This window comes from Oryctolagus cuniculus, chromosome 3 (genome assembly GCF_964237555.1).
Source record: "Oryctolagus cuniculus chromosome 3, mOryCun1.1, whole genome shotgun sequence".
Lineage (NCBI taxonomy): Eukaryota > Metazoa > Chordata > Mammalia > Lagomorpha > Leporidae > Oryctolagus > Oryctolagus cuniculus.
Window position 1 is genome coordinate 19,947,814 of NC_091434.1, and position 60,948 is coordinate 20,008,761.

The 60,948-nt window shown below is 61.6% G+C and overlaps 5 protein-coding genes across 14 annotated transcripts; 2 read left to right on the forward strand and 3 right to left on the reverse strand.

Moving 5' to 3' along the window:
* Positions 1-6,294: 6,294 nt before the first annotated feature.
* On the reverse strand, positions 6,295-8,939 carry INHA (inhibin subunit alpha). Its single transcript, NM_001171489.1, has 2 exons — positions 8,678-8,939; positions 6,295-7,127 (listed from the first exon to the last, which is right to left on the reverse strand). Exons 1-2 carry the CDS (start codon positions 8,937-8,939, stop codon positions 6,295-6,297), a joined length of 1,095 nt encoding a protein of 364 aa, NP_001164960.1.
* A 778-nt stretch (positions 8,940-9,717) lies between these two features.
* On the forward strand, positions 9,718-28,102 carry OBSL1 (obscurin like cytoskeletal adaptor 1). 7 transcript variants are annotated; one of them, XM_008258927.4, is made up of 21 exons: positions 9,718-11,002; positions 11,986-12,255; positions 12,348-12,599; positions 12,726-13,028; positions 13,190-13,486; positions 14,487-14,759; positions 15,856-16,128; positions 16,787-17,059; positions 19,774-20,046; positions 20,801-21,076; positions 21,163-21,450; positions 21,611-21,886; positions 22,529-22,798; positions 22,946-23,218; positions 24,200-24,466; positions 25,256-25,368; positions 25,843-25,999; positions 26,167-26,328; positions 26,615-26,719; positions 27,011-27,280; positions 27,957-28,102. In XM_008258927.4, exons 1-21 carry the CDS (start codon positions 9,988-9,990, stop codon positions 27,962-27,964), a joined length of 5,694 nt encoding a protein of 1,897 aa, XP_008257149.2. In that variant the 5' UTR covers positions 9,718-9,987; the 3' UTR covers positions 27,965-28,102.
* A 154-nt stretch (positions 28,103-28,256) lies between these two features.
* TMEM198 (transmembrane protein 198) lies at positions 28,257-35,493 on the reverse strand. 3 transcript variants are annotated; one of them, XM_051848030.2, is made up of 6 exons: positions 34,694-35,493; positions 33,610-33,841; positions 33,185-33,321; positions 30,378-30,953; positions 29,395-29,597; positions 28,257-29,092 (listed from the first exon to the last, which is right to left on the reverse strand). In XM_051848030.2, the coding sequence occupies exons 3-6, from the start codon at positions 33,225-33,227 to the stop codon at positions 28,955-28,957; spliced, it is 960 nt and encodes a 319-aa protein (XP_051703990.1). In that variant the 5' UTR covers positions 33,228-33,321; positions 33,610-33,841; positions 34,694-35,493; the 3' UTR covers positions 28,257-28,954. The 3 variants fall into 3 exon arrangements, with proteins under 3 accessions (XP_051703990.1, XP_051703989.1, NP_001164955.1); XM_051848029.2 differs by having other exon boundaries at positions 33,117-33,321; positions 34,694-35,490; NM_001171484.1 differs by lacking the exons at positions 33,610-33,841; positions 34,694-35,493 and having other exon boundaries at positions 28,955-29,092; positions 33,117-33,282.
* Positions 34,421-38,449, forward strand: CHPF (chondroitin polymerizing factor). Its single transcript, NM_001171483.1, is given in 4 exon segments — positions 34,421-34,734; positions 35,689-36,262; positions 36,716-36,895; positions 37,190-38,449. Coding segments are annotated over 4 exon segments (2,328 nt in total).
* Positions 38,450-39,088: 639 nt separating this feature from the next.
* On the reverse strand, positions 39,089-59,781 carry ASIC4 (acid sensing ion channel subunit family member 4). Of its 2 annotated transcripts, NM_001171017.1 has the most exons (10): positions 59,149-59,730; positions 45,061-45,205; positions 44,855-44,982; positions 44,486-44,648; positions 43,896-43,952; positions 42,169-42,322; positions 40,537-40,628; positions 40,373-40,452; positions 39,995-40,099; positions 39,758-39,874 (listed from the first exon to the last, which is right to left on the reverse strand). In NM_001171017.1, the coding sequence occupies exons 1-10, from the start codon at positions 59,728-59,730 to the stop codon at positions 39,758-39,760; spliced, it is 1,623 nt and encodes a 540-aa protein (NP_001164488.1). The 2 variants fall into 2 exon arrangements, with proteins under 2 accessions (XP_051703972.1, NP_001164488.1); XM_051848012.2 differs by lacking the exon at positions 43,896-43,952 and having other exon boundaries at positions 39,089-39,874; positions 59,149-59,781.
* Positions 59,782-60,948: the final 1,167 nt, after the last annotated feature.

Consider the following 60,948-nt stretch of genomic DNA (forward strand, 5'->3'; position numbering starts at 1 on the left):
AGGACTGAGTGGTCAGAGGCAGTTCTTTCTCCCTAAGTTACCATATTGTGTCTCTTGGCTCTGGACCTGGCCACAAAACACTGGCCCAGGAACCAGTCCAGTGACCAAAGTCAAACACACAGGACGTGGCGGCGGCACTGGAGAAAGTCTGGCGGGAGAGCTCTGCACTCAGCCGTGACCGTGCAAGCTCATCAGAGCCTGGTTCCTGGAGAGACTGAACTGGAGGCACGCACAGGGAGAAGCAGAGAGGCCGAAGCCAAGCTCAGTGTGAAATCAGAGAACCCGGAGCCTAGGAATGGCTGGCTGAAGAGGAAGCAACAAAATGACAATATTCTAGGGACCCAGCAACGGCTCTGGCCACCTTGCTGAGAGTACTTTGCAGCTCTGTCTAAAATAAACTGAAAGATTCCATGAGTGGTTTCGTGGTAAACTAGAGGCAATCTGAAAGTACCTTTAATTCATCGCATTGGCTGCCCTAAAAACCAACGGAATCATCTGAAAAGGCAGTTAGGATGGGCTGTGAGAAAGCCCAAAGCTCTGGCTTCGTTCAGGACCCAGAAAGGCAAAGGAGAGATGAAGGCTCTGGTAGCCATTCAAACTGGTTTGGAAAGAGCTGGATAGAAAACATAGATATAGATATAAAATATAAAAATAATTATAAATATATAAAATATAAAATATAGATAGAAGAAACCAGACAGCTATGGAGAACATTGGAAAGCCGACCGAATCTAGGAAAGGCAAAGATGCCATTTCCAGCACAACCCGCAGGAGGCCCGTTGGCGAAGTCAGGTGCATGTGAGCCGTGTGTCTTCCGTCTCGGTTGTCCCCGCACTCAGGGCCAGAGGGAGGAAGGGAACGGTCCACAGCTAGGGGAAAGCTGCACGTGGACTAGCAGTGAGACCTGCGAAGGAACTATGGGCCAGTGGGAAACAGGAAACAAGAAAAATGCCATCCCAGGGTCCCCAGAGCTGGGGGAAGGGCAAGGGGAGAGGCTGCTCTGTGCCTCTGTAGAACCTCAGAGTGAGAGCAGGTTTCATTATTTTGTTTCTCCAACAAATGCTGAACCCTGACCACAAGGCAGATCCTGGGTCAGGTTTTGGGTAAATAAAGGGGAAGAAGGTGTGGCTCTCGTTCTCCAGGAGCTGGTAGTGTGGCCCTGGAGCAATCGCATGACAACCTCGCATTAGCGTCCCATGGCTGCTGTAACAAATTGAAGCAAACATAGCTGCTTGGCTCCTGGCTTCGGCTGGGTGCAGCTCCGGCCATTGCGGCCATCTGGGGAGTGAACCAGTGGATGGAAGACCTCTCTCTCTGTCTCTACCTCTCTCTGTAACTCTGTCTTTCAAATAAATAAAATAAATCTTAAAAGAGTCATTGTCTTCGGCCGGCACCGTGGCTCAATAGGCTAATCCTCTGCCTTGCGGCGCCGGCACACTGGGTTCTAGTCCCGGTCCGGGCGCCGGATTCTGTCCCTGTTGCCCCTCTTCCAGGCCAGCTCTCTGCTGTGGCCAGGGAAGGCAGTGGAGGATGGCCCAAGTGCTTGGGCCCTGCACCCGCATGGGAGACCGGGAGAAGCACCTGGCTCCTGGCTTCAAATCAGCGCGATGCGCCAGCCGAGGCACGCCAGCCACAGTGGCCATTGGAGGGTGAACCAACGGCAAAGGAAGACCTTTCTCTCTGTCTCTCTCTCTCTCTCACTGTCCACTCTGCCTGTCAAAAAAAAAAAAAAAAGAGTCATTATCTTACAGTTCTGAGGAGCAGAAGTCCAAGACAGATGTCACTGGCCACAGGCTCAGTGTCTACAGCACTTTCTGGAAGCGCCTGTCTTCCCCAGCTTCAAGCGGCTGTCTGCTCCCCTGGCCTGTGGTCCTTCTTCCATCTTCAAGGCTGCCTGGGTCTTCCTCGAGTCATGTCACTCTGACATTGCCTCCCTGTTACTGTGGAAAGACCCTTGGGGTTACACTGAGCCGACTGGATAATCCAAGATAACCTCCTGGTTCCAAGGCTAACTGATTAGCCCCCTCGATACCATCTGCATCTTGGCTTTCGCTTGCCCTGCGCTGTAACTTTTCACAAGCTCTGAGGATTAGGATGCGGATATCTTTGAGCCGCTCTTCTGTTGACCCCCAAGTGAGGCATGTGAGGGTGGTGACAGCACCGTGGGTGATGGTCCCAGTGCAAGAGTGCAAGCTCAAAACATGCTGCGCTATTTGCCCAAGTGCTTAGAAAGAACAGAAAATACAGCCATGCACCGTGTAACGACATGTTGATTAATGTCGGACCCCATGTAGGGCGGTAGATCACGCAGGCGCCTTGTAGCTATGTTGCTTTATGTAAGTACACTCTGTGATGTTTGAACAATGATGAAGCCACCTAAGTGCATTTCTCAGAACACAGCTCTGACAATAGCCACCCATCTGTAACCTGTAAATAAATTCACAATCACCCTGGACGACAAGGAGAGCCCTTGGGGGACCAGAAACGTGAAAGATGAATGGCAGGTGGGAACTGATTAGAAAAGAAAACCACGACCCAAAATGTGCAGGGCAACATACAAGGGAGCTGTGGGCTAGGACACCTGTCTCCCATAGCAGAGAGCCTGGGTTGGAGTCCTGGCTCCACTTGCAATTCCAGCTTCCTGCTCATGCACACCCTGGGGGCCAGCAGGTAATGCCTTAAATATTTCTGTCCCTGCCACCCACATGGGAGACTCTGATTGAGTTTCAGGCTCCTGGTTTTGGGCTGGCTCAGCCCTGGTAGTTGAGGCATTTGGGGAGTGAACCAGCAGATGGAAAATCTCTCTCTCTCTCTCTCTCTCTCTCTCTCCCCCCCCCCGCTTCTTTCTCCCTTCCAAATAAAGTGAAATAAATAAAAATCAAAAATAAAAATAATTGCCCAGTTAATGTACCTGCATCCTGCATCAGAGTATGGCTGGGTTTGCTTCCTGGCTCCGGTTTCTGATTCCAGCTTCCTACAAATGCAGACCCCGGGAGGCAGCAGGTGATGGCTCCAGTGGTTTGGTCCCTGCCATCCACCCAGAAAATTCAGATTGAATTCCTGGCTCTGGCTCTGGCTCCTGGCCCGGCCCAGGCTGTTGTGGGCATCTAGGGAGTAAACCAGATGAGGGAATCCTCCACTCTCTTTGCGTGTATATGTGCTCCTCGAATTAAAAATAATTGCAAAATAGTGTGTATGTAGGGAGAGAGAACAAGCTTGATTTGAGAGAATTGGGAGGAGGAGCCAATAGTCCTTTTCTCTGTGTCTATCCCACCTTTTTGTGCTCAGGGAGTCCCAACTGTTTCACCTTTATCCTTTTGCTTCAGGCTCCTGGCTCCTGGGTGGGACCCAGGGCCCAGGCTAAGTCACTAGCTCATTCTGTTCCCCGGGACGCCGTTCCTGGAGGGGCACATGACCCTGATCAGACCAATCGAGGCATCACTTTTGTGAATGAACTCCTTTCTGCTGAACCAAGTGGTGAGATGAGGGGAGCCTGGAGCAGCCCAGGGTTGCCATGGACCTGGGAGGGACCAAGCCAGAGTGAGTGGAGCCTAAGGATGGCTCCTGGTAGCATCTTTTTAGCCTAGAGTGAAGCATACCTTAGCCAGCTGTACCTGTGGACTCATCAGGAGCCAATGAACCAGCGAGTTTCGCTTTCCTTTGTTTTCTGGGGCCTAAGGCAGTTTGAACTGGTTTTCTGTTTAAGCACTCTTAATTAAGACTGTTCACGATGTCAGTGTTTGAAGTCCGCTGCTCTTGAGTTGGTACCATGTTGAGGAACAGGGACAAAACAATGTCCTTAGCCAGGGAGGGATAAGCAATCCTTCTGCTTTCTAAGTTAGCCAAATCCTAAGACTCAGAGAGAGACTGTGGAAGGGGTGGCCCCAAGCAGTGATCCTGGACTATGGGAGTTCACAGAATGGTAGAATTGTAAGGAAAGACTTAAACAAAACCCCTAAACTCTCACCATCTCCAGGCTGTCATATGAGAGATAACACTTTCCCATACCACATAGGCACAAAGGATCACTTTGGAATAAAGGACAGTCATGTAAAACAAACACACTTGGCCTTGTGCGAGGTTCACTTTTTTGACACATGCAAGCTATTACTTGCAACACGGATCTGCTCGCTGGCTGATGTAGACTCCCATGCCTCTCTGCAGAGCAGCCTCACCCCACAGCCCCAGGAGAGGGCAGTTCTAGGCCACACAGGCCCCCAAGGGTCCCAGCAGGAAGATTAAGGAGCCTAGGCCTTGTACAGCAAGAGGAATTCGGAAATCAGACGGGAACAAGGACCGCACAGCCAGGCTTGAGCCAAGTCTCCCACTTCCCTGACTGGCTGAGCCCAGACAGCCGGCTCCCCAATCTACCAGAGTAGGGATCCCCGGAACCCTGAGCACAAAACAGCTCTAATGCTGGGTGGAGATGAAGGTGCTGGGAGACTCAGGACTGGAAACAGGCAGGTTTTCCACCTCCAGGAGAGGGGCAGCCTCCTGGGCTCTCCATCTCCACAGAGCCTGGGCCTACTCTGAGGGCTCCGGTGCTGCAGAGAACAGTAGCTCCTTCAGGGCAGCCCGAGTGGGGGAAGGGTGTTAGCACAGGGTGATGGGATGGAACTCCCTCCCCTCCACACCCTCAGGCTGGCCGGTAGAAGGGAGTCTTTGACCACTGGGAGACCGTGAGCACAAATGCCTACTGGAAACAGGCAGCAATATGAGAAAGCGTTCTCAAGTTTCACTGTGATGGACTGAACTGCCCTGCCCTCCTCTTCCTACACACACACACACACACACACACACACGGGAAACTAGAGGGAACCGACCAGCTGAGAGTTAGGACCCTGGTGTGGGGCAGTAAGACAGAGAGGATAGAAAGGAGAGTGAAAGAAACAAGGAGAAGGGACTGGCTTTGTGGCTTAGCAGGTAAAGCCTTTGCCTGCGACACCAGCATCCCATATGGGCTCCAGCTGGGGTCCTGGCTGCTCCATTTCTGATCCAGCTCCTTCCTAATGGCCTAGGAAAAGCAGTGGAGGATGGCCCAAGTGCTTGGGCCCCTGTCACCCACTTGGGAGACCTAGAAGAAGCTCCTGGCTTTGGCCTGGCTCAGCCCTGGCTGTTGCAGGAACTTGGAGAGTGAACCAGCAGGTGGAAGATAGCTCTCTCTTTCTCTCTCCCTCTCTCTCCCTCTCTCTCTCGCTGTAACTCTTTCAAAAAAAAAAAATAAATCTTAACCAAAGAAGGGGGGGAGGCCAGAGAAGAGGGGCTTTCAGTGCCCAATTCTGGAGGCAGAATGGACCGAGAGGAAACGCAGTAGGAAGAGAACTGGCACCATGCCCAGCACCCCCAGTGTGCACATTACGTGTGCACACAGATTCACAAAAGAGCAGTGATCTAACCCACAGGACTGAGTTAAGGGTTTACACATACAGGTATATAGGGGGCATCAAGGCAGCCAAACCTGTTGAGAACCAGAATCCCACAACTGTGGGGCCTCATGGACCCTACACCAAAAGCCCATGACGCAGTACTTAGAAAAGTTCCAGGGCCCTCAGCAAACTGAAATTTTCAAATCTTGGTTCTGGTGATCTCACCTGAACAGGACACAGCCTTCCTGATGCTGCCAACTCATATCCGCCCCCTCCTTCCCACCCCAGCTCCCAAGAGACCCCAAGGTCTGAACAGTTCAGAACTGTTTCAGCCCAGCTGCAAAGGCCATGATCTCTGGCCAGGCTGCGAAGCACCTGACCTTGAGCTGGGTGACCATTAGCTAGGGTGGGGGAGGAGGCTTAGGGCCACCTTGCAGGTGTGTGAGTGGACTTGTCTCCCTTAGGTGTGGTAGTAGGGAAGGCCACCTGACAGATTCTGCTTGTGGGAGAGTCGGTTCTGTCCCCAGAGCAGCTGTCCAGGGAATTTGGGGCATCTTTGTGTGATTCCCAAGCATTGTAGCTTCCCAACAGATACACATCCAGTGAAAGCTCTTGAACTCCAAGTTCGAGGTCAAGCACGGCTGAGCGACCCAAGATCCCATAATCCCATGCTCCCAGGGCCCAGACCTCCCCAACACTCTATCAGAGAATCCCAAGAATGCATGCCAGGTCATATGCACGGTGTTCTTTATTGTCACAGGTTAGCCAAGGACAGGGAAAGGTATGCAGGGGGGCCTTCAGGCTGAAAATGGAGGAAGGGGAATGGGAACCACTTAGGTTCTGAACTCTGCCTTTGCTCCCAGCTGGTAATAGTGAGATTTGGAACATCAGCCATAGGGACAGGGAGTAGGACCGCCCCCCCCCCACCTTAGATGCAAGCACAGTGTTGTGTGAGAAGGTTGGGCACCATCTCATATTTGAAGGAGTAACCGCCGTCGGAGGTGGTGCGGACACGTAAGGGCCTCATGGTCCCTGGGACTGCAGCACAGCAAGGCTGGGCCCCTGGCAACAAAGAAAGGACTGGGACGGGGGTCGGGGGAACCCCAGGGACAGGTAGGGGCGTGTCTGCTGGGGTGGGCAGCCCACAGCCCCCGTGACAGTAGTGGAAGATGAAACTGGGAGGGTGCACGATCCATCGGTCCCAGCCCAGCTCCTGGAAGGAGATGTTGAGCGAGGCTCGGTGGCAGTAGGCGTGGGCAGCAGGTTCCTCCGGAGGCCTCTGCAGCAGGCGCAGAGCAGCGGGAGACCAAGGCCAGGGCATCGGGGGAGCTGAGCGTCGGGTTCTCTCCCCTCCGCCAGGGGGTCTGGCCTTCGTGTGGGCCACCAGGAAGGGTGTGGTCTCAGGCCGGGCTGAGCAGACACACAGGGGACAGCGCAGCAGCAACACCAGGACAGGGTGGGTCAGCAGAGGGAGAGCAGAGGCGGCCAGGTGCAGCACAGCCCAGCGAGGGGGCGCGTGGCCCAAGGACATGGGCACAGCTGTGGGTCCCCCAGAAGACAGCGTCAACAGGTCGAGCAGGGGCCCAGAGCTATTGGAGGCTGCTGCACCCTGCCTGTTGAGCCCGGTGTAGAACCAAAGCTGAGCCGAAGTCACCTTGCGGCTGCGTATGTGCCGGGACGGCCGGAACACGTACGTGAAGAGGCCCTCCTCGGCCTCCTGGGCCAGCCCTCCAGCAGCCGGCTGGTCCTCACAACCGGCACCTGCAGAGGACAGAGGTAAGGGAGAGGGCAGCTGTGGCTGAGCAGAAGTGCATCACGGCTGCTATTCCTGAGCGCGCCATGACGTGCCAGCGCTCTGCTGAGTGCCCTCCTACCCGGACAACTTCAAAAACGACGCAGCACTGCCAACTTCCCGCAGGGTGGTTTGCCCACTAACAGGCCCATCAGCAACGTGCTGCTGTCTCCCTCCAGCAGCCTCGAGAACTGACGGACTTGAACTAGCTGAGAAGTGGTATCTTGAACGGTGTGTAGGTGGGTGTTCGCTGCTTACACTTCTCTGGGCATCTCAGAAATATTAGGTGATAAGTTAAAATCATTCTGTTTTTAAAAGACAGAATGAACAAAATAAAAGACCAGAAAGAACAAAAATGGGGGTGAGAAGGCAGTCCTTTCCCCAAGAGTTTCTTTTTCTTTCTTTCTTTCTTTTTTTTTTTTTTTTTTTTTTTTTGACAGGCAGAGTGGACAGTGAGAGAGAGAGAGAGACAGAGAGAAAGGTCTTCCTTTGCCGTTGGTTCACCCTCCAATGGCCGGCGCACCATGCTGATCTGAAGCCAGGAGCCAGGTGCTTCTCCTGGTCTCCCATGCGGGTGCAGGGCCCAAGCACTTGGGCCATCCTCCACTGCACTCCCGGGCCACAGCAGAGAGCGGGACTGGAAGAGGAGCAACCGGGACAGAATCTGGCACCCCGACCAGGACTAGAACCCGGTGTGCCGGCGCCACAGGCAGAGGATTAGCCTATTGAGCCGCGGTGCCAGCCCAAGAGCTTTCTAAATCGTCAGGAACCGGCAGCAGTCTGAGGGCTGGCAGTGAGAGCCACACTAGTAAATGACCACTCTCAGAAAATTCAGAACAACTGACCCATTTTGCAGGTAAGGAAACCGAGGCTTAGAGAGGTAAAGGGATGTTTAACTACCAAGTGGCCAGCCAGGGATTCTGCCCAATTCCAAAACCATACTACCTAGGGATGAGCTGAGGGTGGCAGGCGGGAGTGGGTCGGTGTCTGCTCTAAGAGACAGCCGTGCCAGATAAGAAAGACCACCCAGAGGAGCACCTTATTCATCTGTCGATGGAACACAGGCGAGAGAGGTAAGATGGGAACCTAAGGGACAGTAGGCTCCTCTCCCAAGCAGTTTCCCAGCCAATCCTCCCGCATCCCCGATGTCTTCTCAAGTCTCAGCTGCCTGGGGGTGAGGAAACAGGATTTGGGAGAGGAAGCAGAGAGAGAGATGGGAGGAAAGATGGCAGGAAGGGGCTGAGATCAGATCTGTCTCTGGAGTCCCTTGATCTACCTGGCACATACCTCCCGAATGCCTCCCACAAGCCAAGCACTCTACGTCACTGCCTCATGTGATCCTGAGGGGTAGGTGTGACTGCCCATTTTACAGATCTGGAGACAGAGGCTTGGGCCCATTGTTGCAAAGCTGGCTGAGCGGCAGGGCTGGGCTTGAATCCCAGGTCTGCCGGGCCCCCAAGCCCATGCAGTCCTCCTGGGCTGTTTCCTGAGGTCACCCTGCCAGTTCCCACCCAGTTACCTGCGGCCGGGAAAAGGATGGCCTGGGAGACATCCTCTTCCTCTGGCTCTGAGCCCCTGTGCAGGAAGCCTCCTGGGGCATGTCTTCGGGGCAGCCGCCGTACTCCAGGAGCTCCACCTGCCCCGCTCACCGCCGGAGGTCCCAAGGCGTCCAGGAACAGGGTCCTCACCTTGGCCAAGACAAGCTCCCGGTCGAGCTCCGGCCCGAGGCAGCCATGCCCGCCCTGCGCGGCCAGCAGCAAGAGGAGCAGCTGGGGCACCATAGCTCACCTGGCCCTGCGAATGGGGGACTCACACCCTCCCTGCGCTCCTTCTGTCAGGGTCTGCCCGGAGTCTCCCTGCTCTCCCTCCCCATCTCCCCACCCGCCCTCTTCTACCTTTCTCACCCCAGGCTTGCCCAGGCCTTCCCACGCCCTGCAGTCCGTAGTGCCCCTGTCCATGGCACTGAGACCTCCTATCTCTGACGCAGATGTCTGCGGCCCTGAGCCTTATCTCCCACTCCCGCCAAGAATGCGGGGTAGGGGGCTGGGGAGGGTTTTCACCCCAAGTGACCTGACCACCCCACACACATACACACACAAACATACCATCTCTCTCTCTCATACACACATACACAAAGTGTGTGTGTGTGTGTGTGTGTGTCACATCCTAGCACAGTAGGACATCGGTAGGACAGGAGCCTGAAACCTGGGGTCAGCCAGCCCCTTAAGAGTGTCATTTGCCAGGGACACAATACACCAGCCCCGGCTCCTCTGGGGCCCCTTTCAAACAAGCAACTGCTGGGGGCCAGCTGTGGGGGGAGGGCTGGGGCAGGGGGCAGGTGGTCCCGCCTGCTCTATACTTAGCCTGGAGAAGCCGGCCTGGACTCTTGTCCTCCAGCTGTGTCATCAGAGAATATTTTTGGGACTGGCAGCTGCAGGCGCCTCTGCCACTCAGGGCCAAGCCTGGCGGGTGGCTGGGGACCTGGCGGCTGGAGGTGGGAGGGAGGAGGGGAAAGGGGCCCAGGCTGTGGGAGGGGGCTGGGAACAGAGCAGGAAGCCAGGCCGCGGGCCGAGGAGGCAGCGGGGCCCCTTGCTGGAAAGGCAAACAGGAAGGACTGCCCCCTGAGCTCGGGGCTCTGGCTAGGGACTCGCCGCCGCCGCCGCCGCGGCAGAGCTGCAGCTGCGGGCCCAGGGTAAGCTGGCGAGCAGGAGCGGGCGGCCCGGGCAGAGTTGGGAGGGTCCCCGCACCCGGGGCTCCTCGCTCGCCGCCTCCGGGGCGTCCGCCGCCCTCTCTTCCTCCGCCGCTGCGGGCTAGTCTGCAGCCGCCGGGATGAAGGCGGGCTCGGGGGATCAGGGGAGCCCCCCGTGCTTCCTGCGCTTTCCGCGGCCCGTGCGGGTGGTGAGCGGCGCCGAGGCCGAACTCAAGTGCGTGGTCCTGGGGGAGCCGCCGCCCACTGTCGTGTGGGAGAAGGGCGGCCAGCAGCTGGCGGCCTCCGAGCGCCTGAGCTTCCCGGCGGACGGCGCCGAGCACGGCCTGCTGCTGAGCGGCGCGCTACCCACCGACGCCGGGGTCTACGTGTGCCGCGCCCGCAATGCCGCCGGCGAGGCCTACGCCGCGGCCGCCGTCACTGTGCTGGAGCCGCCCGCGCCCGAGCCCGAGCCGCCGCTCGCCGAGCGCCCGCTGCCGTCGCCGGGGACCGGGGAGGGCGCCCCGGTGTTCCTGACGGGGCCCCGATCCCAGTGGGTGTTGCGGGGGGCGGAGGTGGTGCTGACTTGCCAGGTGGGGGGCCTTCCCGAGCCCACGTTGTACTGGGAGAAGGACGGGATGGCCCTGGACGAAGTGTGGGACAGCAGCCACTTCGTGCTGGAGCGGGGCTGCGCCGAGGGTGGTCAGGGCGCGAGCCTGGCACTGCGCATCCTGGCGGCGCGGCTGCCGGACTCGGGCGTCTACGTGTGCCACGCCCGCAACGCGCACGGCCACGCGCAGGCCGGCGCGCTGCTCCAAGTGCACCAGCCCCCGGAGAGCCCTCCTCCGGAGGGAGCCGACGAGGAGCCCGCGCCCGTGGTGGAGCCGCTTAAGTGCGCGCCCAAGACCTTCTGGGTGAACGAGGGCAAGCACGCCAAGTTCCGCTGCTACGTGATGGGCAAGCCCGAGCCCGAGATCGAGTGGCACTGGGAGGGCCGCCCCCTGCTCCCGGACCGCCGCCGCCTCATGTACCGCGACCGCGACGGCGGCTTTGTGCTCAAGGTGCTCTACTGCCAGGCCAAAGACCGCGGGCTGTACGTCTGCGCGGCGCGCAACTCGGCGGGCCAGACGCTCAGCGCCGTGCAGCTGCACGTCAAAGGTAGCGCCTGGAGGGGGGGGGGGCGTCCGGGGCCTGGCCGGGCGTCTCTAGCGCCCCCACCGGGGGAGGGAAGCCCGCAGTAGCAAGAGGACTCCGTACCCTGCCCGCCTCCCACCCCCTCCAGGGACTCGGATTTGGGAGGTCTCCAGGGCACTGGGAAGTCTTAGCGAAATTCCAAGTGATTCCGAAGCAGATGGTGAAAACCACTAAGAGAAGGTTGACGTGCCAAACTTGAGGACCTACCGTTCTCCAACCTTGTTATTTTCCTCCTTCCCCAACTGAGTTCCCATCGTGCTTCTCACCATAGACAGAGGAAAGCATTTTGGGGGTGCGAGTCCCGCATCCTAGCGGATGACACCCTCGGGCTGGCACCCAAACAAGCGTGGGGCCCCTGGGCTGCAGTGGTGGCCTCGCTGGCACAGTTGGGTGCGCACGGCACCAAGCCTCAGGTCCCTCTTCGGGGAGAGGGGGAGGAAGAAGCCCCATGGGAAGGCGAGAGAAACTTCCCAGGGCTGCACACACAGCTTCACCCTCTGGTTATTGCCAACATCTTGTGTTTTTACATTTGACCTTCAGTTGCGAACCTGATGAAAATACCTTAAAAACGAAGTTGAACTCAGAGGCCCTTGCGGAATCTCTGAGGAACCTCCTAGAGGCCTCAGCGGGGGAAGAGTTTGAAAATCACTGATCCGGTCCAGCCCTTCCCCTCCCTTCCCCTCCCTTCCCCTCATTTTCTAGGCCAGGCTGTCCCCCTTGCATTCCCACACGAGCAAGGAAACTGAGGTCATGTCAGGATCAGATGAGAATTGAGGCTCTCTGCCTTCCCTGCCCGTGGCTTTGCGGGGATTCCGCAGTGCCTGCTGGCCCTGGGAAGAGAACAAACAGCAGAGGCTGATGTGTGTTCAGGAGTACCGCCGCCCCCCGCCCTGTCCGGTCCTTCTCCGTCTCCAGCGCCTTCTCCGTCGTCTCTCCCCTGCCTGCAGAGCCCCGCCTCCGCTTCGCAAGACCGCTGCAGGATGTGGAGGGCCGGGAGCATGGGATTGCGGTGTTGGAGTGTAAAGTCCCCAACTCCCGCATCCCCACGGCTTGGTTCCGCGAGGACCAGCGGCTGCTGCCCTGCCGCAAGTACGAGCAGATCGAGGAGGGCACGGTGCGCCGCCTCATCATCCACAGGCTGAAAGCGGATGACGACGGCGTGTACCTGTGCGAGATGCGGGGCCGGGTGCGCACGGTGGCCAACGTGACGGTCAAAGGTCAGCTGGCCGGCTGCGGGGGTGTGAGGAGGCCGAGGCGGGCAGGCGCCCAGACACGGAGCTGATGGATGTTCTCCCTTTGCGCATCTCAGGGCCCATCCTGAAGCGGCTGCCCCGGAAACTCGACGTCCTGGAGGGCGAGAACGCGGTGCTGCTGGTGGAGACGAGAGAGGCTGGGGTGGAGGGGCGCTGGAGCCGCGATGGGGAGGAGCTGCCAGCCACCTGCCAGAGCAGCTGTGGCCACATGCATGCCCTCGTACTTCCGGGGGTCACCCGGGAAGATGCTGGCGAGGTCACCTTCAGTCTGGGCAACTCCCGGACCACCACTCTGCTCAGAGTCAAATGTGAGGGCAGGAGGGCCCAGGCGGGAGGGTGACCAGCTGTCTGAGCTGGCAGGCAAAGCAAATTCAAGGCAGATGGGCCACGTGAGGCTGAGCAGAGCTCACAGGGGAACCGTGCCTCTGTCTCAGGCGTCAAGCACAGCCCTCCAGGCCCGCCCGTCTTGGCTGAGATGTTCAAGGGCCACAAAAACACGGTGCTGCTGACCTGGAAGCCTCCGGAGCCAGCCCCCGAGACCCCCTTCATCTACCGGCTGGAGCGGCAGGAGGTGGGCTCCGAAGACTGGATCCAGTGCTTCAGCATCGAGAAGGCTGGAGCCGTGGAGGTGCCGGGGGACTGCGTGCCCTCGGAGGGTGACTACCGGTTCCGGGTCTGCACCGTCAGCGAACACGGCCGCAGTCCCCACGTGGTGTTCCACGGTTCCGCTCACCTCGGTGAGTCGGTCCCGCCAGACCCCGCCCGTCAGCGGCCGCACCCTGGGTGTGTCCACCTCTCCCTCTTTCTGTGTCTTGTCCTCCTGGAGCCTTCCAGCTGCCAGCCCCCGGCCCCTGCTCGGCCCTCCGGTGCTGACAGCTGCACTCTGTCCCTGCCTCAGTGCCTACAGCTCGCCTGGTCGCAGGTCTGGAAGATGTGCAGGTGTATGACGGGGAAGACGCCGTCTTCTCCCTGGATCTCTCGACCATCATCCAGGGCACCTGGTTCCTTAATGGGGAAGAGCTCAAGGCTAACGAGCCGGAGGGCCAGGTGGAGCCTGGTGCCCTGCGCTACCGCATGGAGCAGAAGGGCCTGCAGCACAGACTCATCCTGCGTGCCGTCAAGCACCAGGACAGCGGCGCCCTGGTGGGCTTCAGCTGTCCAGGTGTGCAGGACTCGGCTGCCCTCACCATCCAAGGTTGGTGCCAGGGAGGCCCTGTGTGGCTAGATAGAACCAAGACATACAAGTCCTTCTGGCCAAATGCGGGAGATGCTGAGTTGCCACTTCTGGCGTCTGGGCCCGGAGAGTACATCTGCCGTGGGCTCAGATTGAGGGCTTGGAAGTCCTGAAGGTCAGGTTCAACTCCAATGCAACATCCAAAACACTCCCTGCAAACTCTGTGAGGCTAATCTCTCAGTTGTCTGGAGTGCTTTGTGGTTTATAGAGTTCTGTTGCATTTGTTATCTAGAGACACAGGCTGCTTCCTGCCCTGTTATCTAATCCTTAACACTGTCCTCTCGCTTCCTACGTGCCACCGACCCAGTCACTCTACGGATGTCAACACAGCCCTCTCTCTCATCAGCCCTGTAAGATAGATCTTTGGCTATCCCTGTTTTATAGACAGGGAAACTGAGGCACACGAAGTGAAGTGACTTGCCCAAGGTCACCAAGCTAATGAGAGGTGGTGCTGGATTAATTCAGTGGGCAGACTGGCTGCAGAGTCACACGATGCCGCCTGTGTGGAAACCGGGGAGAGGGAGATGCGGCATCCCCCAGGAGGGTGCGCAGGGGAGTGGGTGCTGCTGGCATTTGCTGTCTGCCCACTGCTGGAGTTTGTAAGACCAGTCACAGCCCAGCAGCACCCCAGCACGGGGGCCTTGAGGTGGTGAGCAGCCAGCTTTGCAGGCAGAGGGCGCGGGCATGGGGGCAGTGTTTCCAAATGGGACCTAGGATCGCTGGCGTCAGAACTACCTGGAGGGCTGCTTTACAATAATGCAGATTCCCAGGCTCCTTAGGAGTCACACTTGGGCGTCTGAGAATCTGCATTTCCAGTAGGCTCCCCAGCAATTCTTATGCGCACCAAAACCATTGTTCTGAAGGGTGGCGGGTAAGCCCCAGCCTGCTTTGAGAAACCCCAACAGATGCGTTGACCACGCCACTGAGGGCACGGTTGTCGGACTCTGCCTCTCCCACGCAGAGAGCCCCGTGCACATCCTGAGCCCCCAGGAGAAGGTGTCGTTGACCTTCACGACCTCCGAGCGGGTGGTGCTGACCTGTGAGCTCTCCAGGGCGGACTTCCCGGCCACCTGGTACAAGGAGGGGCAGAAGGTGGAGGAGAGCGAGTCGCTGGTGGTGAAGATGGATGGGCGCAAACACCGCCTCATCTTGCCCGAGGCCAAAGTCGTGGACAGCGGCGAGTTTGAGTGCAGAACGGAAGGGGTCTCAGCCTTCTTCAGCCTCACTGTCCAAGGTCAGGAGCCCTGCTGGCCTGGGCTGCTCCAGCTGAGACTGGCCCTGGGGGCTTTGCCAGCCCTGCCCCCCTGGTCTGCCTTGCTGGGCGGGGGGTGGCACGGAGAACATCTTTCAGATTGCTCTGCACCTACTCCTCAGCCCTCTCAGGCACCAGCACGCTCTGCACGTCGCCCCCCATTCCTTCTGCTGAGTTGGGTCAGGAGACAAATGCAGTTAAGGCAAAGGGAGATAGGAGCTAGCATTTGTCGTGTGCACCTGCTCTGAGCCGAGAATGCTGCCAGCTCCTTTAACTATGCACCGTTTCATTTCCTCTTCCCAAGTGGTGAGGGGCAGTGTTTCTCCAGCTCAAGATGAAAGACACTGAGACTCAAGAGCTTTTGTGACTTGCCCATTGGCACACAGCCGGCACACACCTCGGCTGGGCTGCACACCCTGGACGGGCTGCTCCTGCCGCCCCAGCCATCAGCCCCAATAGGTGTTTGTTGAGTGCACAATCCAGTGATCCTCACAAGCTGGTCTGTGCTCTGGGTGCTTCAGGACCCCCTTGGGGTCTCGCTGTAAATGCATCTGCCCAGGCCCCCAGACTTATGGCAGCCTGAGGATCTCTCAAGGTTGACTCTGGGAGGGCGGCTGGGAGCCACTGACCCTGCTCATCTTGGCCCTGTGAGTGGAAATCCTGCTTTCAACCTGGCCCCTGCCTAAATGCACCTGGTGACAGGGAGCTCGCTACCCATAGGGGGCGCCACTCACTGGGCCATGCTCCACGTCCTGCCCATCCTGGAGGCGTTCCTTGTGAAAGCAGCAGTGAGCACAGCCTCTGTGGCTTGCGATAGTGACCTCCCTTGAGCCTGGAGAAGTGGTGGCTGCCACCCTGCAGCTCCTTCCCACCACGTCCCCACTCAGCCACCTCTGATCCTCTGGGGACCCGCAGAGCACCCAGGTGCACCTGCCTCGCCCTCAGGATCTCACGTCATTGCCCTATAGCCCCCTGCACAGCACAGACAGGGTCTTCCGGCCACGCAGCCGGTCTGCACTCAGGGCTTCTGCTTGGGAGCGGGGGGTGTCTGTGCCATCCATCTCTTTCCTCCACCCAGATCCCCCGGTGCACATCGTGGACCCCCGGGAGCACGTGTTTGTCCACGCCATAACCTCCGAGTGCGTGATGCTGACCTGTGAGGTGGACCAAGAAGATGCCCCCGTGCGCTGGTACAAGGACGGGCAGGAGGTGGAGGAGAGTGCCCTTGTGGTGCTGGAGAACGAAGGGCCCCGTCGCCGCCTGGTGCTGCCCGCCGCCCAGCCGCCAGACGGGGGCGAGTTTCAGTGTGTGGCTGGAGAGGAGCGGGCCTACTTCACTGTCACCATCACAGGTGGGGGACTGGGGGAGCCACAGTGAGACAGGCGGAGGGGACCTGTGCCCCTGCGGGAGCAGCAGACACACCCTTGCTCTTCCCAGCCCTGGCCAACCTCCCCCAAGCTGGTCTCACCCCCCCACCACACCCCCAACTCTCTGCTCCACCATGGTCGAGTCACACTCAGGAGGTGGGCTGTCACAAGCACCCTGGGCTCAGCTACACTTGTCCATTCGGAAGAAGAGGCTGTCCCGCAGCAGAACCTTCAGGGTGACGGTCCTGTGGCAGGGCAAGGTCTAGAACGTGTGGCCCTAGGTCCTGGAGAGGTCAGATGATCACAGACCGGGGCCCCAACCGTCCTCTCCCCAGATGTAGCCGTCAAACCTTCCCCTAGCCAGCCCTAGAAAGGAGGGAGGTTCCTGCAGCCGCAGCTCCCACCACGGTCCCTGTCGCACAGCACAAAGCCTGGTGCGCTCTGGTGACTGCTTGTGTCTTCCTGGCTGGGGACAGCCATAGTCAGGGGACTGGCAGAGCCACTGTGAGGCAGTCCGGGGGCGGTCCCTCTTTTGTGAGCAGGTGGCCTATTTCCCAAGAGTAGACAACGGACCTGAATGAGGACAGCAGGGTGCCCTGGCGCAGCCCCTCGTGCCCAGCGGCAGCTGTCCCTGTCCCCCAGATGTCTCCTCGTGGATCGTGTACCCCAGCGGCAAGGTGTACGTGGCCGCCGTGCGCCTGGAGCGCGTGGTGCTGACCTGCGAGCTGTGCCGGCCCTGGGCCGAGGTGCGCTGGACCAAGGACGGCGAGGAGGTGGTGGAGAGCCCGGCCTTGCTCCTGCAGAAGGAGGACACCACGCGCCGCCTGGTGCTGCCTGCCGTCCAGCTGGAGGACTCTGGCGAGTACCGGTGTGAAATCGACGACGAGTCGGCCTCCTTCACCGTCACCGTCACAGGTGTGAGCCCTCCCCTGCTCCCAGAGGACAGTCCCGATCCTGGCGGCGGGGGGGGGGGGGGGGGTAGGCTGAGGGTGTCCTTGCAGGGAAGAACCCAGGCCCCCTGTGGGAGTAACGGGCTCCTCCCCCAGTGCCCAAGTAGCACAGGAGTAGTAACTGCGTTCCACCTGCCCGTGTACCCAAGCACTTGCCCTGGACCAGGTGCTGGGATCCAGCTGGTGAGTAACGCAGACAGTCGCTGTCCTCAGAGAGCTGCCGGTGTAGCCAGCAAGGCAGGGGTCGCAAACGTGCACTCTCTGGGGCCCATGCAGTCCACGGATGTGTTTTGTTTGGCCTGCAGAGTCCTACCAAAGTCAGGACAGTGCAAATAGCAATCCGGAGTTATGCGTCCTCTTGAAAAAGCCGAAGACCCGGCGGCTCTGGTCCCGTTTTCCCCCGTGGCGACGAACAGCTGGCGCTGAGTAGCAGCTGCCCCCATAGTGGGGGGCCCACATTCCTCTGCCCCCTCCCCACCCCCGCCTCTCCCCGCAGATCACCACTGACCCAGCCTACCTGGCCCCTGTGTTAAACCAATAAACCTTGCAAAGAAATGTGCAGTGACACCTCGTGATGAGTGCCGTGAGGGAAGAGGGCAGAGGAATCGAGAGAGCTAAGCAGGAGAGTCAGGGAGGGCCCGGAGGGAGTGACCTGTCCCCACGCGTTCTAGCCTGGCTCAGAACGTTCTGCATCGCACAGAGTGCGTGGCCTGGCAGGACAGCCAGGCGAGCCACAGAGTCTCAGACGTGGGCTGTCCAGGGAGCCCAGGACTGGGGTTGCTACCCTAATCGGCAGGTAGCAGGTGGTACCTTCCAAGCGGATGCTGGAGCTGTAGAGCTGGGCATGGGCGGAGGTGGGAAGAGAACATCCAAGGTGGGAAAAAAGCACAGGACGACTTTGGAAAGGAAGTGGTTCAAGGCCGGAGACTTTGGGGCACCAGCTCACAGCACTGGTCCCAGTGTGGAGGAAACGGGGTCAGGGGTCATAGAGCCTAGGTAGCTGCATGTCGCACAGAAGAACCCCGATGGCTGCACTGGAATGACTGTCACCCTCCCCCTGCCCTGCCCTAGGAGCAGTGCCCCAGCCCAGGCCGCCTCCCCTCACCGTCTGCACCACAGAGTGCAGCCTGGCACACGCACACGCAAGTCCACAATGCCAGCAAGGCTTTCGGCACGAGTCCCTTCGCCTCCCCTGCCCCCAGCCCTGGCTGGACCAAACAGCCCTGAGACACACATTCCAGCCCCAACAAAACACAAGGCTCTCCACGGAGAAGTTCACACAAACTGCCTCGGCTCCAGGCCAGAGTGAATCAAGGCTGACACCAAGCTGAAGGCTCGGGGCTGGGCACCCCATCACTGCACGCTGTCCTCACCCCTTCCCAGGCAGCCACACTCTGCAACCCACAGAAGCAGCCTGCGTCCTCCAAACCTTAGGGCAAGCCCGTCTGGGGAGGTGGTTTACCCGGGCTCAAGCCCCGTGGGGGCGGGACTCCTGAGTGTGCCAATACCATTGCCCCTACAAACCCCGAGTGGGAATCTAGCAGTTCAGCAGCCCAGCCACAAGGGGGCAAAACGTTAAAGGAGTGCCAGAATCTCCTGGAGAAGAGATTCTAGCGGATGGCACAGGCATGGGCTCAAGGCAACGGTCACCTCTGGTTTTGACCTGGCTCCCTTTTGGTGGAAGTGTGGCCGGCACTTGGACATGAGCTTCCAGAATCGGCTTCCAGCATCTCTGGGGTACTCAGACAGGTGTCGGCGGCTCTCATGCACAGCTCCAAAGAACATTGTTGAATCCCTGCAAGCCTCAGCTGGGAAACCTCCCTGCTGACTCTGCAGCATCCCAGCCTCCCTTCAACACTTGGTGCTTCTTCCCCTGGCCTGGAGTGGGTGTGGCCAGCCGAGATCCCTGGGAAGCTGCTGGCTCACTCTGTGTCCGGTTCCCTCGTCTAGAAAACGGGGCTAGAGCAATAACACCAAGTGTGGAAAGTGCGTCTGACTATAACTGGAAGCAGTGTACGAGGGCACTGCGAAAAGTTGGTGGGAAATGCATATCATGATACCTACGGGGGTCTCTGCTCGATAGGGGCTCAGTGGTTCCCAAGGTGGCATCTTCCATCCCTTACCATCAGATTCGTAAGCCTTTACGCACCAGCAGAAATGATCTTGTTTTTCTACGAGATTTGGAAGTACCCTGGATAAGTGTACTTACAATCCGAAACCCAACAACTGTTAAAAAAAAAAAAAGGCTTTTTCATCTCCATAGCACCTGTGCTTGCCCACGGTAGAACTATTCCCAGTCTCTCATTCTCTGGCTCAAGGTGACATCTCTCTGTCCGTATGTCTGCAAGATAAGGATCTGCCTTTTACTCCACTTAGGCTGGGTGTGCTATATGTTACACTGCAGAAATGGGAATGTGATTACGGGGTGCCCCGGTGGGGGCAGAGGCTCTCTGTGATATGTCAGAAATCCATGATTTCTGGACTCTGGAGAACTCCAGATTGTCTTAACACCTCTGGCCCCAAGGATCTCAGAGAACTGGTTGTGGCGCACCATTACCTGTCACTGTTATTGTTACATGCAGGAGCTTGCTATCTGGTGGGCGCCAGGGACTTCAGTGCTGCCCCATGGCTTCAGGGAGGCCGAGTCTGCAACAGCCTGTGCTTGCCCCCACTCTGCAGAGCCCCCCGTGCGGATCATATACCCCCGGGATGAGGTGACCTTGATCGCCGTGAGCTTGGAGTGTGTGGTGCTGATGTGTGAGCTGTCGCGGGAGGACGCCCCCGTGCGCTGGTACAAGGATGGCCTGGAGGTGGAGGAGAGCGAGGCCCTGGTGCTGGAGAGTGACGGGCCCCGCCGCCGCCTGGTGCTGCCCGCGGCCCAGCCCGAGGATGGGGGCGAGTTCGTGTGCGACGCCGGAGATGACTCCGCCTTCTTCACCGTCACTGTCACAGGTGAGCAGTCTCTGGGGCTCCCCGGGGAGGGGAGAGAGGCAGGGGGCTGAGGGCCATACACCCAACCATGCTTACTTTCGGAATCGTAGGGGTCTCCCACGTGCCCCCACAAACTTCCTCCTTTGTCAGCTGCCGGAGAGCCACGCCCATCCACATCAGTGAGCAGAGGTCTGGTGGAAGGGAACCTAGCAATTAGGACCATTTGTGCGCTCATGCGTTTATTCAACAAATACTTGCTGAGCAACTGCTGTGTGCTCGCAGCTCTTGGAGATGCTGGGGATGCAGAGGGGAAACAGAAGGAGAAATCCTGTCTGCCTGGAGCTGACGCTCTAGTGAGGGAGGACAGGCGAGAAAATGAGTGAAGTAGGAGGCTGGGCGGGCGGTGGGAGTGTGCAGAAGGCCAGGTAGGGGAAGGGACTAGGGAGCGGGGGAGGGGGCGTAGAGAGGGGTGTGCATTGGGGTCAGGCAGAGCTGGGTGTGGATCTGGATTTGTGCCTTGTCTGTGAGACTTCAGGCAAGTCACTTTGCTCGGAAGAGGCCCCAGGCCCTCACCTGCCAAGTGCAGCCCACACCCTGGGGAGTGGGCCAGTTGCTGAGAAGAGAGCTGCAGTGGGCTTAGCACTGTGGCTGGCAGCCCGCAGTGCCCCCTGGGTGACAGCTAGCGCCATTCCCAAGAGCTGTGCTGATAATCCGCTGGGAGAGGCGGGGAGGGGCCTGCTAGCGAGCCCACGTGCCCCTCTGTGCCCACCCCCAGCCCCACCAGAGAGGATCGTGCACCCCGCAGCCCGCTCCCTGGATCTGCAGTTCGGGGCTCCAGGGCGTGTGGAGCTGCGCTGCGAGGTGGCCCCCGCTGGGTCCCAGGTGCGCTGGTACAAGGATGGGCTGGAGGTAGAGGCATCAGACGCCCTGCAGCTGGGCGCCGAGGGGCCCACCCGCACCCTGACCCTGCCCCACGCCCAACCTGAGGATGCTGGGGAGTATGTGTGTGAGACCCGCGATGAAGCTGTCACCTTCAACGTCAGCCTGGCCGGTGGGTGCTTCCGGGCAGCCTAAGGTGGGGGTGGGGAGGAGGCAGGGGCGAGCACGGGTGTCTGACACTGGACACTCTTTGTGCAGAGCCCCCAGTGCAGTTCCTGGCGCCAGAGGCAGCCCCTAGCCCGCTCCACGTGGCTCCTGGGGAGCCGGTGGTGCTGAGCTGTGAGCTGTCCCGGGCTGGCGCGCCTGTGTTCTGGAGCCACAATGGGAAGCCAGTGCAGGAGGGCGAGGGCATGGAGCTCCGAGCCGAGGGCCCCCGCCGTGCCCTCTGTATTCTGGCTGCAGACCTAGCCCACACAGGCCTGTACACCTGCCAGTGTGGGGCAGAGCCAGGAGCCCCCAGCCTCAGCTTCACCGTCCAGGTGGCGGGTGAGTATGCCAGGCAGAAAGCCCGACACCGGCACCCCCTAGCCTCACCCCTTCCAGCACGCCTTATCCGCCCCTTGCCTTGCCCCTCCTGCCTCCCACTGCCCTCCTCTCCACCCTGGGGCCTCTCCCTCCCAGTGACCCCCAGCTCTGACCCCCACAGAGCCCCCCGTGCGGGTGGTGGCCCCCGAGGCAGCCCAGACGAGGGTTCGGAGCACCCCAGGTGGGGACCTTGAGCTGGTGGTGCACCTCTCCGGGCCGGGGGGCCCCGTGCGCTGGTACAAGGACGGGGAGCGACTGGCGAGCCAGGGGCGGGTGCAGCTGGAGCAGGCCGGGGCCAGGCAGGTGCTGCGGGTGCGGGGGGCACGGAGCGGGGACGCTGGGGAGTACCTGTGCGACGCACCCCAGGACAGCCGCATCTTCCTCGTCAGCGTGGAAGGTAACAGTGCACCCCTCACGCCCTTTGAGCCCTGGAACCCCAAGGACCAACCCCCGCCGCCACCCCCAGCCCTCCTTCCCCGCACCATTCAAGACCCTTCTCATCCCTCCGCCCCCACCTTGCTGCTGCTGGCTCCAACCAATGCATGCATGACCATTGCTCAGACGAGGGCACAGGGCTCTCCGCCCTCCTCCAGGAATCCTCAAATAGGAGGAGGCATAGCCCAGTGATTCAGAACAGGGGCTCTGGAGTTGGCCCAGCCGGGTTTCCACCAGGATCCTGTTTCCCCATATTGTACCACATTAGTCAAGTTGCCCAATCCTTGTCTGAGCTCCGGCTCAGAAATGAGGAGACATTGCTTGTCTTAAGGGGCTGTGCTATAAACAGGGTGCATGGTAAACTGTCTGTTATTCCCAGGGAGTCAGAGGACAGGGGGTGGAGGGGCTGAGCGATGGCTCCGAGAGGAGCTGGTCTCTCAAAGGAGTGGTAGGGGATTGGCATGCTGGCTTTGGGGCATCCCCCTGGCCACCACCCACCCACCTCCCAGTGATGGCAGTGAGGGTCTGAATCCTGGGGCTGGGATGGAGAGGAGAGGAGTGGGGGGGGGAGCCAGCCCAGCTCACAGGTTGGTCCCACCCCCAGAGCCACCACCGGTGAAGCTGGTCTCCGAGCTGACGCCACTAACTGTCCACGAGGGTGACGATGCCACCTTCCGCTGCGAAGTCTCGCCACCAGAGGCTGACATCACGTGGCTGCGCAATGGAGCCGTGGTCACCCCAGGGCCCCAGCTGCAGGTGGCCCAGAGTGGGTCAAGCCGCTCGCTCACCGTGCGAGGCTGCCGGCTCGAGGACGCAGGGACCGTGACTGCGCGGGCAGGGGCCACAACCACCAGTGCCCGGCTCCATGTTCGAGGTTTGGTACTGATGAGGACAGAAGAACCCTGTTCACTGTTTCCACGCCCCCAGCCCTGCCCTTGTCTAAGCGGAGACCACTGCCGGGGAGCCGGGAGAGCCTGGCGTCCCGGCCTGGCTCCATGGCTTCCCCCCTTCTCCCCTCCAGAGACAGAGCTGCTGTTTCTGCGGCGGCTGCAGGACGTGCGGGCAGAGGAAGGCCAGGACGTGTGCCTCGAAGTGGAGACAGGCCGCGTGGGCGCAGCGGGGGCCGTGCGCTGGGTGCGAGGCGGGGAGCCCCTGCCCCTCGACTCTCGCCTGTGTGTGGCCCAGGAAGGCCACATCCACCGCCTCGTCATCCGCGGGGTCGTGCTGGCTGACCAGGGCACCTACGGCTGTGAGAGCCACCACGACCGCACCCTGGCCAGGCTCAGCGTGAGGCGTGAGTGCCCCGTCCTCTCCTAGCCCGTGGCCTGCCCTCCCTGGCACAGCCTCTCCTGGCTAACTCAGAGCCTCTGGGAGCCCCCACCAAAGTGCCCTCGCCACTGAGGAGAGCCAGTCCTGGCTGTCCCAGTCCACGGGTAGAACCTAGTACAGCCTGCCCAAAGCACAATGTGTCTTTTTCTAGTATTTTCTACTCACCTGAGACATCCACGTGGCCTTCGCATTCTTTTTCGTATTCCCAAGATGACTTTGCTAGAAACATAAACGTTACACTCTAAAAAGACTCCTGGTGTTTATGCTTCAAGTCCTGCCTAGTTAAGAAGTGGGGGTGGCTAGCAAATAGCACCCCTACCACCCGCCCCAAACTGGAGCCTTGCGCAGCTGTGTGACCTCAGGCAAGTCACTCCACCTCTCTGAGCCACATCTCCTTTAAAATGGGGCTGTCTCCATCTCAAGGGTCCCTGGGCACATCAGCTGATATAATGTGAAAAGCTCTCACAACACACACACAGAGCTTGGTGAATGGCTGCTGGTGGTGATACGCTTTCTCTTCTAATTTATTTCCTGCCTTTAATCATCACAGTGAGCCCCTGTCTTGGTGCTGATCTGCCCTGCACAACTGGGGAACCAGGGCCCAGAGAGGTTGAGCAGTTGGCCAAAGGTCACACAGCACGCAAGCTATGCCATGGAGCTGGGTTCCAACCTCACCCAGTGCGTCTGACTCCAAATTCTATGCTTCTCCCACTGCACACCTCACACAACCCCTTCCCTAAGACATGTCCTCCTCTCCTGACCCCGATACGCCCCTCCTCCCACAAAGTCTGACTGGCCCTGGTTCTCAACTTCTGTTGTCAGAGCCTTAGGCTGGGTGTTGGAGGTGGAGCCGGCAGGGCCAAGGGGAGATGGAGTCCCTGCTATCCCCACCCAGAGCTGGAGCTCTAATCTTCCCTCTCTCCCCGTTCTCCACCCCCACCCCCAGCGAGGCAGCTGAGGGCACTGCAGCCTCTGGAGGATGTGACCGTGAGCGAGGGAGGCAGTGCCACCTTCCAGCTGGAGCTGTCCCAGGAGGGCGTGACTGGGGAGTGGGCCCGGGGTGGAGTCCGGCTGCAGCCGGGGCCCAAGTGCCACATCCACGCCGAGGGGCGCACCCACCGCCTGGCGCTCAGCGGCCTGGGCCTGGCCGACTCCGGCTGCGTCTCCTTCACGGCGGATTCTCTGCGCTGCGCGGCCAGACTCACCGTGAGAGGTGCGGCCTCTGGACCTGCCGCCTGCCTGCTCACCTGTGCGGCTCTACTCACTGTCCCGGTGTGACTACTGACCCCACGACCCGTGCGGCCCCCACTGACCATGCCTGTCCCAGTGTGGCCCTTACTGACACCACCACCACCCCACTAACCAGAGAGTGAATCCCCCAGCCCTGTGGCCTGAGTGTGGCTTCTCTGACCTGTCCCGTTCCACGGGGCCCCATACTGAGCATGCCTGAATGTGGCCCTCTGACCACACCTGCCTGCCCGCTCTGCCAGGCTGTGGGTAGCCCCCGAGATCACCCAGCTGCCACCTGCTCACCGACTGCCTCTCTCAGGGCGACTCCATTTGCAGTTCTGCTTGAGTGTCCCTCGGTTTGGCTGCCAGCCTCAGTGTGTTCTCCACTGGCCACACCTGCTCTAGGGGCACCCCCACTGCTCCTCTGAATGCATGTGTCTCCCACTGCCCTCTGCAGCCAGGCCTTGCCTCCACCGGCCAGCCCCACCTACGAGTGACTCCCCTGGCATCTCTGCCTCAGTTTCCCCCACTGCCACAGTTTCCCCATGCTGCCCTCAAGGCCCAGCATGTCCCCCGCTGGCCAGCATCCCCTTTGGACCATCTGTCCCCCCCTGCCCCCCACTCACTGGTGGTCTCCACTGATCGCTATGTCTAAATGTGTGGGCTGCTCACCCCTTAGAGCCAAGTGTGTCCTCCTTGTCCTTGCGAGCTGGGTGTCCAGCCGGTGCTTACGCCTGCTCCCTCTGCACGGTCCTCCTTCTCCCACCCCCAGAGATCCCAGTGACCTTTGTGCGGGGGCCACAGGACCTAGAGGTGATGGAGGGTGACACAGCTACGTTGGAGTGTGAACTCTCTCAGACCCTGGCTGATGTCACTTGGGAGAAGGTCAGAGCCCAGCCCCAGCCCAGACCAATGTGACGAGGCTAATAGTGCTCCTAACAGGACCAATACCGCCAGATGTGCCGAGCCTTGCAACACCCCTGTGAGAAAGGGCTTATCACCCTGCTCAGTGGGGCGACATTGCTTGCCCAAGGGCAGCCCAAAGGGGTAGGGCTCTTGTTTAAAACCAGGTTTGCCTGGTTCCACAATCGGCTCACCCGCTATATGATCAGCACCTCCCGTGCCCCCAGCGCCCGTCCTTAGCCCTAACGTCTCCAAAGGAAGACACTTTTCCAAAAGGGGTTTCCAGAGCGACCCCGAAGGCATGGGGTCAGCCAGACCCCAGCCTTTGAACGAGAGACTCTCCCAAACGTGCCTCGAGAGCGCTTGGCATCAACAGAGGGCGCCGCCGCTTTCCAGGGGGGTGGCCACGGGCTCCCAGATGGGCTCTCTCCGACCCTCTGCAACTCCCGCCCCTAGGATGGGCGAGCGCTCACCGCCAGCCCTCGGCTCAGGCTCCAAGCCCTGGGCACGCGCCGTCTTCTACAGCTGCGGCGCTGCAGCCCCTCGGACGCTGGGACCTACAGCTGCGCGGTGGGAACGGCTCGCACCGGGCCCGCCCGCCTGACCGTGCGCGGTGGGTATGGGGCGAAGCGAGGGCTGGGCACTGCTTTGGGCACTGGGGCTTTGGGGCCAGTCTCTTCTCCAAGGGGCTGACCCGCAGAGCTCAAGGAGGCGGGGCAGGGAGGGGCGTGGTCGGGCCCGCCGCTCGGTCCCGCCTCACGGCCCCGGGCTCCGCCCCAGAGCGCACGGTGTCGGTGCTCTGCGAGCTCCGGGCGGTGCGTGCCCGCGAAGGTGACGGCGCCACATTCGAGTGCACGGTGTCGGAGGCCGAGACCACGGGAAGTTGGGAACTCGGAGGCCGCCCGCTGAGACCCGGAGGCCGCGTTCGCATCCGACAGGAAGGTCTGGCCTCCCTGTGACCTTTTCTGGCCCCTTGCCGCGGGCCCCAGACTCACACAGACCCCGCCCCATCAGGATAAGCCCCGCCCCTTCCGCGAATGGGGCCCGCCCCCAGCTCTGAGTCCTGAACCGTGCGTCCTTGCGCTCTGCATCCCCCAGTCCACCCACTCCAGTGCGCACTTACCGCGCCGGAACCGCCCCCTTCCCCGAGGGCGCACTCCCGTCCACCCTCATCTGCGAATCCTCCCCGGAGGCAGCTCCGCCTCTCTAGCGCCCCCTTCACCCGTAGGAAAGAAGCACATCCTGGTGCTGAGCGAACTGCGCACAGAGGACGCCGGCGAAGTCCGCTTCCAGGCGGGTCCCGCCCAGTCCTTGACTCTGCTGGAGGTGGAGGGTAAGCAGCTGGAGTAGGAGCGACGGGAGAGGGGCATCACCTCCAGCTCTGGGACTCACAGCTGGCGGCTGGCCCCAAGAGCATGCCGCCTGCCCCTCCCGGGGCTGTCCTCGGGGCGGGTCACGGAGGGCGGCGCGTATCCCGCGGAGGAGGAGGTTTTGAAGTGAGGGCACAGAGGACCAGGGCCGTGGCACAGAGCGCTGAGAGCAGGCGTGTGGGGGATCAGGGAAGGAAGGTGCATCCCCTGCTGGGGGGCTGTGCGCGCCTCTGAACTTCAGCCCCGCCCCCCAGCCTTGCCTCTCCAGATGTGCCGCCGCCCCCCGCGCGAGAAGACGGTTCTGGTCGGCCGCCGGGCGGTGCTGGAGGTGACTGTGTCCCGCTCCGGGGCCCACGTGTGCTGGTCGCGGGAGGGGACCGAGCTGTGCCCGGGAGACAAGTACGAGATGCGCAGCCACGGCCCCACCCACAGCCTGGTCATCCGTGACGTGCGACCTGAGGACCAGGGCACCTACTGCTGCCAGGCGGGCCAGGACAGCGCTCACACACGGCTGCTGGTCGAGGGTGAGTGAAGCCCACGGGCCAGAGGGCAGAGGGGACAAGAGGGGCTCCCGGGAGCTGCTGGACCCAGGCACGCCTGCAGGAGGTTGTCTAGGACGTGGGGTGGCCGGCGGTTCTGGGATGCAACAGAGGTGACGAGTGGGGGGTGTGGTCACTCGCACCCAGGGCTGTGGAAAGGAAGGTGCCCTGAGCTTGGTTGAGGTCAGCTGTCCCCACCTCCCCCACCCTTTCCTGTCGGAGCCCCTGGATCCTGTGTGCTCCCTTCCTGAACACCCCATTTCTGCCAGCTCCTCTACTTGCCACCTACCCACCACCATCTGCATCTGCCCCCACCCTCTCCTGCTCTCTGCCCAGCCACCTTCTTTCCCTCCCAGCAAGTTCAGTGTGAGCCTGGGCAGAGGCCCCTGGGCGAGCCCCATCTCCCTCCTCCTAGGAGATGCCCACCCTCCACTGCAAACCTTTGCATTCACCTCACCAGGGCTGCCCTGCCCCCCCCCAAGCTGACCACCACTTTCCTGGCCCTCCCCCCAGACTTCCCTGACAGAGGCCCACAGAGCAGGGGGCAGAGGCAGAGGCAGAGGGCCTGGCTCTTCCTGTGTGGGTGCCCAGGCCCTGCCAGGGGGGAGGCAGGTGGGTGCCCCCTCTCTCCCCAGCCCCACGCAGAGCCATTCCTCTGCAGGTAATTAGGAGACAGAAGCGAAGGCCAGGCGGGTGCCCTCGGACAGCGTGGAAGGCATGTGCCCTCCCCACTTCAGGGTCCGGGGGTGGGGTGGGGGAGACGGTGAACCAGAGGTGTTGGGAAACAATAAAGTGCTACAGCTCCTTGCCCTGCCTCTCTGTGTAGCATGCAAGGACGGGCCTTGCCGAGGGCAAGAGCCGCTGGGTGGTAAGTGACACGGGGGGTGGGGGGGGCAGTGCTCCAGGCGAGGCCCACGCGCGTGCCAGCCGCCGCCGACCATCACTCTTGGCAGAGGCCACGCAGTTTGGCACGTTTATAAAAGATGTCCAAGAGGGCTGGGGGAGGGGAGACAGAAGCATGAGGTGTCCAGGGTGGTGTGACAGACACCAGACATGCACCATGCATTCAGAGCCCCCTTCCCTCCACCCTCCCCCGCCCAGCCCAGGGCAGCACCCCCCAGCCCCTTCCCCGGCCGCTGCCCTCCGGCTGGTGGCTTTGCAGAGGCCAGGGGACCAGGGTGAGGGCTGTGGCTGTTTGCCCCACTGCCGAGAGTGGGAACCCTTGGAGGAGTCTGGCTGCGAGGCAGAGCAGTGCGGAGGAAGGCAGGCCTCCTCCACGTGGACATGCAGGAGATTGGCCAGCTCTGGAGAAGCCTAAGGCAAGGGTCCCAGAGTCCCCTCCAAGCCTACCCCCTACACCTGCGCACACACACACACACACACACACGCGCGCGACACACTCACAACCCTGAGCACACCCCAGTGGGGCTCACACCCCGAGTCCCTAGGAGCCCCTCGGGAGCTTGGCAGCAGGGGGCCTTCCATCAGGCCAGGCCCAGCCCCCAAGACAGAGCCTCCTCCGAGTGGCCGGGTCGGCCCTCCCCAGAGAGTGGAGAGAGACAGCCACCGCCCGCAGGGCCAGGCAGGCTGGGTGCTGGGCACTCGGCCTCCCCAGGCCGGGAGAGCTGGTGGCTGCAGAGTCCTGGCGGCGGGATGCAGCTACGCCCGCACCGGGGGCCCTGAGCAGGCTGTCAGCGGCCCCGGTGACCCATACTCATAGTCCGCATCGGTGGGCGAGGCCAGGAAGGAGCTCAGGGAGCTCCCCGTCTGCCGGTCCCGGAAGCTCTGGATGTAGCTCTGTGGGGGAGGAATACAGGTGTGAGAGCCCCCACTGCAGACGCCCACGCGAAAAGCCAGCTCCCACCAGCTTGGCCCGGACCCCCGCCCTCACCACCCTGCCGGGGGCACCTCTGCCCCAGTCCTGGAGCTGGGCCCATCAGGCCCACGGGCAAGGGTTCTGGTGGATGCCTGGACGGACACTCTAGCTTCTAGACAAGGCCCGCCCCTGGGTCCGCACCCCCCTCCCACTCCTCCGCCTTTGAGGGTGGGCGTGGCTTTGCTCCTCCTCCAACGGGGCGGGCGTGGCTCCAAGCGCTCACCGGGGAGAGGACGTCTCCATTGAAGCGCTTGACGGGTACTGGCCTGCGCCGGTACGCAGGGTCTGGGGGCCCAGGCCTGGGAGGAGCCCGGGTGCCTCTGGGGGGAGCCCGAGGGGGTCTCTTCTTGCGCCGCTTCTCCTTGCGCTCTTCCTGCTGCCGGATCCGCATCAGCTGCACGCGGCGGCGCTGCCGGCTGATGACCACTGCGGAGGGAGGGGCAGAGGAGGGGGCTCAGAGGCCCTCGCTCCGCCTTCCCACCTGGGCCCTGCCCGTCTCCTGCCCCGCCCCCCAGGGTGGGATCCCCACAGCTGTTATCCCTCACCCAGTCCGGAGCCATGGGTGACTCTCCTAGGCCACGGCCCTGCTTCCTCCCGGAATCCCCGCCCCACACTTGCCTCCCTCCAGCGCTTTCCACACTCAGCGGCAGAACGAGCGCCCCAGACACTAGGTCAGATCATTGCCTCCCCTGACTTGAAACCCTCCGATGACATTGCATCAAAAACACGATGGGTCTGTCTCCATATCTCACCTCCCACCTTCCAAACAAGCCAAGCTCGTTTCTTCTCTGGGCCCTTTCCTCTTCTCCAGCTCTTAAATCCTTTGGGTCTCTGTTTAACATGTCACCTCCTCCAGGCAGCCTTCCTTGACCACCCTGACTAGAACAGCCTCCATAGGGTCATTCATTCATATAACTCTGTGCACCTCCTTCATGGCACTCTGCACAGCTGGAATCATCTGGTCTGTTTGCCTGTCTGATTGCACCCACCCCAGCTGTACATCCCTAAGGACAGGGGTCTTTTCTCTGCTGTACCCCCAGTGCCTGGAATGGGGTTGGCCCAGAGCTGATGGCTCACACGTTGTTGTGGGGTGAAGGATGGCACAGGGGCCCTGACCTCCCATGCCTTCTGCCGCTGGCGTGCACGGCTTCTGCCCCCAGCCCTCAGTCACAGCCCCCCTCTCACCCCTGGCCCTTGCCCGCTCACCTTCGGTGTGGGAGTCCCTCTCAGCCGTCACCCGCCACTGCACCAGAACGCCCAGCAGGCTGAGCAGGGGCCACAGCGCCAGCAGGGCCCAGCTCCGCCAGCACAGAGGGGGCACGGCGGCGGCCCGCAGTCGCTCCACCACGTAGCGCCCCAGCAGCAGCAGCTCGGCAAAGTAGTCAGCGGCGGTGGCGATGAGCGCAGCACCAGTCACGGCGGTGGCCAGGGTGGTGAGTGGGCGGGGCCAGCGCAGCGTGAGCAGGGCGCAGAGCAGGCCGCCCCCCAGCAGCAGCCCCAGGGGGCCCCACACGGAGCCCGGCTGGTAGTAGGGCGCCGAGCCCAGCAGGGCGGCAGCGGCGAGCAGCAGGCCGAGAAGCAGCCCCACCAGGAAGAGGCCCACGCTGCGCACCAGCATGGCCACCAGCCCGCAGAGCAGCCCGATGCCCAGCGCGATGCCCGCGCTCGCCCCGGCGCTCAGCTGCGTCTCCAGCACCCGCTCTCGGTAGCACAGCAGGAAGATGACGACGGAGCCGAACAGCAACCCAGTGAGGAAGAGCACCGCCTTGAAGCAGCGGTAACCTGGAGGGGAACAGGGGCTGGTGAGGGGCTGGGAGGAGGTCCCTGGGCGGGAGGAAGGGACCCCCGCTGGGGTCACGGGGGGGAGCCCGAGATAGAGACGCTAAGATCAGGGAGTCGGCGGTCAGTGGGGTCCTGAGGACATCAGCGATGGACCCGCTGGGTCAGGGCAATCGGACAGGCATCGGGCTCACCGGCAAAAGAGTCACCATTGAGAAAATGAGCTGGGGGTCTCTGGAAGTTGGGGGTCTTTGATGGCCAGGGCAGTCTGAGATCACTGCCGTCCAGAGTGAATCAGCAATGGGGCACCGGGGGTCTCCGGGTCCCAGGAGTCAGGGAAGCGGGTCATTGGGACGGCAGGGGGCTGAGCAGCAGTGACTGGGGCATCCGGGAGGCACTGTACAGAAAGCTTTTCCAAAGTCAGAGTCTGAGAGATGGCGGTCACACGGGTTCAGGAGGATCAGGCCTTCGAGGGGCCACAGGGCTTTGGAAATGAGGCATCGCCTGGGGTCTCAGAGAAGCCGGGATGTCGGGGAAGAGTCCGGGCAGGTCGGGGGAGTGGCGGAAGTGGAGTCGTTGAGAGCAGAACAGGGTGTCTGAGGGCAGTATCACAGAGGCCAGGGAAATGGGGTCATCAAGATGTCAGCGTGGGGAGGGGCCATCAGATGATGGAGTCCTGGAGCCCAGGGAGCAGAGCTGGGCTCACAGAGGGGCGCAGTGGGTGGAAGATGATGAGGGAGCTACAAGTCATTAGGGCTGTTGAAGTGTCAGAACTCAGGGTTACAGGGAAAGCAGTGGCTGTGGGGCTTCCAGAAAAAAGCAGAGTAGACGAGTATACCACCTGCAGGCCCATTAACCGGGCCTGCAGGGGGAGGGAGGTGTAGATCCTGAACAGCTGGGAAGATGGAAGTCAGAGATGGGGATCGAAGGGTCAAAGACAGTGAAGAGGAGATTCCGCTCCTGGCATGAGGGGAGTAAAAATCCAGGAGGTTCTGGGCCACAGAGAGGAGGAGGCTGGGAGTGGAGGCATTGCAGAGGGGCAGGGTGCTGGGAACCCGGGACAGGGATACAGGGCTGCACCAAGCGCCGGGCAGAGGGCAGAGGGGCTGCATGTGGCTAGCAGAAGTGAGAGGACACAGACTCCCTGGAGGCCCGGAGTGCATCCTGCACCCTTGCGGGGGTACTGTGTCCTACCCACTCTGCAGCTAGTCAGCCCAGAGTCTGGGGGTGGAAAGGACTGTCTGGCTCCCATCCCTGTCTGCCCACCCGTTCCAGGAGGAGGGATGGAGGGGGCAGAGCACAAGTCTTGCCCCATTTCTGCCTGGTCTAAAACCCAAACTTCTCAGCCTCCTTTGCCTGCGCCGGTTCTGATCCACAGTCCTCCTACCACAGGCTTCCCTTGGACCCCCAGTCCGTGGCACCCACTGTCCTCTCTGAAGTTCAGTTAACGCTTTCTGTAGAACCACTGACCACTCATTCCAGGCTCCCACTAGTCCATGTGACACCTTTGTGCAAATTAGAGAAAGGGAAAGCAGCCTGGACTGTGAGTAGAGCACAAGCCAGATTTCAACCCCCTCTTGCCCATACAACTGAGCTTTCTTGTGCAGTACTCATCCTGTACAACTGTTCACAGCCTGCCTGATTGCTCCAGCCTGCCTGGTAGGGAATCTCTGTGTGTGTGGCTGCCACCCGGCCCACTCTGGCCCATGTCACAGGTGTCACTGTTTCAGGAGTCTCTCCCCACCAGACAATATGCCCTGTGGTAAGGGATCAGGCTTAATGACTCTCCTGAGAATTGTCAGTGCCTTCTTAGAGTAATGATTCAAACAAATCTTTAAAAATTGCTTCTACTTAGCACCTACTAATTCTTCTAACGACCTAATGTAAGACAAATGTCATTGTCCCCACTGTTCAGATGAGAAAACTGAGGCTCAGGTTACTATGCCCAAGGCATTACAGTTAGTAAAGTGCAAAGCCAAGTTCAAACTCAAGTGTGTCCAATTCAAAAACCTGTGTTCTCTAGAGTCTAGAAGACTTACAAACGCTGTGGGATGAAAGACAGAAAAGCAAGTCGCTCACAGTGGTGGTAGTGGGTTCTGGAAAAGAGTGGAAGAGGGCAGAGAAAGAACTTGGGAAAACAAGTGAGGGATGAGCCGGGGATCTCACCGAAGAAGCAGTAGACGACTCCAAACAAACAGCACATGATGCAGACGAGGGCCGGCAGCGCCTGGTACCTGCGCTCCAGGGGATGTTCACAAGGCGCACCCCAGAAGGCATCGTCTGGCTCGGGGGGGAGCAGCTGGAATCGCAGTGTCGCCGCAGTGCCCGGCATAGTGCTGGGAAGCCAGAGGGGTCACCCTCCCAGGTCCACCTGACAGACAAGGAGCTGGGGTCAAGGAGGAGTCCCGGGCTCCCACCAGGATGGGAGTGGGAGTGGGAGAGCTCAGCAAGGACACGGTGGACAAAGGAGTGGTGCCCACACCATGCGGCTCGGGGAGCAAAGACAAAGGGAAGCCAGAGTGCCCGGCTGGAGGGGCTGGCACGAAGTTAAAAGGGGGACCGGGGGCGGGCGGGACGAGGGCGGCCGCGCTGCGGTGCGAAGGAGGCAGCCAGGAGAGCCGTCTGTGGGAGGCTGGATCTGGCATTGTCCAAGATCTACCTGCGCTGGAGGCGACCTGAGCTTCTGAGCCAAAGCGGCCGAGCGGGCGCCGGAGGGGCCGGGGTCGCGGGGCGCCAGAGGCTCCCACTGACTGAGGTCCTGGGAAAGTCCGTCGTTTGGGGCAGGGGGCTGCTGGGCCGCGGAGCCCGGTCTCTGCGCGGCGCCGTCGCCGCTCCACCTCCAACACCGCCTGGCACTCCAGTCCCGCGGCGTCCGGGCACTCGGACCGGGCCTGGGAAAGGGAGAGGAGCAGGAGCAAGGGCTCGGGCTGCCCCAGAGCCGCGGCCCCATGCCCTGAGCCCGCCCGAGGCCTCTGGTGCTGATGGACAGCTCCGGCCGCGGCTCCTGACGTCACTCAGGGCGCACCACCGGCAGGGGAGGGCTGCCTCTGACGTCACCCGGGACGCACCAACCGGCGGGGGGAGGCGGGCGACTCCGCCCCCCGGCGTCTCCCTCTCGCACGCTGAGGAGGGGGCACTTCCGGGGGTCCTTCCCCTTTAACCTCCCCCCTCTCCGCCCTCTCCGGTAGCCGGAGCCGGAGACCCCGCCCCTGGGGGCGGGGCCCTCGCAGTGACACGTCGGACAGCAGCGGCGGCGGCCGAGCTCCGGCGCCAAGCGCAGCCGGAGGAGCCCCGGAGCGCGGCGCGCGGGATTCGGCCCCGGCCGCGGGCTCCGCTCGGCGGGGAGGGAGCGGGCCCGCCCGCTGGGCCCGGGCCCTCCGGATCCGCCCCCTCCCCGGGCCCGCCCCCTCGGAGCCTCCTCGGGCTGCTGTGGGGCTGCGCGGGGGCCGGGGGCCCGCGGTCCGGACGCCATGCGGGCATCCCTGCTGCTGTCGGTGCTGCGGCCCGCAGGGCCCGTCGCCGTGGGCATCTCCCTGGGCTTCACGCTGAGCCTGCTCAGCGTCACCTGGGTGGAGGAGCCCTGCGGCCCGGGGCCGCCCCAGCCCGGAGACTCTGAGCTGCCGCCGCGCGGCAACACCAACGCTGCTCGCCGGCCCAACTCGGTGCAGCCCGGAGCGGAGCGCGACAGGCCCGGGGCCGGCGCCGGCGCCGGGGAGAACTGGGAGCCGCGTGTCCTGCCTTACCGCCCCGCACAGCCCGGCCAGGCCGCCAAAAAGGCCGTCAGGTAGCGATCGGCTGCGCCGGCCCCAGCCCCTGGGCACCGGTCGGGACGAGCGCGCGCGCGCGCGCGCACGTTCGCGGGGGAGGCCGCCGGGGCCGGGTTAGGCTCCGGAAGGAAGGGGCTGGACGGCCAGGAAGTCTTTGGGCCCCGATAGCTTCCTATGGCCCTGCTTTCCCGGGAGCGGCGGGGCTGCTCGGAGGCCCTCAGTGGGCCCCGGTTCACCCAGGACTGAACTTGTCCGCCTCTGTCCTAAACCCGCTCCACCCCAGGGGACCCCAGGGATCCTCTTAGCTCCCAGCTCGGTTCTTGGGGCTGGAGAAATGGCTGTACCCCGAGTGAGTGCTTAGAGAGAGGGAAGGGGAAGGGAGAGAATTAAGATTTGCCTGTCCCTGTATCTCTACCTGGGTGGGTTATCAGGGCCGCCTGGGAGTAAGATGGAGGAAGGAGGGTGTGCCGTCCTGTGAACTTCTCTGCCTCTGAATTCCAGTAATTTCTCCAAAGTAACACTGAGTTCAGATTCCAGTCCCGGGACTTACTTGCAGGATTGTTCGTGGGACCCCTCACCCCCCAAGCCCCAGCTTGCCGCTCCTCCAAATACCCGGAGGGCCCCTCTATGCCTAAGGGCCTTTAGTGTAGAAATTACCGCATACGTGGGTTGCCAATCACCTGGCTAAGTGCTTTCAATAGATACAATCAGGCCCATTGTACAGATGGCTCAAGGAGAATAAGGACCTTCCTACCAAGTAATGAAACCAGGAAGCAGGCGCATCATTTGCAAACGCAGCCCTGTGTTTCACGTAAACCCTCATGACCCCTGGAAGAAAGTTACCATTCTTGTCCCGCTTATAGGTGATGAAACAGACGCAGGGAAGACCTGACCTGCTGGAGCCTGCGTGCACCGACTCCCGCCTGTCCCCATGGTCTTTTTGGTAACTTTGTGCCAATCTCCTCCTCCAGGACCCGTTACATCAGCACGGAGTTGGGCATTAGGCAGAGGCTGCTCGTGGCAGTACTGACCTCACAGGCCACGTTGCCCACGCTGGGCGTGGCTGTGAACCGCACTCTGGGGCATCGACTGGAGCGTGTGGTGTTCCTGACGGGCGCGCGGGGCCGCCGCACCCCACCGGGCATGGCCGTGGTGACACTGGGGGAGGAGCGGCCCATCGGGCACCTGCACCTGGCGCTGCGCCACCTGCTGGAACAGCACGGCGATGACTTTGACTGGTTCTTCCTAGTCCCTGACACCACCTACACCGAGGCACACGGACTGGCACGCCTCGCCGGCCGCCTCAGCCTGGCCACCGCTGCCCACCTCTATCTGGGCCGGCCCCAGGAGTTCATCGGTGGAGAGCCCACCCCAGGCCGCTACTGCCACGGCGGCTTTGGTGTGATGCTGTCGCGCACCCTGCTGCAGCAGCTGCGCCCCCACCTGGAAGGCTGCCGCAATGACATCGTCAGCGCCCGCCCGGATGAGTGGCTGGGACGCTGCATCTTGGATGCCACCGGAGTGGGCTGCACTGGTGACCAAGAGGTAGGAGCAGTGGCGTCTCCAGCGTGAGCTTTCTCACTGCGCCCTGGGAAGCTAAGGGGTGGCAGAGACACAAGCCTAGGGTTCCATGCCAGGCCCGTCACTGCCTCTCCCTGTCACCTTGGATAAATGACTTAAATCTCCTGTGCTCCAGCCTCGGACTGGTGGGAATCACCATGGCTCAGGGTTGCTATAAGGATTAGGGAAAACAAGGCAACCTTGAGCAAGTGGGTGTTGAGTGGCGGCTATTATTTTGCTGAGGCCCTCTGAGACAGGTCTCTGCCCATTTCACAGACGAGCTAGCAGAGGCTTGCTCTGGGCCACGCAGGCTCAGTACCAGACAAGGCAGATTTCATCCCACAGAAGGCTGACTGCATGTCCCCAGGATGACCGTGAGGTTGGGGGAGGGGATCTTGTCATTCTTCCCATCACAACCCATTCCCTTGCTCTCCGCAGGGGGTGCACTATAGCTACCTGGAGCTGAGCCCTGGGGAGCCCGTACAGGAAGGAGACCCTCGATTCCGCAGTGCCCTGACAGCCCACCCGGTTCGTGACCCCGTGCACATGTACCAGCTGCACAAGGCTTTTGCCCGGGCTGAGCTGGAGCGCACCTACCAGGAGATCCGGGAGCTGCAGGTACCTCTGGGGCTGGGGGGGCGGAGGGACGGGTTGGGAGGGAGCAAGTCTGAGAGGTGTGGGAGATCCCTGGGGACCTGCCTCCCAGCCTGTCTGCTCCCCCCTCGAGGAGCCGTGAGAAGCCCCTCCCCTCCCCCTTTTACCTCTTAGGCATCCTCTGTTCAGGGGACAACAGCTGGGGGCGCTGTGTGGGCAGCCGTGGTCGCCGAGGGGCGCCTGCTGCCTCCCCGGCCCCTGGCTGTGTGCTGGCCCCAGTGGCCTCGGCCTTGCTCACCGCCTCTTTTCTCCGCCCAGTGGGAGATCCAAAACACCAGCCGCCTGGCCGCTGACCGGGAGCGGGCCACCGCCTGGCCCGTGGGGATCCCGGCGCCCTCGCGGCCGGCGTCCCGCTTCGAGGTGCTGCGCTGGGACTACTTCACGGAGCAGCACGCCTTCTCCTGTGCCGACGGCTCGCCCCGCTGCCCGCTGCGTGGGGCCGATCGGGCGGATGTGGCCGACGTACTGGGAGCCGCCCTGGAGGAGCTCAACCGCCGCTACCACCCGGCCCTGCGGCTCCAGAAGCAGCAGCTGGTGAACGGCTACCGGCGCTTTGACCCGGCGCGGGGTATGGAGTACACGCTGGACTTGCAGCTGGAGGCGCTCACCCCGCAGGGCGGCCGCCGGCCCCTCACCCGCCGGGTGCAGCTGCTCCGGCCCCTGAGCCGTGTGGAGATCTTGCCCGTGCCCTACGTCACCGAGGCCTCACGCCTCACCGTGCTGCTGCCTCTGGCCGCGGCGGAGCGTGACCTGGCCGCCGGCTTCCTGGAGGCCTTCGCCACGGCGGCCCTGGAGCCCGGGGACGCCGCAGCCCTGACCCTGCTGCTGCTGTACGAGCCCCGCCAGGCTCAGCGTGCCGCGCACTCGGACGTCTTCGCACCCGTCAAGGCCCAGGTGGCTGAGCTGGAGCGGCGATTCCCCGGCGCGCGGGTGCCCTGGCTCAGCGTGCAGACGGCCGTGCCTGCCCCCCTGCGCCTCATGGATCTCCTCTCCAAGAAGCACCCGCTGGACACACTGTTCCTGCTGGCCGGGCCGGACACGGTGCTCACCCCCGACTTCCTGAACCGCTGTCGCATGCACGCCATCTCTGGCTGGCAGGCCTTCTTCCCCATGCACTTCCAGGCCTTCCACCCGGCCGTAGCCCCGCCTCAGGGGCCGGGGCCGCCCGAGCTGGGCCGGGACACAGGTCACTTCGACCGCCAAGCGGCCAGCGAGGCCTGCTTCTACAACTCTGACTACGTGGCGGCCCGTGGGCGGCTGGCAGCCGCCGCGGAGCAGGAGGAGGAGGAGCTACTGGAGAGCCTGGACGTGTACGAGCTGTTCCTGCGCTACTCCAGCCTGCACGTGCTGCGGGCCGTGGAGCCGGCACTGCTGCAGCACTACCGCGCCCAGACGTGCAGCGCGCGGCTCAGCGAGGACCTGTACCACCGCTGCCGCCAGAGCGTGCTGGAGGGCCTGGGCTCGCGCACCCAGCTGGCCATGCTACTCTTCGAACAAGAGCAGGGCCACAGCACCTGACCCGCCCAGGGCCCCTGCGCCCTGGCCTAGCCGCACCCCACCCTGCTCCTCTCCCACAACCAAGGGCCCCCCTGCCAGCCCCTGGGACACGGCTGGCTGCAGCCTCAGGCCCCAGCACAGCCACGGGTCCCTCTCTCTGGCTCTGCAGGTCCGGGGCTCAGGACAAACCTTGGGGCAGGTACTCCCAGAGCCACCCCATCGGTGCCCCAAGTCCGGTCTCCCCGCCCCCCGCCCCCTTGACGCTGCTGATTCGGGCTGTGGCCTCTGTATTTATGCAGTACCTTCTGCTTGACGCCAGCCCTGCTGCCTGGGGGCCGGCCCTGGGGGCTGGGCTGCAGACGAGATGTTGGAGAAGGGGGAGCTGACAGAAGAGGGTGGGGCATCCCCCAACTTCTCGCTTCTGGACCCCGATGAAGCTCCCCCCCTTTAATAAACTGGCTCAGTGTGGACTTGTGACTGAGTTGTTGAAAGGTGGGTGTTGGTGGGAGAGGGGGAGTGGGAGGATGGAGCCCTCCCACCCCCACCCCTACTGGGGCCTGTGGTTCCTTCTACCAGGAAGCACGTCACAATGTGCCCAGCCCCTACCCCACCCCACCCTTGGTCACCAGCGCGTGCGCGCGCACACACACACACAGAGAATTCTTTATGCCTCTTTATTCCCAATTTCGTCAGCACTTTATGAAACTAGCCCGGAGGGAGAAAGGGCTGAGAAGGCTCCCTCCCTACCCGGCAAGCTTAGCCAAGGTCTGCAGGGTCTCCTGCCCCCTCCCCGTGGAGGGTGGAGTTGGTGCAGGGGGAGCTGGGAGCTGGGCCAGGCCTGCTGGGCCACCCACTCCCCATGGCGAGAGGAGCAGGGCCCCAGGTAGAACCAGCCCAGCACTCCTGAGTCCTGGGGGCCTGCCCTCTGCTAATGCCTGGACCAGGACCCTGGCTGTCTGGGAATTGCCCACCCCTATAGCCCCACCCACCTTCTACATGGGTACCCCACCCCCACCCTGACCTCCCTAAATATATACAGGTGTACAGAGGGCTCCACCCCTGCTGGGCAGGCTCCACCTCCCTTGTTCCCTCCCTTCCCCCAGGGTCTCGCTGCAGCCTGGGGGTAGGGGTAGTGGTTGTGGGGTTGTGGCCAAGAGGGACCCTTGTGCAAAGCAGCTGACGCCAGAGTTCTGAGTCCTGGTCCTCTCCGTGAGCACCACCCCTCCCCGCAGGCCCTGGCCGGCCCAGGCCTTGGCTCCCAGGAGCAGGAGGAGACAGGGCTGGCACTGGGGGAGAGGTTCCAGACTCCTGGGTCCTTTCCACGCCATCCTAGCAGGCGAAGTCTTCAAAGAGGCCGCCTGGGGGCCCGTGCGGGGGGTGGTGGTGGTTGGGGAGCAGGCTGCTGGTGCCCCCGCCCTCAGCACGGCCTCGGCCAGGGCAGGGGCTCTACAAGATGAAAGGGAGCGAGGACTTGCAGCCAGCCCGGGACCCCTCCCGCAGGCCAGGGGGCGCTGAGGCCTGGGGCGGGCGCCGGCTGCGCTGAGTTCTCTCCCAGCTGGCCCTCACCTGCTCTTTCAGCTCCTGCAGCCCCAAGGTGGAGATGCCCCCAGTGGAGGTCCGCAGAGGGGTCTTGGGCCGCCGCCATACCCGCTTCAGCCGGTCCCAGGACACCTTGGGGCAGGAGACGGCAGTGGGCCCGGGAAATCAGGCCGGGAGCGGACTCACTACCCCGCACAGCGCACAGAGAGGACAAGGACTTGGTAGCACTGCCCCAGCCTCCTGGGCCATCTTCTGATTCCTCAGCGTCCCCAGGCCTTCTGGCCAGCGGGAGAGACGGGAGTCTCCCTGGCAAGCAATCGACTACTGAAGCCAGTCCAGCTCCTCCAGGAGCTCCCGCTGTCCCCTTCCCTCCCCTCCCACTGCCCCCTCCCCCGGCCCCCTTGCCTCGTAGATGTAGTCAAGGATCTCCAGCAACGTGAGGATGCTGGCCCCAATGAACAGGCCCATCTGGCCCCCAAGGTCTCCTGGGGGAGCAGAGCAGCAGGATCAGAGAGGGCAGATTTGGCCCAGCAACCCCCATGGGAGCCGGGGGCTGGCGGCCGGCTCACCCAGCAGGGCTGACAGCCCATAGGCTGCTCGCTGCTCCACGGCTTCAGAGGTGAGGGCCTCGAAAAAGACATCCAGGACCAGGAAGTTCTCCCTGCGGGGACAGGAAGCCGGGTGTTCTCGCAGCACCAGTGGATCCTGACTGGGAGCCCCTGAATGGGGAGCTGGTGCCCACCCCTTAGGCCTGAAGGCTCCTCTAAAGCAGCCAATAGTGCTCACTTGGCCCCATCCTTGGGCATCTCTAGAACCTTCACTGGCTCCCTACTGCCCATCAGTCTACTCCAAAATTCTTCTTCTGGACTGCCCAGGATCGCTGCTCCCTGGATCTTCCTACCCAAACCTTCTTTTCTGCTTCTCTCCACACAAGCTCCCCCCTACACCCTCCCACAGGTGTCTCACCAGATGCCTCCCCTCTCTCCTCCTCCTGCAAGCCCAGGTGCTGAGAGGCCCAGCTCTTGCCTCTCCTGCTTCCCCTCTCCACCAGGGCCTGGGACTCAGTTCTATATCACCAGATCTGGGCCAGCCCTGCCATGGGGTTGGCATCATCATCATCTCTCCCCACGCGGCACAGCCCTGGGCCTGGCCCCCAGATCGTGCTCTGTACTTCCTCAGCTGCTGGGTGTCAGACCCAAGGCTCAGGGCGGTGCCTCCTGCAGGCCACTCTGTCCCTGTCCCTTCCCGCCCTGTTCCTTCCACCCAGTTCACATGCATTTCACAGTTCCCAGGTGGCTGAGCGAGCAAAACCCTGCAACAAAGCGTACAGGCAGTGACAGAACTGTGCACAGGTGCATGGAGCTCAGACAAGAGCCATGGTGGGGGGGACACTGTGGCGTAGTGGGTAAAGCTGATGCCTGCAGTGCCAGCATCCCATATGGGCAGCAGTTCAAGACCTGGCTGCTCCACTTCCAATCCAGCTCTCTGCTATGGCCTGGGAAAGCAGAAGAAGATGGCCTAGGTCCTTGGGCCCCTGCACCAGCATGAAAAGACCTGGAGAAAGCTCCTGGCCCTTGGCTTTGGATCAGTGCAGTTCTGGCCATTGCAGTCAATTGGGGAGTGAACTGGTGGATGGAAGACCTCTCTCTCTGCCTCTCCCCTCTCTGTGTAACTCTGACTTTCAAATAAATAATAAATTTTTAAAAAGAGGCATTGGGGGCCTCCTCCTGGAGGTGGAAGCACATGATGTGACTACTGATGGATAGTTAGTTGGTAGAGAAGGGTTGTGGGGCAGGTGTTTGGGCCAACAGTTGAGACACTGCTTGGGATGCCCACATCTCGTATCAGAGGGTGTGGGTTCAAGTCTTCACTCCACTTCAGATCCAGCTCCCTGCTAATTCACTTGGGAAGGCAGAGGATGGCCCAAGTGCTTAGACCCCTGTCACCCACATGGAAAACCCTGATGGAGTTCCTGGCTCCTGGCTTCAGCCTGGTCCAACCCTGGTTGTTGCGGGCATTTGGGGAGTGAAGCAGCAGATGGAAGCTCTCTCTTTCTCTTTCTGTCTCTCCCTCTCGCTGTCTCTCTCTTGAGTAAATACAACTCTTATAGAAGAAAGAGAAGGTTGTAAGTGTTACTCCTGGCAGAAGACTCACCATGCACGCACACACACACACACACACACACACACACAGGCCCCTACCGTATGTACGTCTCGTTGCGGTTGTACTTCCTCGCCAGGTAGCGCGCTGAGCCCCTGTTGGGGATCCTGACCATGGAGATCTCCTTCCCGTAGCGGGTCAGGTTGCAGGGAGTGGGGCAGAAACACGGGCCCTCGGAGCCCCCTCCCAGCGAGTCTGCAACACACAGGCACCAACTGCAGTGGGGGAGGGGCTGCCCAGCAGCCTCAGGCCCTTACTGGCCAGCCCTGCACTCCTAGAGGACAATAGTCATGGGGGGCCCTCCTGGATCCACTTCAGGGTCCCCAAGAAAGCAGGAGTAGGCAGGACCCCCCCCCAGCCTCCCACCCTGCCCCTGAGAGAAGGGAGGTCCTCAGGCCTCAGAGGGAGGGCAGTGCCATCCCTGAAGCCAGTCAACCGTGTGGGGCCTCCGACACACGAGGGGGCATGGAGAAGATGCTTGGGATGGGTGGGCAGATGGACGCACAGAGGGACGGAGGGACAGAAGATCAAGCGGGCAGACAGGACTCGCATGCTCGGTGTGCTGGCTCCTCTGCACCCCCTCCACCTGCTCTGGGTCCCATCGGGCTGGCCTCTGCCAAGAACCCGCCTCAGACATTCTCATCACCCGGCTTTGGCCGACGCGAGGCCCCAGCAGTATCGGAGGGCAGGGGTGCCCAGGAGAGGAGGCTTCTGCACTGCCAGCCCTCAGGGATGCCCCAGGTCTCTCTGTGGGTCCCACAGTGCTCCCATCCCTGTCCCCCTCCAGGCCTGATGGGGAGGAAGGCTCGGGAGGGGGGCTCCTTCTGTGGACCATCCCCATCTCTGCTGTTCGCTTAGCCCTGCTCACACAGCTGCTCCTTTGCCAAACACTCCTCACTTTCTACCGCACTTTCAAACACTTTCTACCGCACCGGCAGCCACATGTGCTAACTAACACCTGCAGCCGTTGTGGGCTTCCCAGGGCGCCCTCCGCCACTCTCCACTTCTCCCCATTTTCTGCCCTTCTGGTGCCCCAGACACAGTGAGCTCTCTCTGGCCAAAAGGCTTGCAGTACACACTGCCTTCAGCACCCAGCAAACTCTAACATGCCCTTGGAGCCTCCGCTACTGCGTCACTTCCTCCAGGAAGCCTCCCCAGGCTGGCGCTGCCTGCCCCTCCTTGGGACCTTGTAGCCCCCTTGAGGTTGCCCTCATTCAGCCACAATATGTGGCAATCCCTGTCCACAGTCTGGCAGGCTGCAAGCCCTGCAAGGCAAGGCTCTCACTCCCACTCTCACCTCCAGCACCCAACACAGGCTTGGACCAGTTTGGAGAATGAATGTGTCAATGAATGGATGGATGGATGGATGGGTAGATGGGTAGATGGATAAACTGCAGATCAGGAGAGACCTGTGGACAGAGGGGTTTGCCTTACCCACAATGCCAGCCAGCAATGCCTTCGCCCTGAGACCAAGAGAGTGGGCGTCTCATTTGCTCAGAGAAGGTGAACTCTTTGGCTGAACCAAAGCCCAGGCCTTCGCTCACAACCCTGAATTCTGCAACCCCCCTCCTCGTTGCCTCCACTTACCCAAGTGTCTGCACCTGCAGAGGTCCTCAGACCCCCCCTGAGGAATGGGATAAGGCCCAACCCCCAGGAAGAACCCTCCAGGGAGAGATCAGGAGGAGAGAAGGCAACACACCGAGGAGGAAGATGGACAGAGACATGGAGAGGGTGATGGAGAGGCAGGGGAGGGGCAGGCAGCACGGACCCAGTGTGTGGTCAGCACACTCGATGTAGATGTTTGGAGGACAGATGGTCTCGTTGCCTGAAAGGAGAGAGAATTATTCCTGGAATCTACAGTCCCTCCCCTGCCCCGGCACGTGCCCTAATGGGGGCACACACACACATGTATGCACACGAATGTGCATGTATGCAAATACACACAGAGACGGACAGCACACCTGCTCATGCATTTAAGCGCAAATGCATATATGAATGAGATGGACGGTACACCTGCTCATGCATTTTAAGCATGAATACATTTACGAGCACGCATGTGCAAACATCTGTATATACGTATCTGAGCAAATGCTCACAACTGTCGCAAACACACAAGCACAGACATACACAAGCCCACGCGTGGACACACACAAATTAACATACCCACAAGCTCACGGAGGCGTGCATACCCACGTGCAGAGTCGCAAACACCCACAAAAGACCAAGCACACTCCCAGGGGTCTGGACATGCACACGTGTTGTACACGTGCGCCAGCCATGCACACGAGCAGCGCTCTGCCCCAGGGCTCTGTGGCCTGGCAGGGGGGCTGGGGGTGGGCTGGGGGCTGGGGTGCCTACCTGGCATGTGCACCATCCTGCAGTGACAGCGCTGAAGAACGGCCTCCTTTTCACAGCGCAGGCGGCAGGCGGACACGCTGTAGGCTGTGTAGCCCTGAAGCTCAGGGTCCCTGAGGTCACTCTCGGCCCGGCAGTTGCCCCAGGGCTGGGGCAGATAGGTCAGCTGCAGAGGCGGAGGACGATAAGGCCATGGCCACGATCATGATCCCCCTCTTCGGCCCACCAGTGCGCCTCCGGCCCCAGCAGAGTTCGTGGGATCTGGGTGTGGGCAAGCTGTGAGCTTCCGGAGGGCAGAGCTGGTCAGCAGCCCCTCAGAGCCCAAAGGCCTGAGCCCCGTGCCGGACCCAGGGCCCAGCTGGCAGCGCTCACCCGCTGTTCCTGGCAGGACACGAAGGTCTGGAAGCCTGGGGACACGCCGAAGCCCAGCTGGTGGATGTAGGGTGGCTCCTCCTGGCTGTGGATCTGCACCCGGATGCCCGCCTCGAACGACGTCTCATCTGCACATGGAGACAGAGACCCGTGCACACCCGGCCCGCGTGCCCAGGGTGGCCATTGCCCCTCCCCCCACAACGTACTTGTCTCCCGCCAGATGGGCAGGTACTCTTCCTGCTGAATGTCCAGCATGATCTCCAGGCCACTGCCCATGCCCCCTGCCCGGCTGGGCAGCGAGCTCTGTGGATCCGCGTTGAAGGTGTAACACTTTCCGTATCGAGTGTAGACCTGGGAGTCGGGGAGAAGGGGTCAGGGGAGGAGGGGCTAAGACCACTGCCAGGTCCCCGTCCCCCACTGAGGACCACCAGACCTGCCTGGACACCCCATCCTGTATCCCAACAAGGGATTGCAGCCCCCCTCTCCCATGAACTCCATCTTTTCCGTGGCCTTCATCCCCATGCAGTGGCTGGCTTGCTCTTTCCAAAGTGCTCACACCCAGTCACAGCCCCCACTGGCCTTTGCCACCTGTCATTCCCCTTATCATGTTGCAAACCGCTAATATACAAAATCCAACTTAAAGAAAAGCTGTAACAGTGACTTCTCATTTCCCAGAGAATGAAATACAACTCCTCCCCTAGCCGCAGTCTCCTGTGATGCGACCCTTGCCTGCCTCTCCTACCACTCCACCCCCAGGCTCTGTGACAAACGCCACAACACGTGGTGCCCTTGCCTCCTTGGGTCTTTGTGTTAGTCCCTCTCCTGGAAGGGCACACACACACACACACACACACACACACACACCATGGCTAGCCAAGCCTGATGTCACACTCAGTACACCTGGGATCCTAGTGGCGCCTGCCACACACACGAGTTTGACCTGAGATAGTCTGTCCATCTACTTGTCTCCTTGTCCCACTGTGCATGCCCCACCCCGAGTTAGAATGCATGCTGCATGGGGACGGGGAGTCTGCTGGGTGTGGCCTGCCCCTGGCCCAGAGCAAGACACAAGACAGTTTCTGTAAGCTGCGGGTCACTGGGGCGCGGGAACTCAGCTCCCTTTCCCTCCGCGGAGCGTTCTCCTGCATGGACGCCAGGTGGCGCCGACGCCCCGGATATGGAAGCGACTGCTGGCGCTGCTGGGGTTGGGAGAGGTTGAGCGAGAAGTGGATTCTAGTTCCCGCCCCGCCTGCCAGGCTCACCCCACAGAGACGAGCCCCTGGGTCAAACCCATCACAGGCAGCACCTTCCCGGGGGCAAGGGGTCGGCGCACTCAATCACTCTGGCGCTCCCCCGCCCCTCTCCTTGGGAACAGTTTCGCACGGCAAGAGCTGGGAGGAGCGGCCCGAAGCGGGGTTGCAGGGAGAGTTCCCAGGCGCCAAGCTCCAGAAGCGACGCACGGTTATCCTCTGCCTCGGCACCCCGGGGCCTGTGGCCCGAGCCCCGCTCCTGCAGTTCCTCTGTCACCCAGCCACCCCGCCGCCGATTTCAGCGCTGCCCTGTTTCCTCCGGTTCTGCAGCCCCTGCTGGATAGGTTTAATCATCCCGATTATCCCCGACGGCTCTGAGAGGTGAGGGGACCTGCCCGAGGTCACGAGGCAGTGAGCCGAGCCGGGGAAGGCAGCCGGAGGCCAGGTCCCTCTCCCCACCGCAGTATTGGCATCTCCCGCCCAAGCCTACCCACCTTGAGACAGCTCCTGCCTCGGCCCCCAGTGAGCTGAGAAAGGCATGTGCCACCCAGCTCCTCCCCTTCCGTCTGCCCCTCTCCTGTGCACCTGCGGCTCCAATTCTGCTGCATCTCAATTCCTTACCTGGGTTCAAGTCCTTCACTCCCACCTGCATCAGCCCTGCCCCCACTCTCTGCTGTGTGTGTGTTGGGGAGGAGTGGGAATGGCTGAGTGCCCCAGGCACTGTTCTGAATGCTTGAAACCTCACTATTCTATGATACCGGTATTATTATCTCCCCATTCTACAGATGAGGACGTTGAGACCAGGAGGATTAGGCTGATTGTCTCCCAAGATACGTGCTTCTCAAACTCTAATGTGCACACCATACCCCAGGGGGTCTTCTGAAAGCGAGAAGTCTGATTTAATGGGTAGGAGGAAGGTGGGGCAGAGCTGAGATTCTAGGTTGATTCTGTGTTGTCCCAGCCTGGGCCCTCAGAAAAGGCGCTACACAAAGGGGCAAGAATCCGGCAGGACCACCCTGACCCCGGACGTGTGCGCTGACCCCGTGCTGCTGGATGTAGGGGGAACCTGCAACGGGTGGGGTGCAAGATCCCCCGGGGTCCCTGCTGGTGTGGGGAGGGCAGATGTGGGGACTCTAAGTATTTGCTCACATCTCAAAGTGCCCAGTCTCTTCCTAACTGGGGCCTAGAAGATGCTGGAATCGGATGCAGCCAGCTGTGCATGTACGCTCGAGGGGAGGGGCTAGGCAAGGCGTGGGCTGTGTGAGGACCCCGTGTAGCTGCTCACTCACGTCCCCTTGGCGATCGGCACCACCTCGGTAGAGTCCCGAATGCCAGGTTGTGCCACGGCCTCTCCACATCTCAGCCTCATGCCGCTCCCTGGGGAGCTGAGTCCTGTTGTACCCCTCCCTCCCAGATATGAGCTAGCGGAAGCTCAAAGAAGGAAAGCAAGTGTGCCCTGGGCACACAGCAAGGAAGTGACAGGCGGGTCAACCTGCCCCAAGTGTAGTGCCGAACGCCTGCTGCGTGTGCAGGGCAGGAACAGCCTGGGGCACTGGGACCCTGGCTGGGGCTGGGACCTTGATACCTCCGACCCACACGGAGCCCAGCCCAGGCAGCACGGGGTGGAGGCCTCACACATAGGCCCCCGAGGTGGGGGTGACACGGGGCGGGGCGTGAAGTAACCCACATCTGAGGGCTCCTCTGTAGGGAACAGCCAGGCCTGACCAGCAGGACCAAGCTCCCTGCACGGCCCGGGTCAAGCCCACTGCTGGGCAGAGCACAGCGTTGCCCCGGCGACAGTCCCTGGGCCAGGCAGCGGCGACAGAGCCACCAGCTCCTAAGTGGCAGAGCTCTGGTGGCAGCACAGCCCACGGCTTCTTCCATGGAGACGGCACGGCTGCTCAGCCACAAGGTCCCACCGGCTGGCCGCTGCTGCCTCCCCACACTGGCCCCACACAGCCCTGTGCAAGAGTTGGGAGGCCAGGGTTCAGTCACAGAAAGGGGCAGGCCCCATACCCAGGAGTGTCCTGGTGGGCACAGGGGCTATGCGCAGACCCCACCACCACCAGCCCTGTCCCTGCCTCAGACACCCCCCCCCCCCACTCCGCCTCACTGCTGTGCTCCCAGCCTGAGCACAGGGCTTCCATGAGCCTCCTGGGCACCGAGGCTGGACAGCTTCTAGACAGGACCACGTGGCCCTGCAGGCAGGGCCTAAGCATCTCCCCACCTCCCCCAGGCCAGCCCTCCACCCGCCGTGGGCCCCGGCCTGGGTCTGTCTCCCCAGCGTCTGTTTGCACATCTTAGCCTGTTTCTCAAGTGCTTCTTCATGCCGTCGGCCCATCTGTCCCAGCTCCCAATCTACTGTCCACCTGCACACTCTCTGCCCCAGCCCTCTGCTGGCCTGGCCAACCCTGGCGCTTTGCATCTCTCTCCCATTTATCCATCCTCAGTCCCTCTGTCTCTCATCTTCCTCCTGGACTGTTTCCTGGGGCGGAGGTTCCTGCTGCACTCTGAGCCAGTAACTCCTCCCCACGTGCCCTCCCCCCAGCTCTTCTCCCCCCTCCCCAGCTCTGCTTGAGATCAGAGCTTGGGACAGACCCGTCCAAAGTGCACTCCTCTGAGTGATGGCTTCTCTGAGCCCAGGGAGCTCCATCCACCTACAGCTTCCATTTCTCCAGAAAGCTCTTGGCAGGCTGGCACTCACCCCACTCCAGCTCCGCCCCCCGCCCCCGCCCCAGCCCCTCATTCTCCCTGCAGTCAGAGTCCACAGGGTTAACAGGCAATTAGCAAGGCCAGGGCTCTGAGCTGTGAGGAGAGAGGGCCCTGGGCCTCCAGGAGATAAGAAGCAGCCAGGAGCAGCCGGAGGCCAGGCTGGGCTAATCCCAGAGCTAATCTGCAGCCTGGGCTTTATCTCTACCTCCTTCTGGGCACCCTGCCTCTGCCAAGGCCCTGGCATCTCCCTCTCATCCCACTTTTCCATGGTAGCCTCTGTCCTCCCCCCAGTCCCATCAGCCCTCCCCTGATGGATCCACTTGCATGCATGCCTCTTGCTTAGGCCCCTGCGATAACCACCCCCCCCCCCGCCAGTGCCCTGGGGTGCAGAGGGGAGGGGGGAAGGGATGCATATTCACTGGACTGGGACCAGCACCCCAGGGTTGGACAGCTCAGGTCCCTGGCTTCAACTCAGGCTCCAAGCTTCCTCCTCTGTTCTCTCCAGGGGGCACAGGAAGGAAGACCACAACAAGGCAAAACACCTGGGCGTCTGCACCAGCCCAGAAGGTCACTCAGTCCCACACCTTAATGTACAAAGGCAGAGAGCAGCCTAACAACGGCAAGGTGCAAGGTGCATGCCCAAGGGTTCCCAGGGCCAGGGTGCAAGTTCCGAGCTGGAACCTGGCTCCCAGCCCTCACCAGTCAGACTTCAATCACCTGCCTGGGGTCACTGGTCCCAGCTCCACTGACAGCCTGTGGGACCTCAATCAGTCAAGTGGCTTTCCAACGCCTCCGGGCCTCAGTTTTCTCATCTGTCAAGTGGAGACAGAAATATTCACCTGACTTTTCTTTAAAAAAAAAAATTATATTATAGGCCAGCGCTGAAGCTCACTAGGCTAATCCTCTGCCTGCGGCACCGGCACACTGGGTTCCAGTCCCGGTCGGGGCGCCGGATTCTGTCCCGGTTGCCCCTCTTCCAGTCCAGCTCTCTACTGTGGCCCAGGAGTGCAGTGGAGGATGGCCCAAGTGCTTGGGCCCTGCACCCACATGGGAGACCAGGAGAAGCACCTGGCTCCTGGCTTCAGATTGGCGAGGTGTGCTGGCTGCAGCGTGCCAGCTGTGGCAGCCATTGGAGGGTGAACCAACGATAAAGGAAGACCTTTCTCTCTGTCTCTCTCTCATTGTCCACTCTGCCTGTCAAAAAAATTATATTATTGAAAAGCAGAGTTAAGAGAGAGAGAGAATCTTCTGTCCACTGGTTTACTCCCCAAATGCCTCCAAGAACCAGAACAACCAGGGCTTGGCCAGGCAGAAGCTAGGAGCCAGGAACTCCATCCCAGTCTCTCACGTGGGTGGCAGGAACTCAAGTACTTGAGCCATCATCCCCTGCTTCCCAGGTGCTTTGGTGGGGAGCTGGATTGGAAACAGAGCAGCTGGGACTTGAACAAGGCACACTGATTCAGGATGTGGGTGTCCCAAGAGGCGCATTAGCCCGCTGCACCACCACACCAGCCCCATGGGGCATATGTTTCAAAACCAGACAGAACGAAGTTCAAATCCCGCCTTCTTCCACCAACCTTGGGTGTGTCATTCAGGCCCTCCAAACCTCAGCTCACTCCTCTGTAAAGGGTGGCTGGTTAGGTGTGAGGGTGACAGATAAGTTCAGAGTGACATATGGTAGACGCTGGGGAGGCGGGGACACGTTTGAGATCAGAGCTTCCTGCCAAGACGGTGCGGGCCCATTCTCTCCGTGCGGCACTGCACCTTGGAGTTACAGCCAAGTCAATGGAGGCACCAAGAGGGTAGGGAACCTGCCAAGGACCAGCAACCTGGCCTGGAGTCCATACTCCTATCCACTGCACACCTGGCACACACCTACCCACAGCAGGTGCTCACGAAGTGGCCTGGGTGTTCAAACAAGCCTGGTGTACCCAACACCGTCCCTCGAGCCTGTACCATGCAACAGGCAGTGTGCGTGGTGCAGACGCAACATCAGAGAACAAGAGTCTGCTGTCTGGCTGCAGAGGCATTTGTTCATTCAGAAAGTGTTTATTGGGGCAGGTGTCGTTGGTGTGGTGCTCAGGATGCCTACATTTAGAATGCGTGGGTTTAAGTCCCAGCTCGCACAATGCCTGCTAATGCGCACCCTGGCAGGTAGCAGGTGATGGCTCATGTAGTTGGATCCCTGCCACTCATGTAGGGGACCAGGATGGAGTCCCCAGTTCCTGGTATTCTAGCCGGCCCAGCCTCGCCTGTTGCAGGCATTTTGGGAGTGAACATTGGATGGTGTCTGTCTTTTTTTCTGCTTTTCAAATAAATAGAATAAATTTTAAAATGTTTAAAGGGCTTGTTGAGCACCTCCACTACGTGCCAGGCATGTTCTAAGTGCCTGGTCTACTGCAGGGAACAAAACAGATGAGCCCAACATTCACAAGAATACACAGACACTACCGGTTACGGCTGGGCTAGGACGGGACACCATCCAGGGCCTCTGACTGCAACAGGAATCCAGCATGGGTTAGAAGCTTGGAGAAAGCTTCTTTGGGCAAGTCAAGGAGTCCATCTGGGGAAGAGCAGCAGGTGGACCGCGCCACAGTCAAGGGACAGGGAGAAACCTGGCCCCTTCTTCAGGATGCCTAGCTCTGCAGGTGCACACTGTGGCTCCCGGCCCTCAGACTCAGTGAGCAGAGCTCCAGCCTGCATGGTTTAGAAGGGAGCATCCTTCCCTGGGAGGCAAGGATCTCAGTGCTGGCTCAATGTAAATGTGTGAGCTGGGGGAGATCTGCGGAGGGAGCCAGGTGGGGCCTGGCGGGAAGAAAGCTGTGATCCCAGGGAGCGCTTGGCTGGAAGAGGAGACATTTCCGGCCCCTGATGCAAAGTTGTGGGTTAGTAGTTTGGCTTCCACCTTGCACCACGCACCCCCGGCCCGCGGGAGATAAGGGACAAGGCTGAGAAGGTGGCGGTGCATGTCGTGGGTGGGTGCCCGCCAGGGACCCCGGCGCCTGTGGTCCCCGCCGGCTCCCGCACCCGTGCTCCTGTTCCGCAGCATAAGTCTGGCCCGCACCCAGAGGGCAGCCCCCACGGGCCCGCGCCGCGCTCGCTCCCGCGGGGCAGGCATCCATCACGGCGCCCGGGCGCCCTCCCTCCCGTCTCCTGCGGGCTCCTCGGCTCTCCTCCCCGGGTTTGCCTCATTTGCATTCCCTCGGCTCCCGGCTCCTCGGCAAAGTGACCTCCGCGCACACAGCAGCGCCAGAGGCTTCCACCACCGAGGGAGACACCGCCGCCCGCCGCCCGCCGCCCGCCGCCCGCCGCCCGCCGTGGCCCAGGAGGGGACGAGAGGAGCGGGAGCCGGGACGGCTGGGCGGGGGTCCCACGGCGGGGGCGGTGCACAGCCGCCGGCGGCGGGCGGCCCTGGGAGCAGCCGAAAGTTCCGGTGCTGGAGGGGCGCTGGAGAAACGCAATGGGATTTGAACCTGCGACCCCAGGTTCCCAGCCGGCGGGAGTGAGACGTGGAGACCAGCGCCAGGCCCTGACAGCTGCGCCCCAGAACTGGAACCCTCGCTTGGAAACCGGAGCTCCCAAACACCGCGTTCCTCTTCCTCCAACTCCGCATGTCCCCCTCCCCCGGGGAGGGCCAGAGCCCTGGGCAGAGGCACGGGGGTCCGCAGCCCTCCTGGGCCCGCCGCGCCGCCTCCCCTCCCCCCGGCTTGGTATTTACACCTTTCACACATTTGTAAGCTATTATCCTGTCCACGCTTAGTCACCGCTGAGCCAAGCGCCACGGATTTAGCTCCTTTAATCTTTCCTCCTAAATCAATCCTCCATTTCCCCTTAATCATCCCGTGGCTCCTCTCTGAACTCTCTCGCTGCTGCCTGGCTGCCGCAGCCTCTGCCCAGCTCTGCGACTGCTCCCCCCACCCCCAGCCCCAAACGGGTGTCCCAAGGGCACGGCCAGCATTTAGGGGGTGGGCTGGATTTCCAGCGCTACCAGCCCCCAGCCTGGCCGCTGAGGGAAGAAGGGCTTTGCTGGAAAAACCCCCGCATCTGGCCCTTCCTGGCTCTGTCCTCGGGGCCTCTGCTTCCCACCCCCACTCTCTGGGATGGCTCTGGAAGACCCTACGTCTCCAGCAGGATCTGCCAAAAAGACAAACCAACCCCACGCAGGTCTTTCTCCCCTCCGGCCTCCCGCCCCGGTGCTGGCTGTCCCCACCTCCTCTGTCCAGCTGTTCCAAGGCAGTTGGTGCGGCAGGGACTGGAAGGGCAGGGGAGGCAGATGACTCACTTCCACCCCCTCCTGCCGGGTGGCTGCCCTCTCTCCTGACCCCACCCCCCATTCACTCCAACAGGAACCACCCAGGGACTGGGGCCCCAGCCTAGGTGGCCCAGAGAGGGTCGCGGCTCCAGCCTCTTCTGGGATGTGCCTGCTCCCGCCCCCCCCAACCCCAGCCGGGACCTGCCACCAACCACCAGGGGGAGCAGATTCCTCCCGGGAAGCATTGGGGCAGGGTAGAGAGGAGGGGGGCGGGCCGAGGGGGCCTTTTCTCCAAATGTTAATCAACGTCTTCCGGCAGTGCCCTGAGAAGCTGAGCTGATAATGAGCCCAGCTCGGGGCTGATTCCTGATTAATGAAGAGGCCACGGGGCTGCTGAGTGGGGCCGGGTGGGGCCTCTCCCTCCCGGCCCTGCCCACTGCCCTTGCAGTCCAGGCGTCTGTGACAGCAACAGGCCCTGTCCTGCTTTTGCTGGATCACACCGCTCAGCTCCTCCTCCAGCTCTGCCACCAAAGCAGCCAGGCTGACAGCGCCCCCTCCAGGAGGGCCTGGGAGGCAGCAGCCTGCAGGGGGCAGGAGGTGGGCAGGGTGAGCGCTGCCTGCTCTGCGATCTGAGCTGCAGGCAGCCCTCAGTAGCTTAACAACCCCGAAAAGTTTGATCAAAAGCACTAAGATCTGGAGCTTCCTTTGCCAGCCTGGAAGAGCCACCAGCGCTGGACTCCCTGGTGCAGGGCAACAGCTGGAGTGAGATCTTCACTTCTCCGCAGATGCCACCCTTCCCTTTTGCACGCCCTCCTGGACAGGATCAATTCTGAGCTAGATTTTGAACTAAATGTCCTCAGGGTCCATGCCTTGGGAGGAGATGGGACTAGAGGGACAGAGGGCTGGACATGGACTTGGGGTCACCGTGAAGCTCGTGTGCTAGATAAGAGGCTGGACCGGCCCCAGTGGGAATCCTCTCCCTTCCACAGCCATGGGCGAGGGGCGGGGCTGGTGCTGTGATATAGATGGTTAAGCCTCCGTCTGCAGTGCCCGCATCCCATATGGGTGCCGGTTCGAGTCCCAGCTGTTTCACTTATGATCCAGCTCCCTGCTAATGCACCCAGGGTAGCAGTGGACGATGGGCCAAGTGATTGGGCCCCTGCACCTATGTGGGAGACCTGGAAGAAGCTCCAGGCTCCTGGCTTGGCTCTGGCCCAGCTCTGGCTTTTGTGGTCATTTGGGGGGTAAACCAGTGGATGGAAGACTCCTCTCTGTCATAAATAAATAAATAAATAAATAAATAAATTTTTTTTTAAAAAAAAGGGCAAGGGGCAGCCCTTAGACCCCCCAGCTCCACCTGCACCCCTACCCAAAGGCCAAGGTATGGGGTCGGGATGGAACCTGAGGCTGCTCCTCCCACGGCCATGGGCAGGTGCAGAGGGGCAGAGACTACCAGTACTGGCCTGACCACACCAGGGAGGTACCTGGGACAGGAGGGGGTTCCTGTCAAGCCCCCAGTTGGGGGCTGGGGCAGCCAAAGAATGACTGAGGGTTTGCCCGGCTGTTCCCCCTCAGCCTCAGTGCTGTCCCATCCCGCGTAGCGGCTGGGTGGGGCTGGGAGAGGAGGGAGGAGGGCAGTGAGGGGGACTGCCCAGCTGGAAGAGGCCTTGTCTAATTGTGCCTGATTAGTAGAGAGGAAGAGAACAGGGCGAGTGATTAATAGTCACGGCAGTCACCAGCGAGTGGGGAAGGAGGGGAGGGAGGGGGGAGGGAAGCCTGGGAGCTGAGAGGGAATGGAAACAGTGAGGCACCCAGGGGGCCCTGGGCTCCTGCCCCTCTAGGGGTGGCCTGGACCCAGGAAGACCACCCCTGCATCCTCAGGGATTCTCCACCGACCCCGGACTCAGTCTTTCAGACAGTGGGGTGGAAGAGACCAAAGTCGTGTCCTGCAATTGCCTTTGCTCACACAGTGTCGGTGGGCACCCTGCAGCCCCCGGCTCCTGGACACAGGCCCTGCCCGCAGCTCAGCCTGGGACCTTAGCCCAGGGAGCAGATGGGCTGGCTGCCAATCACAGCCCAAATCCACCCCCTTTCAGCCCTGCTCTACCCCAGCCCTCAGAATTCCATTCCCAGCACCACAGCTGAGATGGCAGCCACTAGGCACATGCAGCTCTCTGAATTAAAAACTCATTTTCTCTGTCATACTAATCACATTTCAACAGCCACGTGTGGTTAGGGACTGCCATGCTGGACAGTGCCGACCCCGGGTTTCCAGCATCACAGGCCGCGCACTGGCCCTGGTCTAGAGGGTGTGTGCACACTCCTGCACGTGGTGCACACACCTCTGGCAGGCTCGGACACAGGGGGAACGCTGTCACCGAGAGAGGAGAGCGTGGGGGTCACGGGGTGGGGGGGAGACAAGGTGAAGGAGGGTAGCCACGGGGCCAGTGCATGGGTCAGAAACTGGTAGATGGAGCTGGGGACAGAGAGGTTAAGGCAGCCAGGAGCTGGGAGAGTAGCAGAACGGCTGACACTTCCAGGGTGCCGGGTGCTAAGCTCTTTGCCTAATCTTCACAACAACCCCAAATGTTTAGGTTCTAACTCCCATCTGAGGAATATAGACAGAGGTTCATGGAAGCTTTTTTGGCTTCCCTAGGGCCTCACAGCTGCAAGGGTGGGGCCAAAGTTCAAATCCAGAAGCTGTGGCAGCTCCAGACCTCATGCACCTGACCCTTGTAGGGTCCTGCCCCAGCAGGAAGGAACTGCTACACTTGAGGTCACCCTCGCATTTTGCAGCTTAAGAAAGGAAACCTAGGGAGAAACAGGGATTTCTGCCCTCTAGTGAGAGGGCAGCTGAGGGGGGAGTGGAACACACAGGTCGGGGCGGGGAGGGCAGTGCCAGACGGAAGGAAGGGGATGCCATCTAAATAAAGGGCCAGCTAAGGACACAGAGAGGGGTAGCCAAAGTCGGAGGCATCAGTGGGAGTGGGTTGGGATGAGTCTGAGTGTGAAAGGGAAGGAGAAGAGTTGGGGGGGCCTAGCTGGAGGGGAGCAGGGGGAGAGTGCCCCAGCACCCTCTCCTCTCTCTCCACCTGCCACACCTCCTCTCCAAACTATGCCCTGCCTGTCTCATCCCTTAAGCTTCCCTAGCCCTCACTGGCCCAGAATGGCCTCTCCATGTGAACTCAGGCCTTTACTACCCGTGCACCTCATCTGGCAATTAATCCCAGCCCCTTCCGACACTGCTTGCACGGCTGATTACCTCCTGCATGGTTGCTTGCGCTCTGAGTGTCCCTGCTGCCTGCTCCACTGTGAGAGAGACTGCAGGCCGCTTGAGGACAGGGCCTGGGGACTGGAGTGGCTCTTCTCTGCTGCCCGCCCCCCCAACGCACACACAGCTCCCCGTAGGAAGCCCAGTGCACAGTAGCTAGGCAGAAGGGGGTGAGGATGGACTGGCTGACCCACTGGGAGTAGACGAGGGGCTATTTGGGAGCGTGGGGTGAGAGCGATGGCAGTGGTAACAGAAGCGGGAGCAGCAGCTTAGGGGACTGGGGGAGGGCGCATTACCCGGAGTAAAAATAGGCTGGAAAATGTGACATTTATTAACTTGGATTCCGGAGGAAAGGTCACAGCAGAGTGGGGAGTGGGAAGGAGGAAACAGGAAAGCAACAGAAAACACACAGCAGCCCCTGCCCGAAGCCTGTCGCTGTCGCTGTTGCTTTCGCTGTCGCGACCACCCACAGCCTGGCTGCTTCTCCACCTACAGGCGCATGCACCCATCAGGGGCTCATGGCGTCACCGTCAGCCCATCGTGGACCTTGTGTCCTCAGCAGACCCCAGACCCCTACTCCACTCTCGTCCCAGTAGCACCCGGGCGCTCTTGTCTTCCCCACAGCACGCACCGTGGGCTCCCACCCATCACAGTCCTTAATCCAGCCCCCTAGAAAGCCTCAGGGGAGAATCTCAGCCAGCAGATGCGGCCGGAAGGTAGGAGGGCTGGCGCTGGCAGGTGCAGGGGCCCAAACGGGCCTCTGCCTTGCCCTCCTCCCCTCGTGGTCCTGCCACAGCCCCCGAGCTGAGACCCACAAACTCCCTCCATCCTCCCCTCTCCCATGCTGCGGAAGAGCCCACGGGAATCCACTCTCACCCCTCCTGGCCATGGCCAGAATCCCAAGGGACTCACCATCCTCATCAGGGGACTCCCTGTCCCCGTGTTCTCCGCCACCTCCTCCTTTTCCCAGAGGCTGGGGCAGGCAGGAATCCTCTGCCTCCTTCCCCCACTTCCTCAGCCCCCTCCACCCCTCTTCCTCCCCTGCCCTCCCACTGACATTTCATTCCCCTTCCCTGCCCGCACCCCCCCATCTCACCCCCCACTACCACCCAGGGCTGAGACACAAACTCTGGCTCAGAGACACAAAGACCCCATTGATTTCTGCCCCAACAGCACCTGCTGAGACTGGGCTCAGAGGAGACCATGAATCCTAAAGGCCACACACACTCCACACCCCGCCACCTCCCTGGCAGCTCTCCCAGCCCTGGTTTTGGGGGAGCAGTGATTTTCCCTGGAAGAGGGGCTGTGCGGCTGAGCAACAGCGATGTCCCCGACTCTTCTCCCAGTCCCATCCTCTCCCCGCTGTCCCCTGTTTCTACCTCTCACCCCACTGCAGGCGTGGTGGGGGCCGGGAACCTGGTGGGAGCTCATTTCCCGGTGATACGGAGGCAGCAAGCGAGTGAGAACCTGGAGGGCCGGCTACTGCACTATGCACAAGGAAAGTCCACGTTGCTGCTGGAGGCTGGGCAGCGGTGGGCACCATGTTGCTGCCACACATTTGCATGTGCACCCGGGTAGTGGTGGCCAGGATGGAAACACAGACATGCATCCACCATGCTGGGTGTCAGGGACAGGTGCATAATGGCCTGGGACCCTGGGACCCTGGGTGAGCAGAGCCCTGACAGACACACGGTGTGCAAGACACACCCCCCCACACACACAGGCACACACATGCTGGAGGTGGGGCGGGGGGGGGATGCAGCCGGGAGCAGCTCAAGCTGACTCCACTCCAGGTGAGGGTGCATGTGTTTGTATCCACACCCACGTGAGAGATGGCACCAGCTGCCCCTGTGTGGCGAGCCAGGGTTGGGATCGATGGGGGAGGGGGTCGGATGTCAGGAGACGGATGGCATCCACAACATGGCCCTATGCCTAGCAGCTAAGTGAGAGCGTGATACAAAGATGAGTAGCTCTCTGGGTGTGTGAGGGTGTGGGTGTGCAGGTGTGCACGTGGATGTAGTGATAGGGACAGTGAGTGTGTGTGAGAGGCAGTGTGCGGGAACCCATGTCCCTGAGCAGTGGGAGCACGTGTGTGTGCGTGTGTGTGTGTACCAGCAGTGAGAGTGAGTTATGCCCATCAGAATGAACGAGTGATTCCCAGCGTAAGAGCCAGAGCTGGGCAAAGGAGCAGCAAGAACAGGAGATGGAGGGGGCCCTGGCCAGCAGGAGGCCGGAGGGGCAGCATGAAAGAAAGATGTGTGTGGATGCCTGGGAGGGGGGTGAGGGACCCAGAGACGCAGAAGGGACACTGGCTCCCAGTGTACACAGAGACCGACTCCCTCCAGCGTGCCTGCAGGGCCAGCTCCTCAGGAGGCAGCCCTCAGCCGGGCTGTCGCTGGAACCTCCCAGACACTCCCTCCCCATCACCTCCATCCGGTAGCCCCAGAAGAAAAAGGGGGCAAGAGCCAAGTAGGGGTGGGTCAGTGCATCCGGCCTTGGGATGGTGCATCCCTTCCCTGCAGGCTGACCCCCAGGGGACGCCCCCTGCCCCCAGCCCTGCCGCAGCAACAGGACCAAGAAGAGGATGGACGGTAGCATCAGGGTAAGTCCCCAGGAGCAGCCACTGCTCCACCGCAGGGAGGCTGGAGGGAAACCCTTGGCGTGGGGAGACACGAGGCCAGCCTCTGGTGGCAGAAGGAAGGGAAGCCCTGTTAAGGATGCCTGCCACACACACACACACACACACACACACACACACCCGCCAGCCTCTGGCCACCCCAGGCCAGGCAGCCCCGTTGGCGGCACTCACCACGGAGAAGTTGCTGGCGGAGCAGCGGTGCCCGCTGAAGTTGCAGCTCTTGAGCATGTCGGCAAGCTGGTGGCCAGTGCGGTTGAGGATGTCTACCATGTCCGGCTCCGGATAGCGCAGCCCGGCAGCGCGGTGCCCATCCCGGTCTTTGGGGGGCAGCCCTGTCAGGTTGGCCAGGTGAAAGATGTCGGCATCGCTGAGTGCCGAATGCCGGAAGCGGTTGATGTTGCAGAGGGTGACAGCCGGGAAGCCCGCCACCGGGGCTGGGGCAGCAGGCTCCACTGCCACCAGGTGAGGCCGGGTCAGGTAGCCCCGGGCCAGGCCGGCCGCCTGGTACAGGAAGGCAGCCAGCGAGGTGAGTAGGGCCAGTGCCCACAGGGCTCTGCGTAGTCCGTGGGGGCCTGGACCACAGGCCCGGCCCAGCCCGTGCAGGGTGCTGGTGCTGGCAAAGGTGGCCAGGTCCCGGGGGGCTGCTGCCCCCCGAGCAGCCCCCAGGAGGCTCTGCTCATCCCCTGCCTCTTTCTCCTTGGGTTTCGCATCCTCCTCAGCAAATTTGATTTTGCACACAATCTCGATCGGCATCTGTCCCCCGCTGCTGGGACTGGCCAGAGCTTCCCTGTCCCTCTCGCTCCCTGGCCGGCAGCCCCGGTGCCCTCCGGAGTGGCGGCGGTGGCAGCGGCTGCTCTTCTAAACTCAGGGCAAGCGGGGAGGAGGACAGGGACAGGGTGGGGGCCCGAGGTGGGGGAGTCACTCCCACTCCCAGCAGCTCCGCAGCCCTGGTGCTGCCTCTGCCGCTGCTGCCTCTGCTGCCGCTTGTCTCTCTCCTCGATCGTCTCCTTGTGGCTTCCCTTATCAGCACCAGCACAGCTGTCAGCCCCTGCGTGTGTCCCTGCGAGCGAGCGAGTGAGCGAGGGAGCGAGCGCTGCTCCGCCACGCCGCGCAGCCCCAGCCGCTCGGCTCAGCATGTGCTCCGGAGCCCACCCCGTGCTTAATAATTCAGGACATGTCAACAGCGTTTCACCGGCGGCACGGGCGGCAGGAGCCAGGCCAGGAGCGGGGGTGGCCCCCAGCCCAGGACAAGGATTCTGGGACTGGGGCTGCCTCCCAAACTTGTCACACCCTAGCCATGCACGGGGGCCCCACGCAGCTCCACTCCCAGGCCACCCAGGGCACAGCGCCCTACCGTGGGTGCTCAGCTCTCTCTGCTACCTTCCTGGATCACAGCCCGGAAAGGCTAGCCAACTCTGTCCCCCACGTCCTGGCCTCGCTGAATCCAGCCCCTCGGCCACCACCTGATCCCACTACCCCACTCACAGCAGCTTCCAGAAACTCCTTCAGAGAGAGCCACTTGTTTGAATGAGGGAGGGGAGGGGAGAAGTGGGCAGGCAAGAGAGATGAGGGGACGATCGGGACTCTACCAAGAATTCTGGCTTCCCGGAGCTTCGTCCTGGACTTCAGCACCCACCATACCCCCAGCCCACCGGGAGACTGGCTGCATGGTCTGTCACGCACGAGCCTGGGATGGAGTGCAGGGCAGGTCGGCTGACTAGCACATCTGTGGCCACTTTGCTTCCTCAAATTCCTTGTCGCACCTGGCTTGGGGGAGGGGCGCCAGGCGAACAGTCTGGGAGTCGTCATTGGTGGGGGGGAGTGGGTGTTGAATGTAGGGAGAGGAGGCACCTCACCCCCCTAGGGAGGTCTGGAGGGAGTAGGAAAGTTGTTGGGCTTCCGTAGGAGGGGAGCTGCCCTAAGGAACCTGGGGGTGGGGGTGGGGGTGGGGGCTGTTGTCTTGTTGAGAGG

Excerpts from the sequence above, each read along its gene's own strand:
- ASIC4 (NM_001171017.1), bottom strand. The coding sequence starts at position 59,730 with ATGCCGATCGAGATTGTGTGCAAAATCAAATTTGCTGAGGAGGATGCG. Across the intron at positions 42,323-43,895 it reads GTGTGCTGACCACACACTGG|ACTCGCTGGGAGGGGGCTCC; the intron begins GTCCGTGCTGCC and ends TGTGTGTTGCAG. Across the intron at positions 40,453-40,536 it reads TGGGCTGTCAGCCCTGCTGG|GAGACCTTGGGGGCCAGATG; the intron begins GTGAGCCGGCCG and ends CTGCTCCCCCAG.
- INHA (NM_001171489.1), bottom strand. The coding sequence starts at position 8,939 with ATGGTGCCCCAGCTGCTCCTCTTGCTGCTGGCCGCGCAGGGCGGGCAT. Across the intron at positions 7,128-8,677 it reads CATCCTTTTCCCGGCCGCAG|GTGCCGGTTGTGAGGACCAG; the intron begins GTAACTGGGTGG and ends TGTCCTCTGCAG.
- TMEM198 (XM_051848029.2), bottom strand. The coding sequence starts at position 33,282 with ATGCCGGGCACTGCGGCGACACTGCGATTCCAGCTGCTCCCCCCCGAG. Across the intron at positions 30,954-33,116 it reads AGTCGTCTACTGCTTCTTCG|GTTACCGCTGCTTCAAGGCG; the intron begins GTGAGATCCCCG and ends GTTCCCCTCCAG. Across the intron at positions 29,093-29,394 it reads ATGGAGACGTCCTCTCCCCG|AGCTACATCCAGAGCTTCCG; the intron begins GTGAGCGCTTGG and ends CCTCCCCCACAG.
- OBSL1 (XM_008258927.4), top strand. The coding sequence starts at position 9,988 with ATGAAGGCGGGCTCGGGGGATCAGGGGAGCCCCCCGTGCTTCCTGCGC. Across the intron at positions 12,600-12,725 it reads CACTCTGCTCAGAGTCAAAT|GCGTCAAGCACAGCCCTCCA; the intron begins GTGAGGGCAGGA and ends CCTCTGTCTCAG. Across the intron at positions 26,000-26,166 it reads CGCCCGCCTGACCGTGCGCG|AGCGCACGGTGTCGGTGCTC; the intron begins GTGGGTATGGGG and ends GCTCCGCCCCAG.